This window comes from Passer domesticus, chromosome 24 (assembly GCF_036417665.1).
Source record: "Passer domesticus isolate bPasDom1 chromosome 24, bPasDom1.hap1, whole genome shotgun sequence".
In the NCBI taxonomy this organism is placed as follows: domain Eukaryota; kingdom Metazoa; phylum Chordata; class Aves; order Passeriformes; family Passeridae; genus Passer; species Passer domesticus.
Window position 1 is genome coordinate 3,634,956 of NC_087497.1, and position 67,344 is coordinate 3,702,299.

At 50.9% G+C, this 67,344-nt stretch overlaps 5 protein-coding genes and 1 long non-coding RNA gene across 9 annotated transcripts; 3 read left to right on the plus strand and 3 right to left on the minus strand.

Annotated features, from left to right (window-relative positions):
- Window positions 1–4,326: 4,326 nt before the first annotated feature.
- Window positions 4,327–15,060, plus strand: GNL2 (G protein nucleolar 2). Its single transcript, XM_064398510.1, has 16 exons — window positions 4,327–4,491; window positions 4,584–4,668; window positions 6,258–6,352; window positions 7,240–7,379; window positions 8,586–8,770; window positions 9,029–9,095; window positions 10,161–10,319; window positions 10,886–10,999; window positions 11,145–11,273; window positions 11,591–11,695; window positions 11,794–11,952; window positions 12,087–12,212; window positions 12,554–12,990; window positions 13,616–13,695; window positions 14,371–14,471; window positions 14,880–15,060. Exons 1-16 carry the CDS (start codon window positions 4,428–4,430, stop codon window positions 15,027–15,029), a joined length of 2,196 nt encoding a protein of 731 aa, XP_064254580.1. The 5' UTR covers window positions 4,327–4,427; the 3' UTR covers window positions 15,030–15,060.
- Window positions 15,061–15,698: 638 nt separating this feature from the next.
- Window positions 15,699–22,581, minus strand: DNALI1 (dynein axonemal light intermediate chain 1). Its single transcript, XM_064398512.1, has 6 exons — window positions 22,437–22,581; window positions 22,235–22,314; window positions 21,986–22,155; window positions 20,166–20,344; window positions 16,969–17,133; window positions 15,699–16,030 (listed from the first exon to the last, which is right to left on the minus strand). The coding sequence occupies exons 1-6, from the start codon at window positions 22,515–22,517 to the stop codon at window positions 15,995–15,997; spliced, it is 711 nt and encodes a 236-aa protein (XP_064254582.1). The 5' UTR covers window positions 22,518–22,581; the 3' UTR covers window positions 15,699–15,994.
- A 38-nt stretch (window positions 22,582–22,619) lies between these two features.
- SNIP1 (Smad nuclear interacting protein 1) lies at window positions 22,620–27,297 on the plus strand. The gene is made up of 4 exons (XM_064398511.1): window positions 22,620–22,796; window positions 22,870–22,972; window positions 23,391–23,935; window positions 25,864–27,297. The coding sequence occupies exons 1-4, from the start codon at window positions 22,648–22,650 to the stop codon at window positions 26,126–26,128; spliced, it is 1,062 nt and encodes a 353-aa protein (XP_064254581.1). The 5' UTR covers window positions 22,620–22,647; the 3' UTR covers window positions 26,129–27,297.
- Window positions 27,298–28,342: 1,045 nt separating this feature from the next.
- MEAF6 (MYST/Esa1 associated factor 6) lies at window positions 28,343–35,231 on the plus strand. Of its 4 annotated transcripts, none has more exons than XR_010350502.1 (8): window positions 28,343–28,480; window positions 28,596–28,711; window positions 28,796–28,883; window positions 29,703–29,748; window positions 30,263–30,455; window positions 33,314–33,371; window positions 33,968–34,001; window positions 34,465–35,231. XR_010350502.1 is itself a non-coding variant. In XM_064398513.1 (8 exons), the coding sequence occupies exons 1-8, from the start codon at window positions 28,385–28,387 to the stop codon at window positions 34,471–34,473; spliced, it is 612 nt and encodes a 203-aa protein (XP_064254583.1). In that variant the 5' UTR covers window positions 28,343–28,384; the 3' UTR covers window positions 34,474–35,231. The 4 variants fall into 4 exon arrangements, 3 of the variants coding, with proteins under 3 accessions (XP_064254583.1, XP_064254584.1, XP_064254586.1); XM_064398513.1 differs by lacking the exon at window positions 33,314–33,371 and adding an exon at window positions 33,181–33,210; XM_064398514.1 differs by lacking the exon at window positions 33,314–33,371.
- A 7,294-nt stretch (window positions 35,232–42,525) lies between these two features.
- Window positions 42,526–51,749, minus strand: ZC3H12A (zinc finger CCCH-type containing 12A). Its single transcript, XM_064398331.1, has 6 exons — window positions 51,620–51,749; window positions 51,013–51,456; window positions 47,946–48,085; window positions 46,831–47,065; window positions 45,429–45,535; window positions 42,526–45,324 (listed from the first exon to the last, which is right to left on the minus strand). The coding sequence occupies exons 2-6, from the start codon at window positions 51,411–51,413 to the stop codon at window positions 44,330–44,332; spliced, it is 1,878 nt and encodes a 625-aa protein (XP_064254401.1). The 5' UTR covers window positions 51,414–51,456; window positions 51,620–51,749; the 3' UTR covers window positions 42,526–44,329.
- A 4,240-nt stretch (window positions 51,750–55,989) lies between these two features.
- Window positions 55,990–57,069, minus strand: LOC135285766 (uncharacterized). The gene is made up of 3 exons (XR_010350468.1): window positions 56,390–57,069; window positions 56,193–56,303; window positions 55,990–56,043 (listed from the first exon to the last, which is right to left on the minus strand). It is a non-coding gene; the product is annotated as an uncharacterized LOC135285766 (long non-coding RNA).
- Between the last annotated feature and the right edge of the window lie 10,275 nt (window positions 57,070–67,344).

The following is a 67,344-nucleotide window of genomic DNA, read 5'->3' on the forward strand; positions in this document are numbered from 1 at the left end:
CTGGAGGAGCAGCTGCTGGATGCACAGACAGACAGACAGACAGACATGCTTTGTCAGGAACTCTACTGCAGAGGAAACAGCTTTGTTTTCCCTGCTGAACAACCTGGTGTTATTTGCTGGACAGAATTCCATTAAGCCAGAATCTGCAGGATGGTTTCTAGTCTGTTTCCTCAGATTTTGAGCAATGCATCCCATGCCATGGGGGAACAAAGGGACAGCAATAATGGACAGCTTGCAGTCGTGGGTTTGGAACTGTTTCATTTCTCTCTTATTTGCTGAGATTTGGAACCTAAAGAAGATGAATGTCACCAAACACACATTGCTTCTATCACATTCTTAACCCCCTCTGGGTAATATAAATCTGTATTTTTCATCATCTACAGTCAATGAACTGTGTGCACACACACTCCTCACACAGTAATTCACTGACTTTCCACCCCCAGAGAGGTGGAGGTAATGTATATACTCCTTAGCCCATGTTTATGTTTAAATGATTTCTCACTCAGGAGAAATCTTAGCTTTGATTAAAGGAAACAAAGTAGGATAGTGAGAAAGAGGTTATCTCCAAAATTATTGTTTGGATTACATTGTCTGAGAACACTAAAAAGTATAATTCTGATATATATTTACAAATTTTATGAAGTCAATAGACTTCACAAAGACACATGATAGGCATCACATTTAAAAAATCTATATTAAAAGTACAGAAATACCAGTGTATTTAATTAGTCACCATCAATAAATCACCCTGGTGACATTTATGTACACGGTAATACATCACACCAACTGAATGCCAAACCAGAGTTTGGATGGAGCTGCTTGCTGGAATTTCCAGAATTTTTGAAGAACAGGAAAAGAGAGGCAGCCAGGTAGGTGGTATATTGTAATTTCCAGCCTGAGGTAAAATGCTGGTTTAGAGGCACCGACAGGGCCACAGAGGAGCCCAGCCCAAAGAGCAGAAGTTACTTTTCCTGACTGACAAATCAAACCAGGGGGAAACATTCCTCTTTAACTGCTTTGTCTCCCAGAGCACTGGTGCCTGCTGGATCTGCAGAGCTGGCAGATGTTCCCAGGGTGAAGCCCAGGGCTCCTCAGCCCAGCCCAGGGCTCCTCAGCCCAGCTCTGAGCCCCCACAGGCTCCCGGGGCTGGACCCTGCTGCCACAGCTCAGCCTGGGCTCTCAAAGCCCTCTTACACCTTTCTGCCTTTTTCCTTGGCTTCAGTTTTCTCCTCCCTCCCGAGTTCCCCTGTTGTTTCAGTCACCATTTTGGGAACTCCATATTCAAAGCAACAATTCAGGATCACTTTGTCTTTCCTGTCACACCTGGAACCTTTTGCCAAGGAGCCCTCCCTTGCTCCTGCTCCTGCGTCCCGGGGAAGCCATGCCTGAGGAACTGAGCTGTGGTGACAAACTGCCTACAAAATCCTCTGCTGTGATTTTGAAGATGAGCTACAAAATCCACTTGTGCTCTGCAGGGAACTGCTGCAATAGAGGGAGATGGCTGAGGCTGCTTTATCCTGTTAAATGAAACAGAGGAGCTCAGTGCCACACTGAGAAAAGGCTCCGAGTGCAAGTCTGGTCTTGTTCTGAACTCTTGGAAATCTACTTTTCCTTCATTTAATTGACAAAATCTGTAGATCATACGAGGAAGACAGTGCCTGCCAAAAATCCAACATCACTAGTTTTTAATAATACAATGGGAATAACCCTCAGAACATATGTAATTATGGGAATGAGTCATTCCGATGGCATCATGTAACCACATTCACTGGGATTTGACAAAGATGAGGCCACATAAAACTCAAAATTATTTCATTTCAGCCCTGGTCAGGCAGTGGAGCTGAGGCCACGTAGCAGAGGCGATGGACAACAATCTGTGACCCTGTTGTCCAGGCTGGCTGTGGCCAGGACAGAATGAGAAAAAGCTAAAGATTGAAATGGGAGGATGTATCAACAGCAAAGGAAAATCTGTGAGTCATGGAGCAACAAAACATCACTTTAGTGGAGCAAAATATCTGACTTGCACGTTATCAGATACACAATAAGCAGCTGCAGCCTCAGGGATGCTGCAAGTTCAACTGCAGGAATTTGGGCCAGGGGATTTGTGAGAGGTGCCAGTTTGAAAGCAGGTCCCACACGTTATCAGTAGGATCTTTCCTTATGACACAAAATCCAGGCTCGTAGCCCACCCCAAAGGCTGGTAAAGGGTCTGAGCCCTCCCACCAACGCTGCCAACCTGGGAATTCAGCACCCAACTCTGGGGCATCCCCAAGACAAGCTCTCCCTGCCACAGCCTCCTGCCCAGAGCTGGCTGGGTCTGCTCCCTCACAGAAAGAGACGGCGACTTTCTGGCTGCTCCCCAAGATCTCTTGCTAACAATAAAGAGGGAGTTTTCTTAAGGGAAAGGAAGAAAGAGTTGGGGACAGCAGAGCAAAAGTATTACTCAACTATTTAGTCTAAAATTTTGAAAATCAAAAGGCTCTTCTGACAGATTGATATCGACCCTAATGGAAAACACACTTGTCCCGGGAAAACTCTTCTGCTTGAGCCTCGAGTCTGATAGCTTAAACAATTATCTACAATTTGGAATTGATTTTTTATAGCCACATCAATGTGCACTTTTTCAATGCCCAAGGCACAGATAATTCTATTAAGAGAAAAACCAGAACGTGTAGGCCTAAGCCAAACAGCCTCCAACTCCAGACTCGGTCTTACAAAACATGTCCCAAGGCCTGACTCATCATGGCTCCCTTGTACAGCAGGGACTCTACACCTCACAGCAAAACGCTGAAAATCATTAGAAGAACAAAATCCCAGCAGCTCTGTTATTGTTCTGGGTTTAAAGGAGCATTAGCAGCACCAGAAGGACATTGCTCTGCTGCTCGTAAGTGTTTGGGAAGGATGGGCCAGAGCTGTGTTTTGGGCAAGTATTCCCCAAGGTGCTGAGCTTGGCCCTGGCCCAAGCTCTGCTATCAATTAGCACTGTTTGAGTTCAGCTTTGCTCATTTCCCCTAGGTGAGGAGCTTTCAAACTGCTGTTCCAGTCTGGCAGCAACAGGAACGTGGGCTTTGGACACAGGCCTTGCACGGATTTGATCTGTTAACCACCATCCACGCAACTCTTTACCCTCACACAGAAACACGCAGCGCTGTTATTGCTCATGTTTAAAATTCCCTGCCAGTAACCCAGAAAGAACAGCCCCGTGTGCCTGTAAACACCCGCCAGCCCTGCCTTGTGCTCGAGTGTCTGCTGCAGCAGTGTCCCTCTGGCTGTCCCAGTGTCCGTCTGACTGTCCCAGTGATCTTTGGCTGTCCCAGTGTCCCTTTGGCTGTCCCTGTGACTGTCCCAGTGTCCCTCTGGCTGTCCCAGTGATCTTTGGCTGTCCCAGTGTCCCACAAACAGTCCCAGTGTCCCACGAGCAGCCCCAGTGTCCCTCTGGCTGTCCCAGAGCCCCTCTGGCTATCCCAGTGTCCCTTTGGCTGTCCCTCTGTCCCTCTGGCTGGCCCAGTGTCCCATGAGCAGCCTCAGTGTCCCTCTGACTGTCCCTGTGTCCCTCTGACTGCCCCAGTGTCCCACAAACAGTCCCAGTGTCCCACGAGCAGCCCCAGTGTCCCTCTGACTGCCCCAGTTTCCCTCTGACAGTCCCAGTGTCCCTCTGGCTGTCCCAGTGTCCCTCTGGCTGTCCCAGTGCCCCTCTGAGTGCTTCAGTGTCCCACAAACAGTCACAGTGTCCCTCTGACTGTCCCTGTGTCCCTTTGGCTGTCGATGTCCCTGTGACTGTCCCAGTGCCCCTCTGGCTGTCCCAGTGTCCCTCTGAGTGCTCCAGTGTCCCACACACAGTCCCAGTGCCCCTTTAGCAGCCCGTGTCCCACCAGTCACCCCAGTGTCCCACCAGCAGCCCCAGTGCCCCTCTGGCTGTCCCAGTGTCCCACCAGCCGCCCCCAACCATCAGCGAGAAGCAGGGAGCGCTCCCGCCGCTGTCCCGAACGATTCCCATGATGTGTCACTGCACGAACAGCACTTCCCAAACAACGGGGGCTCCCGTGCCCGCGGCCCCGCCGGGCCCTCCGAGCACCCCGGGCCGGGCCCGGCCGGACCGCGGCGCTGCGGGCGGCACCGCCATGCGGAGACGGGCAGGGACATGGAGCACGGTGACACATGGGGGGCACGGGGGGACATAAAGGGACACCAAGGGACACCAAGGGACCCCGGGGCCGGGCAGGCCGGGCCCGCGCGTTGCCGTGGCAACCGGGCCCGGAGGTGCCGACTGCGCCTGCGCGCGCCGAGCCGTAGCTCCCGGAAGTGCGTCAGGCGCTGCTGCGCGCCGGAAGTGCCGAGCGCGTGTCCGAGCGCTCCGGGCCTGTCCCGACACCGACACCGGCACCGACACCGATACTGATACTGATACCGGCACCGATACCGGCACCATGGTGAAGCCGCGCTACAAGGGCCGCTGCTCCATCAACCCCTCCCGCGCCAGCACCAACCCCGGTACGGGCGGGGCCGCGGGCCGGGCGGGCTGGAGCGGAGCGGGCCGAGCCGAGCCGAACCGAACCGGGGCTGATGTTCTCTTGTCTCCGCAGATCGCGTCGGGGGGCAGGGAGGGAACAACATGCGGGACCGAGCGACCATCCGGCGGCTGAACATGTACCGGCAGAAGGAGCGCAGGTGAGCGGCCGCGATCCCGGAGCCCGCCGGGCCGGGCGGGGCCGCCGAGGAAAGAGGCGTTATTTAATAACAATTCTCGTTTTCCGAGTGGAAATTACCCCAAAAATTGTTCCCTGTGAGGGCGGGCAGGCCCTGGCACAGGTGCCCAGAGCAGCTGTGGCTGCCCCTGGTCCCTGGCAGTGCCCAAGGCCAGGCTGGGCAGGGCTGGGAGCACCTGGCACAGGGGAAGGTGTCCCTGCCATGGCAGGGGTGGCACTGGGTGGGCTTTAGGGTCCCTTCCAGCCCAAAGCCTCCTGTCATAGGTTATGATCCTGTCCTATTATGATCTGATTTCTCATAGGTTAATGTGCCAGCTGAAGTTTTGATGCCTCTGACAGCTTCTGGGCCTTTCCTGAGGCTGCTGCACCCTGCAGCCACTCACATGATGAATTTGAAGTGCAACACATGTGTTTTATCCTGTCTCAGGAATTCTTCTTCACTCAGCCTTCATTTCTAGTACAGCAGGGTTTAGTTAATGCCATTTTTTTCACGGTGTCCAAAACATTAATTTGGGCTACTGGTAGCTGTTTTGTTAATGGAAATTCTGTAAGTTGCTCTGTGGTGGGCTCTGTAACCCTGTGAGCTGGGGAGCCTGATCCCAGGCTTGAGACTGAGCCTGATCCTGATCCCAGGCTTGAGACTGAGCCTGATCCTGATCCCAGGCTTGAGACTGAGCCTGAGCCCAGGCCTGATCCTGAGCCTGAGCCTAATCCTGATCCAAAGCCTGAGCCTGATTCCAGTCCTGAGCCTGTTCCCAGGCCTGAGCCTGATCCCAGGCCTGATCCTGAGCCTGACCCTGAGCCTGATCCTGATCCCAGGCCTGACCCTGACCCTGACCCTGATCCCAGGCCTGATCCCATTCCCGATCCTGATCCTGACCCCGAGCTCTCAGCAGCCCAGCAGGTACCAGGGATGCAGCTGGGAAACCCTTGCTGGATCTGCCTGGAGAGACCCAAAGCACGCAGAATTCCTGAATTTCCCGGAGCAGCACAGCTCAAAAGCTCCCCCAAACCCCTGCAGAGCCTCAGCTCCCCTCAGCATCTCCACAGCCCCTGTTCCCCTCTGTGCCCCACACTGACACCCCTGGCAGGGCAGCAGCACCCCTGTGTCTGTGCCTGGCACTTCTCAGAGCTCTGTTTCACATCAGCTTGTTTGGTTGCTTTTGCCAAATTCAAATTTCCAAATTTCCCACTCTTTGCAGAGCAGACAGGGAGGAGGCATTTTGAGATATTGCTGAGCTCAGACCAGCTCTGATCTTGCAGATCTGGGTGAGTCCTGCAGAGCTGGGTAAAAGGCTTTGTGAGAGAGCACAGAAGGATTTGCCAGAAAACAGCCCCAGGAGCCCTTCTGGGCTGCCAGGGAGGGTCTGGCCAGGCTGCAGGGGCTGTGACTGCCATGGCTGCACCCAGGGCTGGGTTAATCACCCCGTGGAGTGCACAGCAGCATCCAGCACTGCAGGGCAAGGGCCCCTCTGCATTTTGTGCCTCTGTTTCTGGCCTGAGGGTCAGTGCTGCCCTTTGTGCACTGACATGGCTTCATTTGTCCCTCAGGAACAAACGTGGCAAAGTGATCAAACCTCTGCAGTATCAGTCAACTGTGGCACCAGGCACTGTTGCACGAGTGGAACCAAATATCAAGTGGTTTGGTGAGTTTTGTCCAACTTCCAGGCTCAGCAAGCTTCAAAACTGTTGAATTTAGTGTGTTGCAAGGTGTTTGTTTCAGAATGGTGGTCTGAGAGCTGTGTGGGAAGGTGAAGGATCCCTGCTGCTGTTGATGCCTTGTGGGGCTACCTAAAAACACAGGCCAGACAAAATTAAGGCAATAAAAGACAGTTCTGTTTATTGAAGGCCTTCAGGGACATTTAGGGCAGACAAAGCCCCCAGACTCACTCAAAATGGACAATGGGTCACAGGTTTTACACTTTTATGTTTGGTCCATTTGCATGTTGGGGGTTCATCTTCCAATTATAGCTTCAGGTAGTGAAATAGTTTGACCTCAGGTTTGCTCCCCCCAACTCTCTTTTGTTTCCATCTCTCAGGGCCTGAGGCAGTGAGGTGTCCTTGATTGCCAGGCCTGGAGAGGAATTGTTGTGTCTGCCCAAAATGGGAAAGCAGCAGCTCCCACTGTGTGTGGAGTTTGGAGTTATGCACTAAAGAAATGCAGGATTACAAATATCTAAAAAATACAAAGGCTGAAATCCTGAGGCATCATTGTCTCCCCTTGCCTGTACCTGTGCTTTGGGGCTTTGCTTTCCACACTCTCCCCTAAGGGTGGATATTTTGGCTCCTGTTTTGTTCCCCAAGGTTTGCCCATGTGTATGGCTGTTAAATGTCCTAGAGATACTTTTAAAATTTCCTATAAATGGTGAGAAAGAAAGGGATTGGCTGCTTATTTGGGCTTGGTCTCAAGTAAAACCCTTTGGGTTTCCTGGTGTTGTTGTTCCTAGATGGAAAGTTCATGTTTTATTAGTTCCCCAGTTGGAGCAGTCGGGATCAGGAATGTTCAGGTGTGATGTTTGTTTCTCACCCTCAGGAAACACTCGTGTGATCAAGCAATCATCCCTACAGAAATTCCAGGAGGAGATGGAGACTGTGATGAAGGATCCTTACAGGGTGATCATGAAGCAGAAGAAGCTGCCCATGTCCCTGTTCTACGACCGGATCAAACCTCACGTGGGTACCACTGTGCAGCTGTGTGCACATCTGGCAGCAGCTGAGCTGTCCCTGCTCAGCCTGGCAAACTCTGCCCTCTGGAAGGGGCAGCTCTGGTGGATTCCTTGGGGAGGGATGGTTCTGATTCCCTGTGGCCATCAAATGTAGGGGCAAAGATTATTTAATAAAAATTCTCATTTTCCAATAGGAAATTTCCCAAAAAATTCTTCCCTGTGAGGGTGGGCAGGCCCTGGCACAGGGTGCCCAGAGCAGCTGTGGCTGCCCCTGGATCCCTGGCAGTGCCCAAGGCCAGGCTGGGCAGGGCTGGGAGCACCTGGCACAGGGGAAGGTGTCCCTGCCATGGCAGGGGTGGCACTGGGTGGGCTTTAGGGTCCCTTCCAGCCCAAAGCCTCCTGTGATAGGTTATGATCCTGTCCTATTATGATCTGATTTCTCATAGGTTAATGTGCCAGCTGATGTTCTGATGCCTCTGACAGCTTCTGGGCCTTTCCTGAGGCTGCTGCACCCTGCAGCCACTCACATGATGAATTTGAAGTGCAACACATGTGTTTTATCCTGTCTCAGGAATTCTTGTTCACTCAGCCTTCATTTCTAGTACATCACGTTTTAGTTAATGCCATTTTTTTCACAGTGTCTAAACCATTATTTTGGGCTATTGGTTGCTATTTTGTCATATGGAAACTTTGTAAGTTCATGTTGTAAGAATGTTATTTAAATTAGGGAAAAGGTTGTGTTAAAACATGCATTGCAAAAACAAATTGCTGCTTTCAGCCATGGATTGATTGCTGTTACAAGACAAGCTGGCTTTCATTCAAGCTTTAAAATCTAGTTTTGATTGTAATTATGCCTGACAAAAATCTGAGAATTTGGCGAGATTTGTGCTCTTGTTAGAAAAACAAGCAATGATCAAAGATAGCAGCTGAATTTTCATCACAGTGCTTGTAATTGCATTTGACACCATTTATGGTGGAAGAACTGAAGCATGGGTCGTTGGCAAGTGCAGAATGTTTTGTTGCTTATTAAGTATCCACTCTTGTGTTTCTCAAAGCTTGAGCTGGAAAACTCAAACATTGTTAAGGAAGTGTCTGTCACTTGTTAGAGGCTGCCAGGGCTGTGTTGAACTTGGGGCTCCTTCCTGTGTGTCACGAGAGATGGGAAAAAATGGTGCTTGGAGTTTGTTTTTTTAACCAACCTGTTTTTCCTCAGACCTCCAGAGTTCACATTCTTGACACAGAGACATTTGAAACAACGTTTGGCCCCAAATCACAAAGGAAAAGACCAACTCTGTCTGCAAGTGATGTGCAGTCTCTGGTGGAGAATGCTGAGGCCTCGTCAGAGTCTTACGATCAGGGCAAGGACCGAGACCTGGTGACAGAGGACACTGGTGTAAGGTGACTGGAAAGGAAAATGAGTCCTTGTATACACATATGAAAAGCCAGCCTTGTTTTTAAAGAAGGATCTGGCACCTCCATCAATGCTGTTACTGTGTGAGGAGGAAGGAAAAGGAGATTAGCTGAATGTGGGATTTTGGCTAAATACCACCCGTACTTGGGCTTTGTCCCCTCTTTTGTCTGTAAATGGCTTAAGAGAAGAGAAAAAGATCCTGATCCTGTATCTGTGGTGCTGATGTTTCTGGTGATGTCTTCTAGGGATGAAGCACAAGAGGAGATCTTTAAGAAAGGACAGTCCAAAAGAATCTGGGGTGAGCTCTACAAGGTAAATGGCATTTGGAGTTTGCAGCAGTCATCTGTCAGCCTTTACACAGTGAGGGGCTTCAGCACAGCATTGAGATCCTGTACAGCAAGAATGACAAAAGCTCAAAAAGAGTAGATTTTAATTTCTAAATCTCTGCCTGACTGAGCTTGATTCTTGAGCTCTTGTCCTACAGGAACAAACATTGTTAAAATACACAATCTAGAAGGGGACTGGCAGAGTGGAGGTGTAAGTTTCTCTTGGATTCCTGGGATTTCACCACAAGTAAAAGAGTCATGTTCCCTTAAGTTTCTTTAGGCTGAAAACATCTGGCATGTTGATGGGGTCATCTTGGGAGAGCTCTGACCCTCAGTTCTCCATGAGCCACCATGGCTGCCAGAGAAATGGAGACAGAGTGAGTCGGGGTGGTATGAGCAGTGTGTGTGCTCTCAGTGACTCTTAGGTGTGAAATTGCTTGACTTTTAGCTCTGAATTTCTGAATGTAGCTTAAAACCTTTTCATTTGGAACTAAAAGCACTGAGATTGGTTGAGCAAAACAGATTTCAGTAAGAGGCTGCCAAAACTGCAGGAAAAAGCTGTGAAACAAATTCACTTGGCTTGAAACAAGTCATAAAATGACAGCTCCCTGCTGTAGTTGCTTCGTGGACTAACAGCAGGTTCCTGCTTGGTTGTGTGTTTCATATTGGTCCAGAAAACATCCTTTGTACCCTGATCCATTATGAAATGGTAGAAGGGAGTTGTTGCTGAATGGAGGATGAACACTGGGGTTTGTGTGCTGCAGCAGCACTTTAGTTTTCCCATTTGGGGGTAATGTTTTCTTTCTCTGGTGCATAAGAACAGGTAAAAGTCATTCAGCTGTCCAGGCTGAATTTGGAGAGGAGGGAGTAGAGCATCCATGGATGTTAGTCTGAACTTCACTATCTGTGGGGAACTAGCAGTTTGTAAAGGATACAAGGTTTTTAAATGAATGATACAGTTTCAAATATGACCAGTTTTCATTTGGGAGGTACAGATACCTTGCTTTCTGCAAAATCCATTACATCTGTGTGGGGTTTTTTTATTTTTCAGGTGATTGACTCATCAGATGTTGTTGTTCAAGTTCTTGATGCCCGAGATCCCATGGGCACTCGCTCCCCTCATGTGGAATCCTACCTTAAAAAGGAGAAGAAGTGGAAACATCTCATTTTTGTCCTGAACAAATGTGATCTCATTCCTACCTGGGCCACTGTAAGCACAGTCCTGCCTGTTACTCTTCTTCTTCTGTGGAGCTTCTTTGTTCCTGTAGTGGCTGTGCTGCAGCTCTGTGCCAGTCCCCTGCTGCTCTGGAAGGGCGTACTGCAGCTGGGGCGCTGGGAGTTCTCTGCTTGCCTGCAGTAAAAGTAACAATTACCATGTAAATCTGTCCAAGTTTGGCCATGTTGAGCAACACACGCCAGCCACAAATTCCCTACTTCCTCTGTCTGGATTTAACAGTTCAGCTGTTGTCTGCAGAGTGTGCTGAATGTTATTCTGCCTAGGATCCATATCCACCCCAGCTGGTTTGCTTTATGTCATTAAACTAATGAGTTTTAGCTAGCAGTGAAGGCGTTTTTGGGAAATTGTTTGTCTTTAATACAAACAATACTCAGGGCTTTTAGCTGTTGGGCTGGGGAAGTGCTTCAAAGGTTCTTCCCTAGCAATGCTGATGGCCAGTTGCAGTTGTGAGCCCAGTGCAGATGCTGTGTCCCCCTCTCTGAGCTCAGAGTGTCACTGTCCAGCCCCAGTCTCTAACCCAGTCCCCTTTGCCTCTCCAGAAGCGCTGGGTTGCTGTCCTTTCCCAGGAGTATCCAACACTGGCTTTCCATGCCAGCCTCACAAACCCATTCGGCAAAGGTGCTTTCATACAGCTCCTAAGGCAGTTTGGAAAGGTACAAAACAATTTTGGGGGTCTGTGGTTGGTTTGGGGGGTTACTGTGTGTGGTCTTTCGCTTTGTTAGTGTTTGGGGTTCAGAACTGCAGTGGTGATTCTGTCCCTCACTCCAAGATGTAAAAGGATCTGTTGTTTCTCACCAGTTACACTCTGACAAGAAGCAGATCAGCGTGGGATTCATTGGCTACCCCAACGTTGGCAAGAGCTCAGTGATCAATACCCTGCGCTCCAAGAAGGTCTGCAACGTGGCCCCCATTGCAGGGGAAACAAAGGTAGGAACATCCCAGTGTTAAAGATGCAGATGTGGTCATTGAAATCAGCCTGCTGACCTTGTCAGGTTCTGCACTGACCTGCACAGGCTGTGTGACCCTGAGGAGGGGCTCGTGGGCAGTCCCTGCTCTGAGGCATTCCCCAGTTCCCACACTGCTGTACTGCAGGGCTGTGATGGGAATGCTCAGCTGCCCTCACTCCCTGTCTGTGCTCTCCTGACCCAAATTCTGGGTCAGGCTCTGTTTCTCTGACTCTGGTCCTCAAGAATGAAGCCAGGCCTGTCTGCAGGTGCTGATGGGGAGCTGCTGGTCTCTTGCAGGTGTGGCAGTACATCACCTTGATGCGGCGGATCTTCCTCATCGACTGCCCCGGGGTGGTTTATCCATCAGGAGACTCAGAGACAGACATTGTGCTGAAGGGAGTGGTATGTGTCTGCTCTGGCTGCTGGAAGGCTTTGCTTGTTGGCACTGTGATGGTCTCAGAGGGTTGATCCTCTACTGATCCTCTGCTGTGCTTTTTCAGGTTCAAGTTGAGAAGATTAAGAGCCCTGAAGACCATATTGGTGCTGTGCTGGAAAGAGCCAAAGCAGAGTACATCAGGAAGACATACAAAATTGATTGCTGGACAGATACAGAAGACTTCCTTGAGAAACTCGCTGCTAGGACTGGAAAACTGCTAAAGGTGTGCCAGCTGCCTGTGTTTGTGGGCTGGAAGAGCCTGTGGCCTGCTCTGAACCTGGGAAATCTTTCTGTTGCTCATGGGGCATCGGGGGGCTGTGTGCCAAACATGGACATAAACTGTTCTGTTTTTCTCAGGGTGGTGAGCCTGACTTGCAGACTGTGAGCAAGATGGTTCTCAATGACTGGCAGAGGGGCAGAATCCCTTTCTTTGTGATGCCACCATTTGCAGAACCAGATCAACCAGGTCAGCCAGATCCCCAGGTAAGAATGTGATGCTTGTGCCTCCTCTTTCCACATACTTGGTTTTCCTAATGATGTTCACTGCTGCTTTTCCCAGAGTGCCATGGACCTTGGGCAGTGCATGTCCTGGGCTCTGCCCAAGCATGGTCCTTCAGGTGACACCTGAATTTGGTGAGGACCAGGTAGCAGTGCTGTTTACAGAGATGTCTACATCTATTTTACATCTCTGTTTACAGAGATGTCTACAGAATGTCAGTAATCATGTTGTCATCTTAGGCTTTTTCTAACAACAGAAAATGGAAGTTGTTCCTGGAGATGGTGGGACAGACTTTGGGGATAACACATTCTGTTCTTCCTTACAGCCTCCTGTGTTGGAAGCAGCTGTGACATCCAGCCAAGATATCACTGAGGAGAAAGTCTCTGAGTTGGTGGCACCAGGTGTGGAGCCAGCAGAAGAGGGGAACAACACAAACACTGAAATCAGGCAGCTCATGTCCAACATTCGGCAGAACTTCGGCAGGATTAACGTGGCACCTCAGTTCTCAGAAGAAGACCTGGTTCCTGTGGATGTGCCAGGTTTTGATGACACAGACCATGATTCATCTGGAGAGGAGGAGCAGGAGGAGGAGGAGGAAGAGGAGGATGAGGAACAGCAGGATCCAGGAGAGGAGGAATTGCAGGTGCCTGCACCAGGTTCCCAGGAGAGCTCTAAAGCAGTTCTTAAGGCTTTGGAGGACAAGATTGCAAAATACAGAAAATTTTTGGATAAAGCCAAGGCCAAGAGATTCTCAGCAATAAGGTACCTGAATCTCTCCAATACACTGCAGGGGGGAAAGGGTTGATGAGGCTCTGCTGCAGGTTGACTCCATTTCTGACTTGCTTGACACATGTAACTTTGCCACAGCTTATCTGGCTTAGCTATAAGGGCTGGGAATTGGGCCAAGTAGCAGTTTGTTTTTGAAAGATTATTCCAAGAGCTGCTATTTACCAGCAAATTAAAAATGTTCTCACTTTTGGAAAGCTGCCTCTTAAGCTATAGATTAGAGTTAGCATTATCCTGGTTATGTGGGCAGCAATACTGCATCCTTGGATCTCTCCTTATGTTGGGTAATCCCAATGGCTATGCCTGGGTCTTTGTGCATGTGCACAAAGTGAATCCTGGCCCATACAGCAGGCCCAGTTTTAGCAAAGCTCACCCACCAGCCTTGTGAGGAGAGAGATTTCAAGGTTTAAGTGTTACATTTTCTCTCTCATATAGCACACAAGCACAGTAACTCCAGCAAAAAGGGTATTGCAATATCCTGCTGCAAAGACTGGCTTTGATGCTGACAGGGGACTGGGATCTGCTGGAGTCTGATGGCTTCTCAGAGGTGGTCACTGTTTGTGTAACAACAATCTTTTATTGCTGGTTTTATCTTCCATAGAATCCCCAAGAGACTGAGTGACACAGTGTTTGCAAAATTCGTACAGAAGGATGAAGAACCCGAAGAAACTGAAGACAGAGGTAAAACAGGATTAGTAAATGTTCTTAATCTACATTTGGAAATCCTATGAGTCAGAGAAAAAAATAGCATTAAGGGGAGAAGCATTCACTGGATCCTGCATGCAAGATCTTTTCCCCTAAAACTACTTAAATCTCCCTTTAGCTGTCCCAAGGGCTGCTGCTCACCTGGTGTAGCCTGCCTGTGGAACAGGTGGGAGATAGAGAGATGTCCCTCTCAGTGAGGGAAGATCCAGTGAAGGCAAGTTTTGTGTTCCAGCAGCCTAGGCTCCCAGCAGGCTGCAGCCAGAGCAGCCCTGGGTGTTACAGGAAGGAGTGGATGGGGTTTGGGATGTTATAACAGCAGAGATACTTCAGGCTATAGGTTTTTACTGAGGTTTCAGTTGTTGTAGGCAGTTTGAGTAAAGGCACAATCAGGTGGGAGAGCCCTGTCCTGGCAGGACTGTGGAATTCTCCTGGACTTGGATGGGGCTGGAGCAACCTGCTTCTTGAGAGCAGTTTTCACAGTAATAGCTGTGATTCTCTTGTGAGGAACATTCATGTTGTTTTGATAGAAGTTCTTAAATACAGCCAAGGGAATGTGTTGCTCAAGGAGTTGAAATGGTGACCTCAGCCTGAAGGTCTTCAAACTAATGAGTGTTCTGGAAGATACCAAGTGTGTGATCTCTGCTGTTGCAGGCAGCATAGAGAAGAAAAGAAAGAAGAAAGAAGAGGAGGAAAGTGATGATGATGATGACCAGTTGGGTAAACAGCCTAGTAAGAAGCTCACATCCAAAGAAGTAAGTGTGCTTTCCTGTAGTACAGCTGAGCAGGGAAATAAGCTGGCTTTTTTATCCTTTACAATATCACTAAAGAGCCTGTTGTCACTAAAGACCTTTGAGACTTGGGCATGAGCAGGAGAATGAAAACTGAATTCTGTTATGAATGTTCTGTGACAGCTTCTGTCACCCCCCTCTTACCTGGCTCTGCACACCAGATTGAATTTGTATCTTGCTGCAAAGACTGAGGCAGAGCTTACTCATAAGAGCAGGGCGGGTGGGTTCTGTATAGAGTCACATGAGTAACATTTTGTTTGAAATTATTTATTTTACTTAACGTGTGTGGAATGCAAAGTGAACACCATTGGAGAGCTGCAGACACTGAGGCTCTGGATGCTGGGGATTTGCTAATGTGTTTTGTGTTTGCAGAGGAGACGAGCCGAGAGGCAGCAGCGCTCCAAGAAAGTCGGAGTCCGGTATTATGAAACTCACAACGTGAAAAATAAGAATAAGAACAAGAAAAAAACTGGCTTGGAGGGACAAAGATCAAAGCAGAAAAAATACAAACATAAGCAATAGCTGCTTATTCTATTAAATTTTACATAAAACAGCTCTAGTATGCGGTGGCTTTTTTTACTATAAAACTTGCGGTTCCTGTTCAAAGCCCAGTGTGACCGGTCTGTCCTGGCCCCAGGAGCAGCATCTCTCTCTTTGTTTCTGCATCATCTGAAAGTTCTTTGTGCAGTTGGAGCTGATGGTATTTCCACATCGCTGTCCCAGGCCAGCAAACACTGCAGTAGCCAAAGAGCTATTCCAGTGTTGCTCAGTGGTGGGGTTTGGGTGGGTTTTGTTCTGGAAACTGGCTTTATGGGGTTTTCACATGACTACAGGGAATTCTCTTTCCCTTGTTCACCTTCTGTGTAACCAGCTGCTCACAGAGGTACCTCAAGCAGGGATTTCATTTGCTTCCATTGAGAAGTGAATCTGTGACTGCCATTGTGCCCCTTCACTTCACACCCAGAGCTTTGGTGTTGCCTGGGCTCAGTTACTGCTGATGGTTCTGACAAGGGATTTCCATGTACAGCTGACAGCAGCCTGCAGGTACTCAAGGAAATGCCCCCAAGACACCTGTCCAAGAGTGAGCTGCCATTTCTTTCTTGGTGCATATGACTTACTTTTCTTGCAGGCATTTCTATATTGTTTCTGAATCTTCTACAACATTTTCAAATTAATAATGTCAGAGAGATGTTTGCATTTAAAAATGTTTATTAGTTATTGCTTTGAAGGTCATTAGCACGTTACCAACAGGCAAGTTCACTGTTCAAAGAGCTGACTGCTGAGATGGCTCTGAAGGAGGGAGCAGTAATTAATGGAGCTCTTGAATTTCAGCTCTTCAAGAGAGAAAGAAAGAACACAGTTACACTGCCTGCTGTTACTGGTAAGTGAAAACTCAAGATCATTTTAGGAAGACAAATCTTTGTCACTAATTGCAAGCTTCTTGCTCTGACAGCTCTTCTGAGCCTGCCTTGAGGACAACAAAACAATTAATTCTTTGCTGCAATGATGCATTCAAGTTGGGCCTGAAAAACAAATGAGACAGTGAGACAAATTAGATTTCCTAACCTAAAAAATAAACCCTCAGTGCTGTGAAGGGCTAAATTTTCTGTTGGATGTTCACAGCAAGGAGCTGAGGGATGCTGCGCTGCTGCCAGGAGAGCCAGGCCAGGTTTGTTCCCCAACAATTCCATTGCTACATGTTTTATAAATTAGTTTGTCGTTCCTGGCATGCACACTTGCTGCATTCTGAGGAGAACAGAGCTGGCCTTGGCTCTGTACGATGAGAGACTCTGTTTAGAATGTGAAGCATCGAGGGGGAAATTAAATAAAAGCTGTTGAAACAGTGGTCTGAATCCTCTGATTTGAAGCTGGACTATGTGAGCTAAATTAAGTATTTGGCTCTCTAGCATTTGGAACATGAACTGACTCTGGGACAGGAGTAGCTGGGAACAGCAAGTTTTGTGATTACTGAGAAAATTTGATGCCAGTTAGTGGATGCATGGGAGCAGCTACAATAACCCAGCAGTGGCACACACAGCTGGTCAAGCACAGGTACTTCAAGGAAGAACTGGATTCAGGGGCAACACACATCTGATCTAAGATTTTGTGTCCTAAAACATTCCAAGGCAGCCTGAAAATGCGAGTTGAAAAGTAGGATCTGCAGGAAAAGCATCTTGCTCTAAGGGAAATGTTTTTAGCTGTAGCCAGAAACATTTGATGCTGTTCAGGGTGACATTCTTTCCTTACTCAAAAGATGTGGGATTTTTTTTTTCCTTTTAAAAACAAAGTACAGAGCAGAAGCTCTGTTCTCCCCAAAGCCACAAGCACAAATAATTACCCAGTCCCTGCACAGTTGTTCTTGGGTAATATTAATGTTAAATGGTGTGTTGTGTTACTGGGGCTTTAATGGTTTTAATGAGAATTTTACCACTAGTATTTGGAATTCTGGGTTTTTACTGACCTTCAGCTGCTGGTTTGTCCGTTTGAGGAACAGAACCTCTTCACTGTGTTTCTTCTCTTCTATTTCCCTCCGTTCAGTTTCTTGCCTTTCAATGGCCTCACATTTCGCTTTCTCTTCACTCACTTGTTTTTCCAGCGCCTCCTTTTCCTCTTCCAGCTCTGCAATCTTGGAAAAGAGTACAGATGTCTCAAGTTTTGTTAGCAAACAGCCAATTTTCAGTTCAGATGGGACTGATACTTTGAGAGGCCACCCAGAACAGAGGCTAGACAGAGCTAAAGGAATGAAGGAGGTTTTATTAAAAACCCTTCAAAGGATACACCTCGGGCAGCACAAGAGCCTGGTTGTGGGCACACCCAAAATGCACCACAGGTCAAGAGTTTTCACACTTTTATAAGTATTGGTCCATTTCCATATTGGGGTTAATTGTCCAATTATAACTTCAGGTTATGAGGTGCCATCCTCCCAGTTTGCTCTCCTCAATTTGCTGTTCATACTTTTTGGGCCTGAAGCTATAATGGTGTTCTCAGGAATGGAAAAATGATTGTTTTGGCTAACTAAACTGTGAAGAGAACTTGCCAACACTCTGTATGAGGTTCAGAGTTATATACTAATGCAGTGCAGAATCTGAGAAATACAAGAGCTGAAATTTAAGGCATCAGGACAGAGTGGTGGTGGTGCAGTTTTTAAAGCTGTACAACAAGCTTCAGAAGTGCAGCTAAGCCCGAGGACAGCAAGCTGAGTATTTTCATGGTCTTTGCTGCCCTCCTGTGGAAACGGAAACAATGAGTTTGAGGATATAAAATTTGCTATTTTCACGTGCAGAAAGCTCCATCACGGGGCCCCAGGGTGTCACTCACGTTGTCCCACTTTAATTTTCAGTGAAGACTTGAAATAAGAGAACAGGTTTCAGTAAAATAATTGTATTATATTAATTGGGATACTAGGACTAATTAAACTCTGCTTTTGCATAGTTTTCAACAGAAAAAGAGAAAGAAATTCAGTATCATAGTTCATACATGGCGAGCAGAGACAGTGGACTATGTTTTTAATGTAATTATTTAGAATCCATTGTACAATGGGAAGCTGTAAAGATTTAAAGAGCAGAAATTTTCTAAACATTATCAAAGAAGGATCTTCCCATGAAATAATCCACCACAACAGAAACCTGACATAAGCACTGTAAGGCAAACAGGAAGGTGGAGGTTTGGAATTAGCAAACTAGTGAATTTAGTTCATGTTTTTACAATATAGGTTAAAAAGCTACAAGGCTCTTAGTTATAAGACTTTTAAAATATTTACTAATTAATAAAACTAATATTTATTATTATATATTATAATATTAATTTACTAATTATTATTATTTAATTAATAAATCACATCTATTTTTACTTTATTTTATCTTCTAGGTTTATGTTACACTGTAAACTTTCTTAGTTGATCATGTTATAATACACAAACTTCCATTTTACATTTTAAGCCTTACATTTCAAGTATTACATTTTAAATTTTTTTGTTTGCTTTTGTAACCATTTTTATGTTTTCTGTATTTTAAACTCTAAAACTCTAAACTTCTTTTTGCTTAGTTAAACATGTCTCTTCTTTAAACTGTGCAGACTATGGGAAAGGAAACAAGCTTACACCCCGTGCCCTTTAGACCCTTTTCTGCGGGTATATTGGAATATTGCAGATGGGGCATGCCTTGGCTTGTCTGGCTGCTGCTGAACTAAGTAGTGGCAACTGTGGTGCTTCACCCCAGAGACACTTTTGGCTAGCTGGAAAGACACTTTTGGCTAGCTGGGACAAGCCCAGGCGTGCCGGGGCTCCGGTGGCAGCGGGATGGAGCTGCCTCTGTGGAGGGTCACTCCTCAGGTTTCCCTCTGCTGGAGAAGCTGTAAGGCCGTGGTGAGGGAAAGGAATTGGTTCTGATGGAGGGTTTTAATCCAGAGCTTTTTTTCTGGCCCGCAGGCCTCTGAATCCAGCAACAGCTCCAACAGAACTCTGGACTGTGTGGTCTGCTCCCCTTTTACCCGGGGGAGAGGGGCAGGGACGGGGTAGGAAGCGCCAAGCAGGTACAGGAGAGGAGGTCTCAGGGGACAAGGGACACCTGGATGGAGCAATGCCTTGCTGGAATTCCAGGATTGACACACAGTACTCAGCAAGTTCAGGGTGTGGAAGAGAGAGGTGACTGACACACCTGGGCAAGGACACTTCAGGGGAGGGTCCTGAGGTAAACCCTGACATCACACTGCAACAGGGGTGTTGTAGTCATGATATTTTATAAAAAATCCTTTGCTAGGATTTTTCTCCTATTCTACCTGAAAAGCCACAGGAAAGAAATGTAAACAATTAACTCTCTGATGGCTGTGGAATGTGCTCTGGACATTGTTTACCAACAGGTGCACCTTGGATTGGTTCATGTGAGTCGTTTCTACTTAACAACCAATCAAAGATTCAGCTGGCTCGGACTCTCTGGGAGTCACCAGCTTTTGTTATTCATTCCTCTCTTGTCCTTTCTAGCCTTCTGATAGATCCTTTTCTCTCTATTCTTTTAGTACAGTACATAATACAATATAATACAATATAATATAATATAATATAATATAATATAATATAATATAATATAATATAATATAATATAATATACAACACATAATGTATAATATGTATTATATATTTTATATTATACGTTATATATTATATATTATACTATAATATATAAAATATTAAATATAATATAGAATATAGAATATAGAATATATATTATATTATATATAAAATATATAATATGACATAGTATAATATAATATATAAAGATATAATATATATAAATATAATATATAGAATATAAAATATAATATAATATACAACATATAATGTATCATATATATATTATATATTATAATATATATTATATATTATATATTGTATATTATATATTGTATATTATATTATATAGTACATAAAGTATGAAATATATAATATAGAATATATAATATATATTATATTATATAATGTGAATAATGGATATATTATATTATATTATATTATATTATATTATAGTATATTATATTATATTATATTATAGTATATTATATTATATTATAGTATATTATATTATATTATCGACCTTCTGAAAGATGAAATCAAGATTCCAGTCTCCTCCCTCTCCCCTGCTGATGGAACCACAGGTTGCTCACCCTTTTCTCCAGGTGGGCCTTGCCCTGCTCGGCCTGCAGCGCCTTGCGCACGCCGAAGGCCACGCTGCTCTCGTAGAGCGCCTGGTAGGCGGCCAGCGTCAGGCGCAGCTCGTCCCGCACGCGCAGCAGCAGCAGCCCCCGCTCCGCGCAGCTCACCGTGCTCTGCCGGATCAGCTCGTCTGCAAGGGAGCAGCGAGCCTGCAGCGAGCCTGCAGCGCAGCCTGCAGCGAGCCTGCAGCACCTGCAGCGCCTCTGCGACTGCGGGCTCGCTTCTCCGCAGTGAGAAACACGGAACGGCTCTCTGGCCGCTGGGAGGAACAGGGAAACTGAGACAGAGTCAGCTTTCCTAGATATCCTTCTGGGAAAGGCTCTGAGGAGTCATGAAAATGAATGAGAGATGATTCTTATCTTGACTGAGAAGTGATTCTTATCTTGACTTGCTGCAGCTGATTTGTGGAACGGGTTATGGAGATGTGTTTGACAAAGGGGAGCTTCTTAATTGGGCAGTGGTGATGGTGTTTTAAGTAAGGGGCCAATAAGGTCTGCCTGTAGTAAACTAGGGTATTAAAAAGTAATGGGTTTTTAATAAAGTAAATTATCGGCCTTCTGTAAAATGCACAGAGTCTATGTCACTATTTACCTGTTGTGCTGACACTCACCCACTCACTGTGCCACAGGCAGGGACATGGAATCAAGCACAGAATCACACAGAGTCACACACAGAATCACACAGGGAATCATGGAATCACAAACAGAATCACACACAGAATCACCAGGTTGGAAGAGACCTTCAAGATCATCAAGTCCAACCCTAACACAATCTCAACCAAACCCTGGCACCCAATCTCTTTTTAAACACACCCAGGGATGCTGGCTCTGCCACCTCCCCAGGCAGACCACTCCAGTACTTTGTCACCCATTCCAGAAAAAAAAACTTTTTCCTAATATCCAATCTATATTTCCCTTGGAGCAGCTTAAGACTGCTAATAATAATTGTCCCTATTACGTGACGGTGTAAATTAGGGTTCTGGGAGAGTAAATGGGGCCCTGAAGGGTCAGTGGGGGCCTGAGATGTAAATGGGGTCATGGAGAGTAAAGAGGGTTGTCGGAGAATAAATGGGGTCCTGGAAGGGTAAAGAGGGTCATCAGAGAATAAATGGGGTCCTGGAAGAGTAAAGAGGGTTGTCAGAGAATAAATGGGGTCCTGGAAGAGTAAAGAGGGTTGCCAGAGAATAAATGGGGTTCTGGAAAAGTAAAGACAGTTATCAAAGAATACATAGGGTTCTGGAAGGGTAAATGGGGCCCTGAGGGGGAAATGAAGTCCTTGAAGTGATACCTTAAGCTTTAGCTTTTATATAGAAGGGTGAAGAGGGTTCTGAGGGAATAGAGAGGGTCCTGGAAAGGTAAATGTGGGCCTTTGGGGTAAATGGGCCCACATTTAATACATTTTATGTACTAGAGACAGCAATAATTGATTTGTTTTGTTACACTGCAGCCGTAGCATTGAGCACAGCAGGTGACAGCAGAGTGGTGGTGCAGCCCTTCGGGTAATGCCAGCGATGCAGATCCCCTAACGCTGCACCAGCAAACGCTTCAAAAGGTGTCCTGACTTGCTGCAGCGATGGGGGAGCCCTCAGGGGATCCTGCTCTGCACCCCTCACCTTTGGGGGCCCAGCGCTGCCATTACAGCGCGTAACACACACACGGCCTTCAGTTACTCGGCTGCAGTGCAGCTCAGAGGGCACCCACGAGGGTTTGAAGCTTTCCACGCGCGGGCAGCCCCCCAGGCCGCCCCCCGAGCGCGCCCCGCGGGCACTGACCGAAGCACTGCGCGTAGAGCTCCCGGCGCACGGGGCACAGCCCGGTCTCCCGCGCCTGCCGCTGCTGCAGCTGCCGGTCCAGCTGCTCCTGCAGCTGCACGACGTCGCGGCGGGTGCTGGGCGCGGTGGACACCTCCTGCACCCAGAGCTTCTGCGCCTCCTGCCACTCCCTGCCAGACAAGCACCGGCCGTTACCGGCGGCACCGGGCGCCCCGCGGGCACCGCCGGCCGCGGCCCGGCCCCGCTCACCGCGGCGGCAGGATGGCGTTCAGGAGCTCCTGCGGCTGCTGCGTGCTGGAGAAGCTGGCGGCGCTGCGCGGGGCCTGACCCTGCGGGAACACGACGGGACAGCGCCGTAGCAGCGGCCGGGGCGCCGCGGCGCGCCCGGCCGCCGGCCCGCTCGGCCGCGGCGGAGCGCGGTGCCCCGCAGCGTGGCCCCGCGGGCGCTCACCGCCGCGGAGGCCCTGTCTCCCCGGCGGGACACCAGCACGGGCGGGCAGTAGCGCAGCAGCGACTCCGGCGGCGCCGCCATGGCGGCCGCGGCCCCGTCACCATGGCGACCGCGCCGCCGCGCGCAGGCGCAGCAACGCCCGGGCGGAAGCGCCGGCGGGAGGAAGCACCGGCGGACCGGAAGTGGCGGCACTTCCGTCGGGACGGGCGCCATGGAGGCAGCGGCGGAGGAGCGGCGGCGAGAGCGGCGGCGGCGGCGGGAGGTGGCGGTGAAAGCCGAGCGGCGCAGCCCCCGGCGCAGCCCGTCGCCGCCGCCGAGCGAGGAGCGGCGGGGCCCGGCAGGACCGCGCGCGGGCAGCAGGTAGGGAGGCCCAGCCGCTCGGCCCCACGCCCGGCGCGGCCCCGCCGCTCAACCCCTCCCGTTGTTCCCCCAGGTCGCCCCGGCGGAGGAGCAGGTCCGGGAGGAGGAGCCGCTCCCCGCGAGGCAGGAGGAGCCGCAGCCACAGCCCGCACCACGGCGCCGTGAGGGTGAAGCAGGTGAGCGGGGCTGTGGGTGCGGCGGGGCCCGGCGGGCGCTGTTCCCGGGGCTCGGCCACGGCCGGTGCAGAAGGCGTCTCTTCATTTATCAGTTCCCCCTGGGTCCCGTGGGGAGAGGGAGGGTCCGGGCGAGCCAGGGGCTCCCGCTGCCCAGCTCAGTGCCCCCCGTGGTGCTGTCGGAGCCCTGCCCGTGCCGCAGCTCAGGCGTCCCTGCGAGCTGTGCCCTTTCCCAGAGCAGCCTGCACCGCCTGGCTCTGCCGCTTTATTTCCTGCGAATTGCGGGAACACGAGTAGTTTGGCAAGGAGAGGGGCTCCACGCGGCCTCAGAGCTGCAGGCGCATCCCCGGTGTGCGGGACCGGGCTTTTCCCAAGGGCCGGGCTCGCCGTGCCGCTCCTCGATGGCCGTTGTCCCTCCCAGGAGCGAGAGGAGCACGGCCGCAGGGCCAACGAGGAGCGGAGGCCGCGGGAGCGGGACAGGAGCGGCGACAGGCACAAGGAGCACGGGGACAGGAAGAGGAACGCCGGCGACAGGCCGGGAGCTCGGAGCCACGAGCGGGACGCGCAGAACCTGCGCGAGCAGCAGGCGGAGAGGGAGCTGCACAACGAGCGGCGGCGAGAGCACCGCCAGGGCAGCGGCGAGCCCAACGCGGAGCCCTGGCAGCCCGAGGGCAAAGGCAAGGAAAAACCCGCCGCCAACAAGGAGAAGCCGAGCTTCGAGCTGTCGGGGGCGCTGCTGGAGGACACCAACACCTTCCGCGGCGTGGTGATCAAGTACAGCGAGCCGCCCGAGGCGCGCATCCCCAAGACGCGCTGGCGCCTGTACCCCTTCAAGAACGACGAGTTCCTGCCCGTGATGTACATCCACCGGCAGAGCGCCTACCTGCTGGGCCGGCACCGCCGCATCGCCGACATCCCCATCGACCACCCCTCCTGCTCCAAGCAGCACGCCGTCTTCCAGTACCGGTGAGAGCCGGGAGTGGGAGGGGCTTGCACGGAATTTAAGGGTTTTGAATTGGTTTTGGTAAGACATGTTGTTTTTTTTACATAGATAAGTAGGTTTTTACAGTATTTACAGTACTGTAAATTTTACAGTAACTTTTACAGGTTAAAAAGTTACAAGACTCTTAGTTATAAGCTATCTTCTAGTACCGGTGAGAGCTGGGACTGGGAGGGGCTTGCAAGGAATTTGAGATGATTTTTTGATTGGTTTTGGTAAGGCAGTTTATTTTTTTACATAGGTAAGTGAGTTTAGTTGACATTTTTGCAGTATAAGTTAAAAAGTTACAAGACTCTTAGTTATAAGTTGTCTTCCAGTACCGGTGAGAGCTCGGGAGTAGGAGGAGTTTGGAAGGAATTTAAGATGATTTTTGAGTTGGTTTTGATAATGTAGTTTGTTTTTTGTTTTTTTTTTTTTTTTATTTTTTTTAACATAAGTAAGAAAAGTGAGTTTAGTTCATGTTTTTACAGTATAGGTTAAAAAGGTATAAGACTCTTAGCTTATAAGCCATCTTCTAGTACTGATGATAACCAGGACTGGGAGGGGCTTGCACGGAATTTAAGGGTTTTGAATTGGTTTTGGTAAAGCAGTTTGGTTTTTTACATAGGTAAGTGAGTTTAGTTCACATTTTTGCAGTATAGGTTAAAAAGTTACATGACTCTTACAAGCTGTCTTCCAGTACCAGTGAGAGTTCAGAGAGTGGGAGGGGCTTGGAAGAAATTTGAGATGATTTTTGAATTTGTTTTGGTAATGCAGTTTTTTGGTTTGGTGGTTTTTGGTTTTTTTTACATAAGTAAGAAAAGTTAGTTTAGTTTGTGTTTGTAAGTATAGATTAAAAAGTTACAGGACTCTTAGTTATAAGCCCTCTTCCAGTACCGGTGAGACTGAGGAGTAGGGAGAGGCTTGGAAGGAATTAAAGGGTTTTGAATTGGTTTTGGTAAGGCAGTTTGGTTTTTTACACAGGTAAGTGAGTTTAGTTCACGTTTTTACAGTATAGGTTAAAAGGTTACAAGTTGTACTTAGTTACAAGTTGTCTTCCTGTTCAGTGAGGCCCGGGGACTGGGAGGGGCTTGGAAGGAGCTTGAGATGATTTTTGAATTGGTTTTGATAATGCAGGTTTTTGGGTTTCTTTTACATAAGTAAGAACAGTGAGTTAATGTCTTTACAGTATAGGTTAAAAAGTTACAAGAGTCCTAGTTATAATCTGTCTTCCAGTGCTGGTGGGAGCTCGGGGACTGGGAGAGTTTGGGAGGAATTTAAGGTTTTTTAATTGGCAAATACAGCACTGTCCCAGTGCAGGAGCTGCTGTGTTCCACCAGCAGAAGTTCAGGCAGTGATGCAGCCTCTCAGAACCTGCTCTGTCTCAGTTTCTTGTTGCTCTCATTGGGACAGATGAATGTTCACTGCACAAACCTGTGGTAATCGGCGGAAGAAATGTGGCACTCAATATGAGTGATCAGCAAATCTTGAAACTTTATTGATAGGCACATACATTTATATTGGTGTTAATGAGGCTAATACATATTGCAAAAGGCGAGCTCAGTATTGGTTAGTTACTTATCAGCTAACTATGCCTACCTCAGCATTCTTGTGACTACTATATTGCAGCTGTTCTCATCTTTTCTTCATATTTCTAACTAACGATCCTCTCCCCCATCCTGATGCTGCACCAAGGGCACAGTGCCCTTGCCTGGTTTAGGCACTGACTGCTGGCTCCTGTACCTGTCTCCTTCTTCCTTAACTAACGGTATTATATCAGTGTGACCTTTGTCAACAAGCCAGCTGTTCACAAACTCCTCCACACAAACCCACCTCCTCGCAGAGCGCAGTTTCCCACCTGCTGTTGGCACACACGTGCAGTCTCTCAGGTGGCTGAGCAGTGTTTGTTTTGCAGGCTGGTGGAGTACACCCGTGCTGACGGCAGCGTGGGCCGCAGGGTGAGGCCCTACATCATCGACCTGGGCTCGGGGAACGGCACCTTCCTCAACAACCAGCGCATCGAGCCCCAGCGCTACTACGAACTCAAGGAGAAGGACGTGCTCAAGTTTGGCTTCAGCAGCAGGGAGTACGTCCTGCTCCACGAATCCTCGGATAAATCCGAGGCCAACGCAAAGGACGATGACGAGGATGAGGAGAAGGAGGAAGAGTCTGACAGTTAACGGATGAGGAGGAAGCTGGGGAGAGGCAGAGGAGGGAAACTCCTTGCAGTTGAAGGGGACTGGGATGTGAACACGGAGCATTGCAGCACTGATGCCTCTTGTTGCCTTAAAGTCCTTTCTCTGTTGCTGGTCTGTTCCCATAGTTTGTTTTGGGGGGCTTTGCTCGTTATTCGTGTTTGATAGTTTTGCATATCAGGAAGTACAGCTTTATTTTTATTTTATTTTTCTCCCAAGAAGCCGAAGAGCACCTGGATGTGAAAACTCTGGTGCTGGAAACCCTCCACTGATGTTGCCAGACTCTTCCAGCAAACCATGTCAAACACAGACAGCGTCTGGAAAATTATTTTTATGACTTGTTATAGCCCTTTGAAAATGCTACAGACTGAAAGGTTAGATAGAGATTCACGTCCTGTTGCATAGTTTGCCAAATTCCTCTGCCTGTTGGGAGTTCTGACAGGAGAATTTACCTGGATCACTGCTAAAATGGCAGAAATGTGGCAAAGACCCTCATGTATTTGTATGTTTTGGGTATTTAATTTGCCTCATGGTGACTGAGGGGCGGGCATTTCACTGGAGTTCTGCCTGGAAATCACAAGGGAATGTGAAACACAAGTTAAACAGTTCCTGGAATTTCAGGTGATGAGACTGTGACCCGAGTTTCCTGTTCCCACACATGATGCTGAAACTGTCCTGGATGTGGAGTGTCTGGGTTGTAAGCTAGAGCCCTTATTTCTGACCCCTCCCCAGGGTTTGTTTGTGTCAGACAGAAACACCTTTGATAGGGTGACATGTTTTAACCAGTTTGCACTATTTAAGTTCTCTTTTTATAAAAACTTACCCAAGTCCTTTGTTTAACAGTGAAGAAGTCAGTGTTTAGGGAGAGAAGCACCAGTCCCACTCACTGGGAGCTGCAGTTTTTGGTGTCTCTCCCACGTTGCTCTGTGTTCAATGTGTGTGTCCCACACGTCACTGACTCACCTGGGTGTTTGTGGTCTCACCTGTTCGTCCCTGCTGTGTACAGACTGTACACAAAGGTGCTTGTTGTACACATTGATAGTGTAAATATGGGGCATTGCTGTGGGGTTTCAGATGGGTAGGATGGGGTTTGAGCAGGAGGAGCTCCTTTATATCTACTCCAAGGGTTTTTAAATAAACAATTTGTAAATTTAGCCCTGATTGCTTTCAATTGTAATATTTTTCTAGTGTTTTTTTTTTTCTCAAAAAAATTGAAGTTTCAGTACTTGTTTCTGTAGTAAAGAAACCAAATAAGTTCAAGACTGCACAACTTGTATCCTGGAGAGGCTGTGAGCACAGGAGGTTTGTATCACTCCCCTTTCTCTCTGAGTGTGGCCAGGGTGGCCCATTCTGTGTCCCCTGAGAGGGTTCTCACAGGAATGGGAAGTGACAGAATTGCAAAAGGGCAAACTGGCCCCCAGTGCCACTGCAGAGAATCAGAGTGACACACTTTAATGGGATCACAGAAGGGTTTGGGTTGGAGGTGGCAGGGAAATTAATCCACAAACACCTGAGGTTTGTGTCCAAAAAGGAAACACAGGAGTCCCAGAATGTTATTCCAATAAAGGGAGAGGCCATGGGGCATTTCCCATGGAATCTCTCAGACTGTTAGAGCATGCAGCCTCCTTTTTATCCCAATTTCCTGCTGCATTTCCCTCTCTTTTCCCACTGCCTGAGTTACTTGAGAGGTATAAACTTTTCCAAATCACCTAATACAGATCCCCTTGTAATGAATAAACCTCTTTTCCTTGTGTCAATCAATGAATCAGAGGAATTCCTGTGGAACTATGGTACTTCCCATTGTTTCTTTCATCTCTCAGTATCCATTTGATAATATTCATTTATATACTGATACTATTCATTTATATACTGATAATATTCATTTATATGCTGATAATATTCATTTATGTACTGATAATATTAATTTATCAGCAGCCCTATAGTAGATGTATAAAGACAAATCCCTCTCATTCCATTCATCAATCAGCGGCATCCTTCCCGTTGTTTGTTTTATCTCTCAGCGCTAGTTTTATCTATGAGCAGACCCACACTGGCTTGGAAGGACAAATCCCTCATTCCCTCCGGAGTGCCCCTAGACAGAATCGGGGCACACCTGAATTGTTAGGAAGGTGGAATCAGAGCATCCCAGCCCTCGGCGCCGCTGTCGCTGTCGCTGTCCCGGGCCCGCCTCCCGCCCGGCTCCGCCCCGGCGGCCGCGCCGCCCGCCCCGCCCGCGCCGCCATGGCCGCGCTGCACGCCAAGGCCGGCGGGCCCCCGCAGATCCCGGACACCCGCCGCGAGCTCGCCGAGCTGGTGAAACGCAAGCAGGAGCTGGCGGTGAGCGGCCGGGAGGGGCTCGGTGCGGGGCGGGGGGCGGCGGGGCGGCCCCGGCGGCGGCGCGGCCGCGGCGGCGCGGCCGGGCCTGCTCCATGCGCGGCGGCGTTCCCGGCAGGAGACGCTGGCAAACCTGGAGCGGCAGATCTACGCCTTCGAGGGCAGCTACCTGGAGGACACGCAGATGTACGGCAACATCATCCGCGGCTGGGATCGCTATCTCACCAACCAGAAGTGAGTGAGGGGCGGAGGCGATGCCCACCCGGCCCGGGCCCCCCCGCCCGCCCGGCCCCGCCATCGCGCCTGTCTCTGTTTCAGGAACTCCAACAGCAAGAACGACCGCAGGAACCGCAAGTTCAAGGAGGCCGAGAGGCTCTTCAGCAAGTCCTCGGTCACCTCAGCAGCGGTGAGTGCTGGGATGAGCCCTGATCCCGTAACCGTCCCTGTGCACAGCCCTCTCCTCAACCCTGTCCCATCCCTGTCCCCATTCCTGTTCCTGCTTTATCCCCATCCCGTTCCTGTCCCCATCCCTGTCCCCATCCCTGTTTCCATTCCCATCCCTTTCCTTGTCCCCATTCCTGTTCCTGCTTTATCCCCATCCCTGTCCCCATTCCTATCCCTTTCCTTGTCCCCATCCCTGTTCCTGCTTTATCCCTGTCCCCATTCCTATCCCTTTCCTTGTCCCTATTCCTGCTTTATCCCCATCCCTGTCCCCATTCCTATCCCTTTCCTTGTCCCCATCCCTGTTCCTGCTTTATCCCTATTCCTATCCTTGTCCCCATCCCTGTTCTGTTTTATCCCTATCCCATCCCTGTCCCCATTCCTGTCCCCATTCCCATCCCTTTCCTTGTCCCCATTCCTGTTCCTGGTTTATCCCCATCTCATCTCATCCCATCCCCTCCCATCCCATCCCTGACCCTTGGTGCCTCAGTCCTGCTGTGATCACCTGCAGAATGACTTCCCCGTTTGAAATCCCATCCCTGCCCTGGCTCCCTGCCCCAAGCATCCCCATCCCACCCTCAGCCTCTCCCAGAGCCCCTTTCCACGTTTGGGGGTGGGAAGGTGCCTGTCGCTGGTGTCACTGCTGTCCCCTGCCTTTGTCTGTGCCCCAGACCCCTGGTGCCACGGGCACTCCAGAGGGACATGTCTGTGTGACCTGGGCTCTGTGCTTTGGGCACTGGGAAGTGAATCCCTGCTTGGTTTGACATCCCCTTTGGTTTTGCAGGCTGTCAGTGCGTTAGCTGGAGTGCAGGACCAGCTCATTGAGAAGCGTAAGTCCCTTTGTAATTTTTCTCTAAATTTGGGAAGAATTACGCTCTCTCCACTGTTCAGCCCTGTCTCAGATCTGGGCTGGGGTCTGGCTCCCCTTCCCAGTCCCTGTGTCTGCTGCCCTCAGGCTGCTCCTGACTTCCCAAGTTCTTCCAGGCTCAGAGGGCTTTGTTGTGTGTGAAAGGGATTGAAATTGGTTCGGTGCTCGGTGCAGGAGGAGGCTGGAGGAGCTGAAGCCCTGCATCTGTAGATGTGTCAGTCACAGGAGACCTGGGCAGGGACCACTCACCTCCAGGACACTGAGGAGCCTTTTTGTGATCAGCACCAGATAGGATGTGGTTCCTCAGGGCTGAGGAGCAGCTTCCTGTGCATCCTGCAGAGCTGTTTCCCAGGCTCTGTGACTCACCTGGTGCTGCAGGGCTCAGGTGCCTCTGCTGCTGTTCTGGGGCTGTTTCTCCCACTCAGGGCTGTGCCAGGAGCTCACCCTGGTGCTCACCTGGCTTTGTCCTGCTCTAGGGGAGCCGGGCAGTGGCACAGAGAGTGACACTTCTCCAGACTTCCACAACCAGGAGAATGAGCCCAACCAGGAGGATGCTGAAGAGCTGGATGGCTCCGTGCAGGGTGTGAAGCCCCAGAAAGCTGCTTCCTCCACTTCCTCTGGGAGCCACCACAGCAGCCACAAAAAGAGAAAGAACAAAAACAGACACAGGTCAGTGGGACCAGCAGCCTGCTCACCACACCTGGACAGCTGGCTGGGGCTGGATTGAATTTATTGCCTGAGGGGAGCCAGTAACACATTGGAATAACCAACAGGCAACTGGGGTCAGTTATTTGGGTGATTTTCTTGGTTTTGGAAGAGGAGGGGAAAGTGCTGAGGAAGTTAAACAAGCAGCACAGGGTGCTCACTCCAGCTGTGGCACAGCTGTGCTTCTGGGCAGCTTCTCCAGCTCTCCCATCTCTCCAGGATAAAGGTTATTCCTTCCAGCAGGTCCTGACCTCCTGAGCTTGCTGCTTGGTTGCTGCAGAGCCCAGGAGGACAGGAATGTTAGTGCTTTCTTTGAGGGAGGGTGGAAAGCAAATGGGGATGGTTTTGGGGTTTTGGACACTCCTGTGTCTGGATTTCCATCCAGCCCCTTCCAGCTCTCACATCCCAACTGAGTCTCAGTGCTGGCATAGAGGAGTTGCTGTGTCACCTTCACCTCAGAGTGTTTGTTATTAAACTGACCTGAAATTCACGTGAAACAGATTCCTTGAACTCTTTTCTGGTTGGATTTACCTGTCCAGCTCTGCCCCTAGGGCATCATGAGGGCAGAGAGCTGGTCCTGTGCCCTCAGCCCAGGCTCTGGCAGTGACAGTGCCTGTGGGTCAGGCCCTGAGGGAGGAGCACCGTGGAGGGGAAACACTGCAGAGCTGTCTGGAAGGATTGCTGAAGCTGGGGCCTAAGGATTTTATAGAAGTAATGGAACTTTTAAAACTACAGAGTTTTAAAAGTTCTCTCAGAGCCAGTCTGTGCTGGCTTTGAGCAGACTGGCTCTGATCTGTTGGCTCTGCCTAGGGACCTGCCGTGCCATTAGAGAAAGGGTTTAAAGTGGTAAAACTTTACAAGGGGGGCTGGAGACAGGTGGGGTGGGGACACAAGGTAGGTACAATACTTGGAAAATGCTTAACTCCTTTTTTGCCTTCATTAAGTGTTGAGTCATTAGCATGTCTTTAATTCTTAGGTCAGAATTTCCTTCCTACAGCAGCCTGAATTGGGCAAATATCCGAAAGGACCGGATGTCCCTTTGGTTCCCCATGAGCTGGGAATCCAAAGAAGTTCAAATCTCTTTTTTTGCCTGTAGATATTTGGAAGAAGTTCAGGAATAACACAAGAAACTACATCCGTGAACAAGTCCAGAGAAACAACCTGTAAAACTGAAGTACAGCTTAAGAAAACTGCCATTTCAAACAAATTATAAAATATTCTCCCTGGACAAACCATGGCCAGCAACATGGTTGGGTGCAGGGCAGGTGCTGGAACCGACATAAATCTCTTTGCTCTGGTCCATGACCTGGACTTTAGGGACAGGAGCTGGGGGGAAGCTGCCCCCCAACAGGTTGTGTGGCTCTGGGTTCCTTCACATCCCCCTGTGCAGCTTTGGCTGCTGCTGCCAGGCCGGGCTGTTGGACAGAGGAGCCCTGCCCTGCTCACCTGTGGCAGCTTCTGTGTTCCCAGGCCCCATCAGACACCGAGGGGCTCAGCGAGGCAGGACCTGACTGTTTGTAATGCTTAGCAGGGCCAGATAGAGAATTAAAAACGATAAAAAGAGAATTAAATTTGTCTGTAATAAAAGCTCTGTTAAAATTGTGATTGCTGTTACTGACTATCCCCTAAATTTTGGCAGACAAGACCAAACAATTCTCGAGTATGTTCAGGTTAAAAACACCCCAGCAACAACGTGCAGCGAGGGCATTCCCAGCCCCACAACCCCACAGGTGCTCCAGCCAGACCTGTGGGTCTGTCCCCTGAGGGGTCTGGCATGACAAAGAGAAAAATAAAAATAAATTTTGGCTTTTCTCTTGATTCAGAAGCTCTTCCTCTTGCCAGCACGACTCTGGGTTTGGCTGCCCCGCTCTGGAGGAGCGGGAGGTGCTGGGAGAGGGCCCTGGCTTCCCCTCTGGGGCCCTCGGCCCTCAGGGGCACACAGGGCCTCAGGTGTGGCTGCAGGGGCTGTGCTGTCCCTCTGCTCCCTGCCGCGCCACAGCAAGGCCAGGGTGGAGATTTCTGTGTGCTCGGCTCTTGTCACGGCTAACAGGGGTTTGAGGGAGCCCCGTGCTGTTTGCTCTTAGTGCTGGGATGGGATTCCATGATCGATCCTGGCAGCTGTGGGCACAGCTGTGTCTGGAGGCCACCTGGAAGGGGGGTGGGACAGTCACCAAAGTGCTCAGCTCTGCCCAAACGTCCCTGGGCCACCAGGGGACAGCAGCGCTGGGGTGTGGGGAGCAGCCCAGTGCAGGGCTGGGCACCAAGTTCTGTGTCACCTCTGCCTGAAGCAGCTTTGCCTTGCCCTGGCAGCCCAGCCCCCTCCCCAGCTTCCTGACCCCTCACTTTGGTTTTCCAAGCCCTCGGGTTCCTGTCCTGCCCCTGAGTCTGGCAGCTGCCCCTCCTTCAGCTCCTCAAATCCCCTGTGTGAGCCAAACCCACCTCTGCTAACACCTCTTGTTCCCAGAAATCCAGTGGGGAGGGGGACTCTGGATTGCCAAGCCCAGAGTGCTTTTTGTGTCCAGTCCTGGTTAAGATACCTGAAGAACTTGATGGTGTTTGAACACTGGCTTTGTTATTTATTTCATTTTAATTTTTAGCAATCTCGCTAGGGTGGCTAATCAATTAATTGATTTAATTCATTAGTATATTAATTTCTATTGCTTTCTTCCTTTCAAATGCTGCCCCTCAGCCCGTCTGGCATGTTTGATTATGACTTTGAGTAAGTTTGACTTGAATTAGTACTTGTGCTGTGTTGTTAGTGTGTAGACACCGATGTGCCTTTTGAGACCTCGCTAACCCCTAGTTTATCTGTTTAATTGTAGGTATGTATATTAGGTTAGGCTGGGAAGTTTTTTTTAAAAACAGAAAAGCGTGATGGAGGTAACATTTTATTTAATAACTTCAGCAAATTATAAATTAACTTCACTCTTCTTTACCTTTCTGTTTCATATTTGAATAGATAAAACTTTTTAACTTTAAAACTTAGCTTAAAAACTGATTCTTTTGGCTTTGCTGCTTAAGGAGATAAGTATAGACTTGGATATTTCCTTTTGGAAAAATTTACTAAACTCAGTAATTTTGGCTCATATAATCCCTGTCATTCTAACTCCTCTCTCTATCCAAGTAAATAACTCTCACGCTATGTCTGGCTAATTACCTGTGGCATAGTTACACCTCTGGCAGATTAAATTAACATAAAGCATGCCTAGTTCCCCTTGTTCACCTGCCTAAGCACCCTGTGATTGATTGTGCCCCTTGATTAATTCTGTCTGGGAGTGGATGGAATCTGCTTTTTGGCAAATAATAACTCGGCTCTCCTGTGCTGCTCTCTTGCCCAGTAACCCTGGGAAAGCCCCTGGCTCAGCCAGCTGGGAATGGATGGATTAACTGTAGTCTGTCTAGCTGTGCCCTGTGCAGTAACTCTGGTGTTGGGTCAGGTATTGACATGGACGTTTCTCTTGTCTTTCCAACCACAGGATTGATCTCAAGTTAAACAAAAAGCCAAGAGCCGTAAGTATCCGTGCTCTGTCTGTGTTTTCATTGCTCACTGGAAGGGCTGGCTGGCTCACAAGCTTTAAAAACCCTCCTGCTGCTGCTGCTGTCATTTGAGTTCTTATTGTCATGGTTGAGGAGTCACAGTGTGACACTGGCATTGTCCCCTGGCTGGGACAGCAGCTGAGCCCAGGTGGGCTGTTCTGAGCCCAGGTCACAGATAACTCCCGTGTGCTTCTCGTGGAAAAAGCTGCTTTGCATCCTGTTATCTTGTCATGATCTGGAGCATCAAAAGCATCTGGTTTGAGTTGATACTCAAGGTTGGAAGGGTCCTGCTTTTCAGTGTTTAGCTGCAAGAAAAAGATCTGTTTTGCCTGCAGCTAGTGGTGTGTGAGATGAGAGAGGACTGAGACCCCCAGCTCCAAGAGCAGAATCGGAGGTGGGAAGGTGTTAATGTGCCTGTGCTGTCCTTTCTCTGCAGGACTACTAGAGCCATCAGTGCTGATGCTCCCGGGATTTAGGTCTGTGACTCCCCACTGAGAAGCCCTGAAGCAGGATGGCAGCTGCAGCAGGAGTGACTCACTCTAAGGGACTTGGATGGGGGGAGGAAATCCTGGACCATGTACTTTGCATCATTTTAATCACCTGAGTTGCAGGAAGACAAAGGTGGTGTAGTAGTTGTAGTAGTTCTGAATTCCTGACTGTTCTGTGCTTCCACCTTGGTCGGGAACTTGCTGAAAAGGCTGATACTGCTGCCCCCTGTCACCTGCAGACCCACAGAGAGGCATTTCCTTTTCCACTGGAACTGGGGTAGGATTCAGTGTGTCCCATCCATCTTGTGAGACTTCAATTACTTTTGTTGCTGATATTTAGCTTTGCAGGTTTGGTTTCTTTTGGTTTTGTTTTATTTTGTTGGTTTTGTTGTGCCTTTTTTAAAGTGTATAGTTACAAGTTGACTTCGGGTTTCTTCGTTTAGTCTGTGCAGTGGAAGGTTCTTCATTTTGTGGAGCAGCTCTTGATTCTTACTCAAGCAGAGAAGAAGGCAGTTTAACCCTTTTCTCTTTCATTTTAAACACCATCTCTCAATATTCCTCAGTGCATTAGATGCAGGAAGGGCCAGAGCTCAGAGCCAACTCTTCACTGTCGCTGACTTTGGGTGGGTTCTCTTTTTAATACAAACCTCTGTCATTTGTACATAAACAATAAAAGTTCCATGTTTGTCTCTTCTCATGGTTTATTCAGTCCAAACTTTGACTCCTGGTGCTTTTTAGTGTCCACCTGCTTCTTGAGGACTTGCTGGGATTCTTCCCCTTTGGCACTGGAGCTGTTCCCTGTCCCGTGGCCCTTGGGAGGTTCACTTGGTGCTTTCTCTCCTGGGGTAGCTGTTCTAAGCTCTGCAGGGAGTGCCAGGCTCTGTTCTCCAGCTGTGTTTGGCTGATCCTGCTGCAAGGCATGACTGGAATGTTCATGGTTCTGGCATTGCTTGCAGATCAGGGATGAGCCAGCTGAGTTGTCCTGGAGAGGGACAGGAATCACGGCTGGCTGCTTCTCACAGCAGCCACGTCAGGATCTTGCTGCTGCTGTTGATCTGAGCTGTGGAATTGCTTTATCCGCGCTGGGATGTGTTTGTGTAACCCCTGCTGCTGGAGGGGGACATGGGAAAGGGGCCCTGGGGCAGGGGCCATGGGACAGGGCTGTGACTGAGCTCCCTGAGTGTGCACAGCCCGTGGAACAGCTGAGGGTTTGTGTTCTGCTGCACCTCTGCTGCCCTGGGTTTGGGGTCTGGGACTGGGGGAGCAGAATTCTGCTCTGGGCTGTGTCTGATCTGGAGATCAGGGCAGCTCTGTGTTTGTTCCTGGAGGGAGCTGGTTTATCCTGCAGGGAGCTGGGTGTGCTCAGGGTCTGGCGGCTGCTTCTCCACTGAGGGGTCAGGATAGAGCAGCTTAAAGGCCAAGCTGCAAAGCTGGCCTACTTCTGTGCTTTAAGCTACAGTTTAAGTACAGGGGGGTGGAGAATCTAGGAAACAGCATAAACTACAAAGCCTTGCTCCTCCATAGCCGGAAAAAATAATTCTCAGCTGATGGTTTTGGTTCCCTGGCCTCGGTATGAAAACAGTTCTGCTGCTGCTGCAAGCAGGGATGGCTGCAGCACCTGGGCTTCAGAGGCTGAAGTCTCTGCTGCACCTCTGCCCTCGAGGAAAGCTGCCAGACTTTTTTGGGTGGAACACTTTGGAGAAGCAGCAAAGGGCTGGTGTAGCTCGGAGCCTGTGTGCAGGCAGGTTGTGTGTCAGCTCTGCATTCCCTGTGACACATTGGGGCGCTGCAGGGACAAAGTGCAGCCATTCCTGCCTCTGGCTGTGTTTGTCACCAAGGAGGGGACAGCCTGTTCTGCAGCCTGAGCACATTGATGGGGCAGAAAGAGAAATGGCAAACACTTGATTTAGTTAAAGGATCAGCTTTTTAGGATCACCTTTTAGTCAAAGGACCTCGCTGGGTCCTGACTCCAGCAGTTGTGCCTAAAACTTCCTAATTTGACTTCCTAAAGAGCCTGAGTGACTGAAGACCTCCAGCATGGCCAGTGCCTGGGCACAGGAGTCAGAGGGAGCTACACAGGCTCTACCTGAATGCTAGCCTGAGTCCTTTGCTTGTGAAAGATGAATCCTGAGCAAAGGACAGCACAGAAGAGCAGCCACTGTATTTACGGACCCCAAAGGTGGAGAAAAGGCTAATCCCTGCACAGCCTGTCACCAAGAGGATTAGGCAGGGTTCATCTGGCCAGCGAGGCCCGGCTGGGAAAGGGGCAGCGGGGAGGGCAGCGGGATCCCTCCTGTCTGCTCCCCTCTCGCTGTGCTCACGGCGATCCGGGACAGCCCTTGACCCTCGGGATCGCTGCAGCGGGGCGAGGGCAGCCCCGGCGGAGCCGAGCCCGTCGCGGCCCTCAGGAGCCATGGGCCGGCAGCGCGGCCCGGCCGGGGCCTGCTGGCGGCGGCTGCTGCACGCCGCGGGCCGCGGGCTCCTGCGGCTCTGCGGGACAGCACTGCGGGGGCTGCGGCGGCTCTGGAGCCTGGCCTGGGTCGGTACCGCGCTGCCCTGCCCCGGGGAGCCCCCCAGACCTCTGCCGGCTCCAAACGGGGCGCGGGGCCTGGGCGCTGCTGGGGTGCGATCGCTGCACCGCTGCTGTGAGGGGCTGGCGGGTGTTGTACTGGGCTGGAAGCAGGGTGCGATCGCTGCACCGCTGCTGTGAGGGGCTGGCGGGTGTTGCAGCTGGAAGCGAGGTGCAATCTCTGCACCGCTGCTGTGAGGGGCTGGCGGGTGTTGCACTGGGGGCTGGAGGTGGGATGCAATCTCTGCACCGCTGCTGCTGTGGGGGCTGATGCAGCTGGGGGCTGGAAGCAGGGTGCAATCTCTGCACTGCTGCTGTGAGGGGCTGGCAGGTGTTGCACTGGAGGCGGGGAGCGCCTCACCGCAGCACCCGGTGTGAGACCCTCATCCCTGGGCTGCTGCTTGGCTCCAGGCGCCGGCTGGGTGTGGCTGTGCCCACCGGGAGCCCTGGGGACACAGGGACACCGCTCCAGGCCCTGCACTGCGCAGGGTGAGCCCTTCCCTCCCGCAGGTGCTGCTGATGTGCTACAAGAGCTGCTGGGATGGCGCCTTCCAGGTCACCGAGGAGGTAATTCCCCAGTGGGAGAGCCCAGGCTGCTCACCACCCCCGGGAGAGCTGAGCCCGGTGACAGCGCTGCTGGGTGGCACCGGGGGGCTCCCCAGGCAGGGCAGCGCGGTACCGACCCAGGCCAGGGGTCACTGGGCCTGCGAGTCCCCACTGTGCGTGTTGGCTTCCAGCTTGGCACAGCTCTGCAGCTCAGACTGGAGGGGAGGGAGGAGGAGGAGGAGGATGTGGACTCAGATTCTGCATGGGAGCCTGGACAGACAGGTGGGTCCCGGCCCAGGGGTGGCCCCGGGCTGGTCGGTGCCGTGGGGGGTGGCAGGAGCTGAGCTGTGGTGCCAGGGCAGTGGCAGTGGCGCGGCGAGGCCATGCTGGGGAGGCTGGAGGCTCTGGAGGCCGACGTCAGATTCCTCTGCACCGAGCTGGGGGCTGAGAAGCTTCTGTGGAGCAGCCGGTTCCTGGAGCTGCTGCGGGAACAGCAGAGCCTGCGCCAACGGGTGAGTGCCCTGGGATTGCCCAGGGGGTGCCAGCCTGGGGGTGCCAGCCCCCACAGCCCCTCACACCCTGCTCCAGCTGCAGGAGCTGCCGTGGCGGTGGAACAGTGGGGACAGCCCCGAGCTGCTGGGGGAAGCAGAGGACCAAAGTGCCAGTGGGAGTGAGGGAGAGAGCCCAGAAGGTAGGGGCTGGGAATTGTGGAGGGGCACAGGGAGCCTCTGGGGAGGGGCAATGTTCTGCTAATGGGCAGTGCAGGTAATGCACCAGCTCCCATCTGGGCACTGGGTGGCACTGGCAGCCTGGGGAGGTAGGTGCTGGGAAAGGCTCCCAGTTCTGTTCCCATCAGGAGCCTGGCTGGGTGCTCCCAGTGGTGTCCCCTCTCTCCTTTGCTCTTTTCCAGGACGCCAGTGGATGGAGGCACCTCAGCAGCCACGTGGCTCCATCCAGCGTGACAGGCAGAAAATGTAAGTGAAGCTGTGAGCAGGGCCTCAGCAAACCAGGCAGGATCCACACACTCCTCCCTGCCCAGGCCCTGCAGGACACGGGCCAGGCTGCTGCAGCCCCAGCTCTATCCCTGTATGTGCCCCCATCCATCCCTTGGTGCTGGCTGGGCCTGGCCCCATCCAGCAGAGCTGCAGCCATTCCCCAGGAGCAGGAGCCAGCTGGAGGCAGGTCAGGACAAGCCACTGGCCCTGGGTCTGCCCCAGGACACGTCACAGCCTTCCCTGCCCAGGGCTGACTGTGCCTGGTGAAGCCACCGAGGAGCATCCTCCTGCTCTGCTGCTTGCTGGGAGTTCCAGGAACAAGGGTCTGATCAGCACCAGCTTCAGTCACCTTGCACTGGGGCGAGGGATTGCAAAACTCACCCACTGACTTCCTGATGGGCCAGATCCATCCTCTCCAGCTGCTCCTGCTCATGTCGCAACCCCGGGCTGGCTCCTTGGGACAGCAGTCAAGGGCAGCCAGCTCCCAGGCACGGCTGAGGGCCCTGGGCTGGCCAGAACAGCTGGCCCAGGAGCCTGCAGGGCTGGGGGGCTGCCCAGTGCCTGGGCCTGGCCCAGCACAGGGGGCTGCACCCTGCCCCAGGCCCCCACTGCTCAATACAGGCAGCTGCTCTCTATCGCTTGTGTCTGCCTGGTCCTTCCCCAGCAGAGCTGGGACAGCTCCACCAGCGCCCTGCAGGCCCCCAGCTCTTTGGGGAGGGGGACAGGGTGAGTTTTCACTGAAGCAGAGCAGGGGCAGCACCCACCCACAGCAGGGGCTGGGCTCCAGCAGCAGCAGGGCTGGCAGGGATCTGTCCTCCCGACGTGCCCGTGCAGCTCCCACATGCAGGGAACTGATGCAACGCCAATAGCAGCAGCCTGACTCACCCTGCAGCCAGGGACAGCCCCGTGCTGCTCAGAAATGCCACAGAAAACCAGGTCCTGCCACTGAACTGGCAGTGCCATGGGGGCCCCAAGCTGGCACTCCTGCAGGTATCACAGTCCCCTCCATGCTGGGAGCACGGGGACACCAGACAGTGACGTGACAAAGTCCTGCTCCTGCTCTAGCCTCCACTCATCCCTCTGTGCCAATCCTTGGGCTGGAAATCCCCAGCCAGCCCGCAGGGACCAGGGTGCAGGAGGAAGATGGTGACATCAAGCAGCATTAGCTACAGCCACCAGCTCTGCAGCCCCCATGGAGCAGCCCCTTAAGCAAGGCAAGAGCCACCACACAGGGCACAGAAACCTTTCCCCAGCCAAAGCCTCCTGACCTATTGCTTAACCTGAGGCTGCATTTACTCCAGCACACTTGTGCAACACTGCTCCCCAGCCCTGGCCAGGGCCCTCGGTGGCTTTGGCAGGCTGCTGCTGCCCCAGACAGGGCTTTGGCTTCCAGGGGCAGCCCCTGGCCTTGGGGAACACCGGGGTATTCAGGGCCCTCAGGAAAGCTTGTGAGAGCTGAAACACACGTGGCTGGAGGGCAAGTGCCGACAGCATCTTGACAACACACACAGATACAATGTGTATCAACAAATCAACTGCTTCTGGCCTGCATGTGCCAGGAACATTTCTGCATCCCTTGCACAGCAAAATTCCAGGACCAGAACCAACTACTACAGCAATTGGTTTTGCTATAGCAATTTAATTGAGACATTTAAAATCTCTTACAATAGAAAACATAGAGTAAGAGGAAATGAAACAAGCAACACCACCATCAGCACCCAGCCTCCCCCCACTGCCCTGGGGCAGCACCCAGTTCCTCCCCAGCACCCTTCCCTTCTCTTCCTGCACTCCTGTCTCAGGGAGGCTGTGCTGCAGCAGCAGTTTGGGGCACAGGGTGCAGAGCTGCTGCCATGCTTGGTACATCCATTCCTCTCCACAGGGAGAGCAGCAGCTCAGCAGCCTCAGCACTGGGGAGCAGGGATCTGCTCCCATCACCACATCCCAATGATGGCGCACACACCCCATCCCCTTCCCCACAGCCTGCACAGGAGCCTTCCCCATTCCTGCCTCTGGAAATGCTTTAAGATGTTGGAACTGAGCTAGTCACATCCTGGAAAGCCCCAAGGGGAGGGAACCAGCAGAGTTCAAATGGAAGGTCAGGGAGCAAAGGCAGCACAGGGCAGTGGAAAGATGAGCAAGCCCTGGAGAGCAGACTGGCCTGCTTGGAGGAACCAGCCTCTCCTGAAGCTCAGCACGAGGCTTCAGTGGCACACAGCTGACAGGATGAGGGCTGGGAAGCCCCTGAGCACAGGAAACCTTCAACAGGCCCATGTGTGACCTCCTTCTCTCCCCAACAGCCCAGAGAGCTGACACACAGATCTGACCCAGTTTGGCAAAACACCCAAAAACAAACACCCAGCAGTCACAGCAGGCTCTACCCCCAAGCCCCAGGAAGTGCTAAACCAGAGGATGCACCCCAAAAACTCCAATTTAACAGACCCAGCAGGGTTGCCAAGGTGTGCAGGCAGGCAGCCCCACCACTCCTGGCTCTGGGGAACATGTAGGAGAAAAAATGTGCAGCAGCAACAGTTCCAATCAGCATTCCCATTTCCCAGATCTCTGGCACCACAGGGAACTTGGGGAATGGGGACACAGAACTTTGTGTGAATGAAGGAGAAAACTCAGAGCACAGCAGTGGGATTGAGCTGGGCTTGCTGGCTGCCCCAGCAGCACACACAGCAGTCTGGGGGAGAAACTTCAACCACATCTGTGCTGGGGCCTGACCCTCCCAAACCACCCCATGTGCCCCCAGGGCTGTCCCTGCAGTAGAAACATCACAACCAGTCAGTCAGCTCCAGCTCTTCCTCTCCTGGTTGTGATAATGAACCTCTGCATTGATTCCTTAATTGTCTCTCAGTGCAGCTTTGAGACACAAAAATGAACATTTACCCCTTTACACATCCTGTAAAACTAGAATTACCTATTGTCTTTTACAGGAACACCAGCCTTGAAATCCTGCAGCATTTTTCAACTGCAGATGCCATTACAGACAGCAGCAAACCCCTCACCTGGTTAAAGGTGTGCTCAGATCCCTGACAAACCACTCCATCCCCCCCACCACACACACAGAGCCACATGAGCTCTGTCACTGCAGTGACAGCCTCACAGGCTTCCTCTCACAGTCAATAAAGATTTCAGACTGAGAGCTGCAGGTTTGTTTTGAAATGCAGCTGGTCTCTGGGAGCACCTGCCTCCCTGGTTTCTGATTAACTACAGAGTCACTGCCCTGTGGTAAATGAAGAGCACAAGTTTCAATACAGACCATAAAGTTATTTAACCAGTGAGATAAGAACGTGCTGTGCTGCAGGGGAGCAGGTGGGAGGGGAAGATCCTACACCACAAGGTGAGCACTGATATTCCTGCTGGACTTCCAGTCCATAACAAATCTTCAGAGCAAAACCTGGACACGTTACCATTCAAACATTCCACACTCAACACAGATGTACTGTAACTGGATAAAATATGTATTTATTTCCAGGCTGTACTGGAATTGCCCCTTAAAGCCAGACACAGTCCATGCTGATTCCAAAATTGCCAGGAGTGTGGCAATTCTGCTGCTTTAAATGGCAATAAATGCTGCTTTAGCAGCAGAGACACCCACACTGTGGTGCTGAGTGAGAGCCAGTGCTGCTGCTTGTCCTGCCTGCCCTGGGCACTGAGCAACCCCAGGGGAGCCAAATCAGCAGCAGACACTGCACATGCCCTTATCTGCCACAGCACATGGATGTTTTGGTCTCACTGCATCAATCAGCAGCCTGTCAATAACCAGCCTCACACTGCACACAGACATCAAAGCCAGTCAGAGGAACTCAGGGAGGAAGGATCATTTCTCTGGCTGCCCCGGAAAGCCAACCAAAATGCTGAATGTTCCTCCACAAAGCCACCAGAGACCAAATATGTCAACTCAGCAGTTTTTATTTATATAACACAGTTTTTCTTTGCCAGGGCTGTCACATGGCTGTTCAGTACATGACTACTGCATAGTGATACAGAAAGTTCAGCAAGTGTCAGCTGGGGAGTACAAAATGTTAATCTTCTCATTGCAAGAGAGGCAGCAGATACCAGCATTCCACCAGAAACCCAAACCCACCTTGCCAAGTAACATCTGGCTGAGGTGAGAACAGCATTGATTAAAACTGCAAGCAGCAAGGTGCTGAACAGTAACATTAAAAACCATTTTATCTGTAATTTACAAATATGCAAAGTATCAGGTTATTTAAAATTAAGAAGCATTTTGCTTACTAACATGAAACATTACTAATTTGTAATGTATCATTATTAACCAGGTATACAGGTTCCTGTGTCCCTGTGGTCTCATGGCACATGGTGCCAGTCTGGGCAGGTCATTCCTTGGACAGCAGAGGGAAGAGCAGGAACAGACAGCACTGCTCCCAGGAGGGTTTCAGGACCAGCTGCCTTCCACTCTCCCCTTCCTAATTTGCCACTCAATAACCTTGGTTTAACCACAGAAGGGCGTATTGTATTTAGAAAACAACACCACACACAGATACAATGTGTATCAACAAATCAACTGCTTCTGGCCTGCAAGTGCCAGGAACACTTCTGCATCCCTTGCACAGCAAAATTCCAGGACCAGAACCAATTACTACAGCAATTGGTTTTGCATATTTAAAATCTCTTACAGTACCTACAATAGAAAACATCTTACAGAGTAAGAGGAAATGGAACAGAAACAGTCTTGCCAAATAATTCTTATTCTACAATTCTGGATGCTGCTCTAGTTGGGCACAGCCAAAGGGGACAGGGGAATATTGGTGAGGAAGAGGAAGCAACAGCTTTACAACACAAAATATTAAAGACTCCTTGGAAAGGCCCCTGGCAGCAGTCCAGATGTGACTGCAGCTCTTCTATTGCTGTCTGAAGGCAAAAGGCACATAATAAATCATTGTCAATGCTGTACAGAGCCATCCTGGGACAGAGACAGTTCCAGAGCAGCACTCACAGCATGCTCAGCTCACCCACCTGCTCTGACACTGCAGCTGTCAGCACACACCCAACACACAACTCACACACAGCCTTGGAGCGGTGTCCAGCCACTCCTCCTGAGCAAGGACTGTGCTCCTGGGAGCTCACAGCTCACTAAGCACTTGTGGTCCATGGGGCACAATTACCTCAGGAAAATCAGCTGAGGTGGGAGGGGTGTGGAAAACATCATTCAAGAAGTGCACCAGTAAAACCAGTCAGATAAACCCAGCTTCAGATTACGTTAATAACGCAACATTTGCCACAGATCTGAGTGGTGGGATTTAGTCAAAAGGCTTAGTCAGGACCTAACAACAGCATTGACAAGGCATTTGGGTCCTCAGAAACTAGCCTTAGGCCACTACAAAGGCAGCACCCACTTCTCTCACATCCAGTTATGGTCAACTGCAGGAGCTCAGGGTGTGCCAGACTCCCATGAACCCCAAAGGAACAGTCCTGCTCTAGAGCTGCAGCCTCCCTTCCTGCTTAGCCCCTGGGGAAGGTGGGACGCTGGGGTGTTCTCACCTCTCCCACAGGCACGTGGTCATAGCTGGAGCAGAATTTGCTGTGAGCACACCACATCTGGCACCCAGCCTCCAGCTGGGGCCCAGTACTTCCAAGGGAATAAGAAGGAGCAACTCAGAAGGCATCTGTGGCAGCTGCAGAGGCAAACCCAGCCCCTCAAGCCCTCCCCATACCTGCCTGCCCTTGGCACCTGCCTCACACACCTGGGTTCTGGGCCTTGTAGGTGAGGATCTCTGCTGCCAGCCTCTGCGGGTCCAGCAGCCGGGGGAAGCGGCTCATGACTGCATCCACCAGGTGTGGGTGGAAGATGCCACACAGCTTGACGTGCACGCTGGCCCGCTCCTCAGCAAACTGCTCCTCTGCAGCCCAGGGCCCCGAGTCCCCGTAGGCTGGCCCCGGGGCCCTCTGCACGGGCCGGGGGCTGTGCACGCCCGGGGATCTCACCTGCGGCAGCGCGTACGGCTCCGACCAGAACTCGCGCGAGCGCGGCACGGCGGCGCCGAACTCCCCGGGCAGGCTGTACTGCCCCGCTGCCCCTGCGTGCACAGGCACCCCAAAGCCTGAGAAAGAGGGGGGAGCCCCTGAGCGGGACATCTCGGGGCTGTACTGCAAGAAGCTAGCACCAGAGGATGAGGATTTGTGGGAGCTGTGGTTGTAGGAGACCAGACCGTTCTGCTCTAAGCTGGGGGAATGGGGGTACACAGGTCTCTGCCTGCCGCAGGAGCAGACGGGCACCTGCTCCGCATGGGAATGGTCACAGTGACTGGTACATCTGTGAGGCCACATGTCAGACAGCTGGTTCTCCAGAGACCCAATGCCTGAGTCGAGATGCTCCTGAGAGATGTAAGACAGAGAATCCATGGGAGGCTGCTGGTACCTGTCAGGGGAGACAGTGCCTGGCACGCAGCCTTTGGCCTGAAGCACAACGTCACTGGGCTTGGCTTTGTGGGCCAAGCTCTTCCTCTCTGCAGAGACCTTCTGTAAAGAGCCTTTGTCACTCTCCGTGGGCACAGAGCACAGGAGCTCTGCCTGGGAACCCCGCTTCCCCTTTTTCTCCTCCTTGGCACTGGTACTTCTGGTTGGAGAGAGCCTTGCGTTGGCACGGAGTTCATCAGCTAACGAGCGCTGCGGCTGGTTGATCCTTTCAGGATGGTAGAACTTGCACTTAATTCCATAAGTGCATTTTTTCCCTGTAAGGAAAGCCAGAGCATGGAATGACCAGCTGGATTTGACTACATTATGAGTGACACTTGCACAGGCACCTTGTTCTTCACATTAAGAAGGCAGATCTTACCATAAGGGCACTGCTGTTTCTTGTGTTCTGGAACTACAGGTTTCTTCCTGAGGAAGTTATCCAGGCTGGGGCCATGACGCCCTAAGGGATCATCTGGAGGCATAAACCTAAAGAAAAACAAATGTCAGTCAGAAGCAGTTCGCTTTTCTGAGTTGAGGTTTGGTGTCTCCTCAAAGCCTCCTATTTCATTAAAGATCACAAGCTATCTGAGCCCTACAAAGCTCTCCCATTTCCTGCAGATAACCCTCCTGCCACCCAGTCCACACCAGCACAGAATGCTTCCCTCCAGGCACAGAAGAGGTTCAATGCCTGGTTGTCAACCAGAATTAGTACCTGCTGCTAACAGCTGTCCTGTGTGAAAATCACACCCTGGAGCATTCCTTGGAGCTCCTACCTCTAAATTAGGAGCAGCTACTGAGATGCTGCCAACTTCTTTTGGCTTTGTATCCTACAGCTTTTCATTATTTCTTCACTAGCATTTTGCTCTTCTCATGCATCACTTGCTATTGTTTCATTAGAACTAGCCAGTGTGATCACACAGATCTTTCTTAAAAGCCCAGGAAAACGTGATCATGATGCCGTGGAGGGGCTCCCTAGAACAGAGGCTAGCCAGAGTTAGGAGAATAAAATGGGTATTTATTAAAGGCCTTCAATAGATACCCCCTGGGCAGTCAAAAGCCTTCCAGAGGCTACACCCAAGATGGACCATGGTCATGAGTTTTTCAGACAGATCTAAGTTTGGTCTATTTGCACATCAGGGGTTAATTGCCCAATTACAGCTTCAGGTAATGAAGTCATATTCCCCAATTTTCTCCCGTTCTCCCAATTCAATTCTGTTTATACTTTTCAGGGCCTGAGGCAGAGGGTGCCCTTGGTTCTCAGGCCCAGAAGGATTGTATTGTCTGACTCTCACCATCATATTTCATGGAAAAATCCCCTTGCCCAGGATTTCTCTCCTGAGAAGCTGAGAAGCCTCAGAGAAAAAGGAACACAATATCATCTCAGTTGCTTCTCCTGTGTTTTTCTGCTTTGGAATGTGGTTGGAGATTGGTTTCATGTGAATTGTTTTCACTTACTGGCCAACTATGGCCAAGCTGTGTCGGACTCTGGAGAAAGAGTCACAAGTTCTCACGAGTATCTTTTAGCCTTCTGTAAGTATCCTTGCTGTATTCTTTAATATCATATAGATCATAAAATAATAAATTAGCCTTCTAAGAACATGGAGTCAGATGCATCATTCCTTCCTTCAACTGGGAACCCACAAATACAAGACATGACCAACACATGACGAGAGCTTACTAACGCTCTATATGGAATTTAGAGTTACGCACTGATGCTGTACGAGAAATAAAAAATCTGATAGTAAAAAACACAAGCTAAAAACTGCAGGCACGAGCCATACTTGTCGTTGACAAAGGAGTACATCAGCAGGCGCTCCTCGATGAACTTCTTCCACTCGGGCCGCTCGTTCTGCAGGTCGCGGTAGGTGTCGTTGGACACCACGATGCCGTCGGACTCGTGGGCCAGCTTCACGATGAAGCGGTCGTCGTAGCACACCACGCGCTTGCCGCCCACCCGCCGTGATGGTGTGAACACCAGGATCTTCTTCTTCTCCAGGTCACGCAGGATGTACTGGTCTAGAGCAAACACAACTGTCAGCGCACCTGCACGGCCCTCTGTAGCCAGTTTGCTTCACAGAGAAAATCTGAACCTCAGAGAAAGGGAAAGCAATGCTTATCTCATTTGCTGTGCCTGTGTTTGTGCAAAAGTAGAATGCAATATGGAGATTGTTTGCCCAGAGTGATGGGGTTTTGTTTCCTTGGCCTATCAGGGCCAAGTGTGTGTGTGTGTCTCGGGACTGTCGGTGACAGTCACGAGATGAGGGCAGTGGAGTGCAGTTGTGTGCTTGGCAGATTCAGTTTAGATGTAACCTAATATAGTGTAATATAATATAGTATAGTAAAATAAAGTAATCAATCAGCCTTCTGATATCCATGGAGTCAGATGCATTATTCTCTCCCCTTTCTTGGGGTTGCCCTGAATACTATAGCCCTCCATGCAGATAAAGTAACATTATAAATAAACAAAAACATTCATTCTGTCTCTCCACAACCCTGACAGTATTCAGCCCTGCTCAATGGTGTTCTGAGTTATTCAAATCTCAGCTCTCTGCAAGCTCCCCTCCATTTGAATAATTCTGGCTAAATATGCTTCAGTTAAATACAAAGCGTGTCCCCTGCAAGAGGAAAAATATCAAGAAATAAAAGACAAGAAGTTAGGAAGCAGAGCAGTATTACATTTCTTGTTTTCTGAATTATTCCAACTGATTCTGGCAAAAGCTGGCTTAGGGGAGAAGTTAATGACTAATACTCCCTGGTCAGTTCAGCTCATTGCAGCTCCTACTACTCAGACTTTCCATTCTGAAGTTAATTACTGACTTAACCAGAACTCTGCAAGCTCGCTGAATGACAGAGCAGTCAGCCTGAAAAGCTACTTTTGGTTTCCATATTTTCATACCTGTTATGAGTACATCTGGTCGGGGCTGCTCCTTCCTCCACGATGGCACAAAGACTGTAATATCCTTGTGTCCCCTGTCCCAAAACCACTGGACAGCCAGAAGGATACCTCGGCAGGAGAACACTTCTTTATTCCCATGGCTGCAAAGAAGAAAATTAAGACTTTAATCCCTTCATGATTCAGTGCACACTAGTCAGGCAGTGCACAGAGCAAAGCTGGTAACTAGGACAAGCTGCAGTGAAGTGCTGAGGAGCACAGGTAGCAAACACAGATACTTGTCTTGTGTAACAACACCCTCACTCAGACCTGCCCAGCACCCCCGTTCATGTCAGCACCTCAGGATACCAGTGAACACCCAAATACTCACTGGGAGGCAGACAGCAGCTGGAACTGTTGCAGCTGCTCTGAAACAGTCTCTGCTTCAAGCCTGGACTTCTGATGGTTATTTTTAGCCCAGAGCACAATGTGACCCAAAAGCCCTTTGTGCTACTCTGACAGCTAATGCCAGTGGCTGCTTCCTGCCAGGGTGCACTGTACCTCACCGGGCCTTTGCTTGCAAACTTGCTCTGATCACTTCAGGAAAACAAGATATTTTATATGCACTCATCTCAATGAAAGATGATTCACTCCATGATGGCTCAAAACCTCATCTACAAATGCACTATTTGCACTAAATGGCATCATCTCCTGTCATCAGTGCTGGATGAGAGAACAGCTCATGGCAGTTGGAGAACAAAGTTTGACAAGCTTGTCAGAAGCCATGGACTGATGCAAAAAGCTTCTTAATTATTCATTAGGTCATATCAATAAGCTTCCAGAACTTCTAGGAGGAAACTACCCCTCCTCTTTTACAAGCACTAGTATTTACAGTGCAATCAGCTCTTCTGCTGATAGTGGTTTTGGCAAACTTTCAACACTTCTATTCCAGCCTGATATGTCACTGTGGGGATCCAAGTGCCCATGTTCTGTGATGATGCACTACACCAAAAGGAGAACTGCTCTCAGAACTCAGGAAGACTTTCCTCACCTGGGCACTACCTGTCCCAGATCTTCCTCCTTCCATCTGCACCTGGATGGCATTTCAGCCCCTCGCCAGAGCCATTCCTGCAGGGGCACTGTTGCAGCACCACTACAGAGAAGTTTCAGTTCCCCTCCCAGCCTCACCCTCTCTTTCAAACTACAAAGGAAGTTGAAGAGCTGTACAAAAGTACTTATTCTAGAAGAATTAAACACTTGGCAACAGAACTAACACCTGAAGAGACACCTAACACACCTTCAATAAGAATCCTAAATTACAGAAGGCTGAAAATCACCATCAGAAGATGCTCTAAAAGTTTTCTCCGATATCAGATGGATTTAGCTACAAATAGCCAGGCATAGGTTACTACAATTTTTTAGAGGTAAATGTGAAAAAACAAATCCTTTTTGGTGGATTTTTTTTGTTTGTCTTTGTTTTGGGTTGTTGGTCGTTTCTTATTTTTTGAGTCTCTGCAACCAACCTCAAACCTCCAGAAGGCAGCTAATTGGGCTGATCTGATTTGGCAGCAGCCAAGGAAAAATTCCCTTAGAAGGAAGTAAAAGCTAATTTCCACTATGATTTGCATAAGTTTGTCAAGAGCTGTTGAGGGAGGCCGCTGTACATACTGAAAATGAATCAGCAGGGAACATCACACCATCAATACAGGAAGTTTCAGAATGGAATTCCCCTTCTAGTGAATTGCTTAAAAAAGCCAGACTGCTTCTCTCACGTCAGACCCTGGGCCCTGGCCTGCCCTGACTCACAGCTGCTGTGATTTTCCCTCTGCATTTTGGGGTAACTTTCACCACCAAGAGGCTCCTCATTAACAAACACGGCCAATCCCGCTGGTAAAGCCCAAGCACTTATCCAAGGTAAACTTTGTTGCCAGAGTCACTTATCGCCTAAGCTCACAATGGGCCATTTTCCACAGTGTTCCCAGAGCTGTGGAGAGAGTAGGAACTGGAACAGGTTCTCTTCAGGGGTGCCAGGCACGGCTTTCACTCTCCTGCCCTGTTCCACTGCCACCACCATTCCTCATTCGCCGCGGGGCTCACCTGTGCCCCATCTTTCTCAGTTCTGTTCTCAGAACTGTCAGCCAGGGCTTGGCAGAAACCACACCTGCAAACAAACCTCCACGCAGCACTTTCACCTCAGACAAACCTACTGCAACCGACACGGCAGCTCCACCCGCACGCAGGGTTATTTTTTATAAAATCTGCATACACAAACATAAACAGCAAAGGAGGTGGCTTCTGAGCTGCAACAGAAAAAAAGCTTTCAGCATCCAGTTCAGAACCTGGTGTGTTAAATTGCAAGAGTCTGCTATGCAGAGGTGGGGAACATATACTTCTGGGGTTGGGGTGAGGGCAAGCAGTGCTCACCAAAGTGGGAGCAAAAGCCAGGGTGAAAACGGGGACATCACACCAAAAAATATCCAGCCCTGGGATTCAGAATGCTTCATGGATACTGGGGGCTCTGGTCACAGCGTCCAACAGGACCTGCTCCAGCAACGCTGGGACAAATGAAATGCTAAGGATGAGTCACAGCCCTGCCTCGGTGACACCTGTAACATCTCATCGCTCTCTGCCTTGGAGAGAAATTCACCAATATACAAGAGGCACAGTTTGGAGACAAGTTTCCAATAGAGCTCCATATTACAAAGCTTCTCTAATTAACCCTGTAATTATTTATTGAGCAACTTCCTGCTACGGAAACTTGCACAAAGCCACTAGCTGAGAGGACAACGTCTCTTCAGTTATCCCCTCAGCACTAGGGCACAGGAGGAAGTGTCTGTTTCAAAGGAAGCACTGCTGCCCTCACCATTGCCCCGTGACAGAGCAGTGGCAAGACAGGCCCGCACCGGCAAACGTGATGCTCGTCCTCGTGTGTCAGAGAAGCACCTTGGAAAATATTACCAGCCCCCTCCACGCACCCAGAAGCGGCTGCTTTCAGCGGGGCCCTCACAGCTTTTGGTCCGAGCCCTGCGCGCCTGGCGGAGCCCACAGCCCGAGCCCAGAGCCCGGCAGCCCCGCGCCCACCCGGACGCACCTCATGGCCACGTTGCTGCCATCGATGACGATGGGCTTCAGGTTGTCGCTCTCCGTCTCCTCGGGGCCGGGCGCGGGGGATTTGTTGCCGGCGCCGCCCCGAGGGACCAGCGGGGCCTCGCCGGGCTCGGGCGGGGCCTCGGGGCCGTCCCGCTCGGCCGGGCCGTGCTTCACCAGCTCCCCCAGCACCGTGTTGGTGTCGGCGCCCAGGCCCAGCTTCTGCAGCACGACGCGGATCTCCTCCGAGGAGTAGCCGAGCTTGCGGAAAAAATCCACCTTCAGCTGCAGCTCGGGGCCGTCGCCGGGCCCCTCGGGGCTCTCGCTGCCGCTCATCCCCGCTGCGGGCCGGGCCGCGCCCGGCAGCGCCTCAGGCCAGCCCGGGGCGACGCTGCCCGCGCTCATGGCTCCCGGCGGGGGACTCGCGGCCTCCGCTCGCCGCCGGGACCTGCGGGGCAACAGCGGCGTTAGCAGCGGCCCCAAGCCCGGCCGAACCCTGGCCCCCGCCCCGCCCCGCTGCCGGCCGAGCCCCGGCCCCACAGCCCAGCCCAGCCCGGCCCCGCTCCCGGCCGAGCCCCGGTCCCTGCTCCGGGCCGAACCCCCGCGCTCACCGCGCCGCTGCCACCGCCGGGCTGCCGCTGCCTCTCCATGGGGCCGGAGCAGGGCGGCGGGAGGCAGCCTATTTATGCGGAGAGGCAGCAGGGCGGAAGGGCAGAGCTAGGGGTGGAGCGCCAGCCTATGCCCGGCCCGCCCCGCCCGGCGCTCCGCGGCTGTCGCCGCTGGGGCCGGGCTCCGTGACACATGGCCCCTGCACCGCCTGGATCCCGGCGATGCAGGTACACATGGCCCCTGCACCGCCTGGATCCCGGCGATGCAGGTACACATGGCCCCTGCACCGCCTGGATCCCGGCGATGCAGGTACACATGGCCCCTGCACCGCCTGGATCCCGGCGATGCAGGTACACATGGCCCGTGCACCACCTGGATTCTGGCGATGCAGGTACACATGGCCCCTGCACCGCCTGGATCCCGGCGATGCAGTTACACGTCCCTTGCACCGCCTGGATCCCGGCGATGCAGGCACATGTCCCTTGCAGCACCTGGATCCCGGCGATGCAGGTACACATGGCCCTTGCAGCACCTGGATCCCGGCGATGCAGGTACACATGGCCCCTGCACCGCCTGGATCCCGGCGATGCAGGTACACATGTCCCTTGTACCACCTGGATCCCGGCGATGCAGGTACACATGGCCCTTGTACCGCCTGGATCCCGGCGATGCAGGTACACACGTCCCTTGCAGCACCTGGATCCCGGCGATGCAGGTACACATGGCCCTTGTACCGTCTGGATCCCGGCGATGCAGGTACACATGGCCCTTGTACCGTCTGGATCCCGGCGATGCAGGTACACATGGCCCTTGTACCGCCTGGATCCCGGCGATGCAGGTACACATGGCCCGTGCACCGCCTGGATCCCGGCGATGCAGGTACACACGTCCCTTGCACCGCCTGGATCGCGGCGATGCAGGTACACATGGCCCCTGCAGCACCTGGATCCCGGCGATGCAGGTACACATGGCCCTTGCACCGCCTGGATCCCGGCGATGCAGGTGGCCATGATTCAGCTGCTGGTGGCTTATCAGCCCGCCCGTGCGGAGGAGATACGCGCTGGTAGGAAACAGCTGTCACCCTCCAGTGCCTGTCCCTTGCCAAGTGCTGAAAAGCACCTGTGTGGAACTGCAGGGGTTAAAATCCATGTTGTGAAACGTGCTAAAACTTCATATCTCTGACTTCTGATTAATCATGCCTAAACAATTTAATGAAGGTAGTTGCAAATTTGCTTCCCCGAGGCCATGTACCGGAGCCCAACTCGGGAGCGAGGAACTCTCCCAGTTACAGGAATGCATTTGCATTCATCTTCCTTGTGGTTACCCCGAAACAATCATTTTTCCTTGTCTCTGGCCGTGTCTGAAACCACACTGTGTGCTCAACAGTAACACACACACAGAGCGAGATTCAGATCAGAGATAATCCTTGCTCAGTTCTTAAGTAGGTGCTTTCCCAACACTTCTTTCCTTTGGAATCTACTCCAGTCAGCATGAATTTAGCATTGTTTGTGTGCTTTTGCTTCCAGGCTAAGGTCTATTGCACCAGAAAGTACGGCCACAGATGTACTTCCTATAGGACATACCCCAAGGAAGAGGCACAAAACTGAATCTCCTGATTTATGCAAAGCAGTGGCAGCAGCCACATGGCTCTAATTTGGTGAAAGACGCCAGGAGAGAGGGAGGCTGTTGGCTTCTCCACCCAAAAAGTCAGAGGCAGTCACATGCCGGTCACACCTCAGAGCTCCTCATGGGTGATTTTGACTATTTTTTTTTTCTTTTTCACATCTGCAAACTGCTTTGAACAGTACTTTTTTTTTTTTTGGTACTGCAAAGGTGGAGGCTGCAGCTTCTGAGGGTATGAAGATTCACAAACTTTGCTGGGATAGTGGATGCACTGAGGCTCTCCACCTCCAGAAAATGATGATGATGATGATGATGGTGATGCAGTGCTGTGCCCACAGCAGGGCAGCTGCCTCATGCCCTTTCTGCAGTGGGACAGGCTGTCAGCTGGCACTGCTGAGCCTCTGTCCCTCTGCAACACGTCCGTGTCCAAAGGACAGAGGTGGAAGTCCCCATCACAGCACAAGGAAGCACTGGGCAGGAGCCTGAGACTGAGGGGAGGACAGGGGCTGGCGAGGCCAGGTGCTCTCAGGATGCTCATGAAGAGCAGCCAGCAGCATCTCATCCTGCTGAGTTGGGAATTCTGGGATGTAAAAAAGGAACTAGAGCATCCAGGGGCAGCGGGGAGCCCAAAGTGCTCTGTGACAGCAGGAGCCCATGGATGGGGTCAGTCCCTCCCCGTCTTCCACCTCCACCCTCCTCTCTGCTGGCTCACAGTAAGCTTTCCTCTAGCCTGGTTCCTTCATGAACAAGTCTGCAAAACCTTGATGTCACATTTTGCTAGGGATTACCACCCCCATGTCCCAGATTTTAAAGGAAGAGCTCATCCTCTGGCAGAGCCTTTTGTCTCCCACTCATGCATTTAACCCAGCCAAAATAGTTGATATTCAAGGCTCCCATTATCTGCTGGTGGGGTAGAAGCTGGCCTTGTGCCAGTTCCTTGGGAGGTGATGCCAGCTCTTTGCAACTCCTGCTAACCAGCCCAACCAGGAGCCCTGTCAGCAAAGTGGCCCTGGACCTGGCTGCTTCCCTATGGAAGCTCAAGGCAGCTAACTCACTCCTAAAAAAGGGCTAATTAAATCTCCTTTATAAAAGCCTATGTGGGACCATTATGTTAATTAAAGACAACTTAAATGGCCTTATTTAGCAGCATTTGGGAGTAAATTAAACTGAATTAAGGCCACTTTAATTCTGAATGAGAATTTTATGCAGAATTTTAATGTTCTACTTTAAACTTTGTTAATTCAATTTAATTTTCTTAAGAATTCTGCATAGACAAACCCTGAGGAATGAGGTACCTACTGAGGCACCTGCTCCAGGCTGAGCTCATTCCTCAGCTTCTCAGGGAGCTGACAGGGCTGGGACTGGCTGCCTGGGATCTGTGTGTTTCCAACAGCTTTGGTGTCCTCAATGCCTTGCTCATCTGTGGAATGGCTCATCTCACTGCACTCACCCACACGTGTTTCTGGTGATGAACTGAATTCTCCCATCACCTGCAACTCAGGGACTCAAGAGGCTCACAGAGCTGCCTCTGGATTTTCTTTTACAGCAAGCAATATAATTTATTACAGAGGACTCAGCACATTCCTGAATGAAAGTGAAAACAAATTATGATTTACACCCTTTCTTTGGAAGAGGGTGATCATGCCTCATGAGGAAAGCTGAGCAGTAATGCTGGAAGCAAAGCTGAGCAACATCCCTTTATGGCTGTTTTTACAGTGCAATCACTCAGGTTCATGGAGGTGCTGCTTGAAAGATCTGCTGCTCTGAGTGGCCTTGATGAACAAGGGTCTGATGGCAGAACCATCACGGGTTGCCAGCCTGGACACATGCCCAGTGGCATCAGGCACTGAGGGAAGATTCCTCCCACTTGTATATTGGGAAAGAGCTCCTGGCCTCCAGAGCCCGCTGCTGTGTGCTGTGGTGATTCCACAGGAGGAACAAAGCTCAACTCTTCTCAGAAAAAAGGAAATGTAGGAAGGGAGGACTAGAGGAGGAGCCTATCAAGAACGTGCAGAACTCACGTTTGGAGCCTGTATACCTGCAGTCCTTGTCACACTGCTTGTGGTGCTCCCAGTGCTGCCTTCACCCACGAGTATGGGATTCCTCTGCAGCTGTAGACAAGTAGATGGATTTTTCTCTGAAATATTCTATTTTAAACTTATTCCCTGGGCTTTAAGGAGATCATGGTAAGCACTCTGCAGAGTAACTACTCCCTGAGTAGCCCAAGGGCTCCTTGCAGAGCAGGCATGTTTCTGAGCTCTGGAGGAGAGTGCAAGCTCCCCAGGGAGCATAGCAAGGAAATTTATTTGGCTGTCACTGTGTGCCTGACTAGACACGGCCTTAGGTACTCCTCTGAGTAAGCAGCCTTGATCTCTACCTTTGGTTTTAGTGATTGATGGCATTAAGTTATAGGATGAGCCTATCTCCTCAATGACAGATGGATTGGGCACACCCTGACAATTTTTTCTCATGTGCTATTGTCAAGGAAAAGAGCTGTCCTTTGACAGCCTTTTGGGCTATAAATCTGTCATTGGTGAGGACTGAAGTGAGAGAGGCAGCAAAAGCCTCACCACCACCTGGGCTTTCAGCTGAAGGCAGTTCCTTGACACCCCTGTGCCAAAGCCAGGGGGGAGCAGTCCCACTGTCCCTGCCCAGGCTGCATCAGGGGGTCAGTATCTGCTGATACCTCCCCTTTGTGTCACCTCATCACAGCATCGTGTCCAGAGCATCCACACTCCAGCAGCACCCTCTCCCTCCTGAAGCAGCACTCCTGGCTCACCAGGCAACCTCAGCTTTCCAGCAGCTAGATCAAGAGCAGAGAGAAGCAACAAATTCAAGTAAGAAATTATTGGGGAAAACCGAGCGATTGCGCAAGTGGCTGTGACAGCAGCTTTTACTGTTTTGCTCAGCTCTTCCCGGCTGCAGCCTCTGCCGGAAAATGTCAGTGGTCACCTTATCCAGGAATATCCCCGCCTGCTCAGCCCCAGTTTAGTTTGGATGCAGTGTCTGCAGCTCTGGATTTGCTGTACTCTGACATGCCTGGGAGCATTCGCTACTTCAGAACTAAAAGAATAATAAAAGTTGAACAAACACTTCATGGTATTAACATAAGATGTTTAAACAGACAGTCACAGAATATTTTATCTCACCCAGACCGATGTGAAGAGCAGAAGATTTATGCCTATTGCTAAGCAAATACCTCCTAAGAAGTCACATCCATCTGGGAAGTGGCTTTTCTAAGGAACAGAAAAGCAGAGCAGCAGTGTCTGCTCTGGGCACCCAGGAATTCAGGAAAGGACGTGGCAGCCACTCTGAAATCCCAAACCCAACAGTTAACTCCTGGACAACTTTGGGACTTTCTCTGCAAAGCTGGCTGGTGAATCACTTGGGGGACAGGCTGAGTTTCCCCAATGCTCTTCTTAGGAATCCGAGGTCCTGGCTCTCAACACGCATTGCCTGTCAGGAAATTCATTTCCTCTTACTGCGGGCCAGCAGGGTCGGTGGGGACCCCAGTCTGGGGCTGTGGGGTCATGGGGACTGTGTGGTTATGGGGTCTGTGTGGTTGTGAGGGCCATGGGGGTCATGGGGACCTTGTGGTTATAGGGACTGTGTGGTTATGGGGTCTGTGTGGTCATGGGGGCTGTGTGGTCTTGGGGTCATGGGGGCCATGTGGTTGTGGGGACCTTGTGGTTGTGGGGTCTATGTGGTCATGGGGGCTGTGTGGTTATAGGGTCTGTGTGGTCGTGGGGGCTATATGGCCATGGGGACCTTGTGGTCGTGGGGTCATGGGGCCCATGTGGTTATGGGGACATTGTGGGGTCCATGTGGTCATGGGGGCTGTGTGGTTATAGGGACTGCGTGGTCGTAGAGGCTGTGTGGTTATAGGGTCTGTGTGGTCGTGGGGGCTACGTGGTTGTGGGGTCTATGTGGTCATGGGGGCTGTGTGGTTATAGGGACTGTGTGGTCATGGGTTCTGTGTGGTCTTGGGGTCATGGGGGCCATGTGGTTGTGGGGACCTTGTGGTCGTGGGGTCTATGTGGTCATGGGGGCTGTGTGGTTATAGGGTCTGTGTGGTTGTGGGGGCTGTGTGGTCATGGGGGCCATGTGGTTATAGGGACTGTGTGGTCATGGGGGCTGTGTGGTTGTGGGGTCTGTGTGGTCTTGGGGGCTATATGGCCATGGGGACCTTGTGGTCATGGGTTCTGTGTAGTCATGGGGGTCCATGTGGTCATGGGGGCTTTGTGGTTATAGGGTCTGTGTGGTCTTGGGGGCTATGTGGTCATGGGGACCTTGTGGTCGTGGGTTCCATGTGTTCATGGGGTCTCTGTGTTCATGGGGTCCCTGTGGTCATGGGGGCCATGGGGTCACGGGGGCTGTGCCGCTGCCCGCCGGCCTGCGCAATGCAGGGCAGCTGACGGATGTGTGTCAGCGGGACACACAGCCGTGTGTCAGCCGGACACACAGACAAACAGCCGCAGCTCCGCTCGCCGCTGCCGTGATGTCAGCGCCAGCGGCCGCTGCGTGTGACTCAGGAGGTGTCAGCGTGGTGGCAGGCAGGGGCCCGGAGGTGGCTCCCACCTGCTCGGGCTCCACCTGGAGAAGGTGTTAGGCGGCGCACGAAGCAGGGGAAAGGTCGTTCCCGGCGCCTGGAGGAGGGCTGAGCAGTTGTGCAACGCGCGGCGAGCAGCCCGGCTCCCCCGCGCCCGCCGCGCTGCGGGAGCAGCCCCGCGCAGGGAGGCAACGCCGAGCTTCAGCTCCCTCGGCTGGGGATTTCCCCGCTGCCGGGCGTGTGCTGCTGCCGTGGGGCGCTGCCTGCAGCCGGGGAGCCGCGGCTTTGCGTGCCGGCCGGGCCCGGGAGCTCCCCTGGCACAGCGCGGAGCTCAGGATGCTGTGGATGTAAGCTCGGGCCGCTGCCACCCCCAGCACAAAGCCTGGTCCCCCTGCTGTGGCACAGCGGGACAGCCCAGCCCGGCCCCAGCCTGTCTTTCCACTTTTACACAACTGTGTGCAGGAGTGATGCATTTATTGCAAAACAGCTTCTGGAGCGGAGACTCAAGAGACACAATATTCAGTGTGTGGGATCGGAGGTCTGTTTGCCAGACAGTTTCAGTTAAGACCTCGCCAGTCTTAACATCCTCCCAAGCCCACACACCTGATTCACAGCTGACATCAAGGAAAGGGGCAAAGAAGTGATTGCAAGTTTGTTTTCCTCTTTGGGACAACTACCCCTTTTCCTAAGAATCAGATTCGCTTTCTCAGCCTTCCACCTAGAGGCCTCAGCGAGGCTTTACAGCTTAGTCTAAATGTTCTGATTTATTGTCTCTGCTTTGTGGAACAAGCATTTGGGATGAGAAGGATGATGAGATGCAGAAAGCAGGTTAATGATTGGCCAAGGCTGGTTAATGCCTCTTCCAGTTCTGCTGATAAACTCATGTTCTTTGCTGGGCTGGTCTGTCCAATCTGATGTGCAGAGATGAACACTTGTCCTTAGGTTTATAATCTTAAATTCTCTCTACCGTAACTACCAGAAAATTCTGATTGCTGAGAGCAGGAGGTCGATCTGGTGTGCCTCACCCCTGTCCCTGTTTGCAATTCTGTCTCTTTGCAAACCAGGAAGAGCAGCACCTCCCCCTCTTCCTCCCTGCTCCATGCAGTGTTTCTGTGAGGGTGGAAAATTGCCTATTTTGGTAGAAAACATGTTTTCATGAAAACAGGAGGCTGGCTTTTGCTTCCCATTTCAGTTTACTTTAACAAACACATTAATGTGCCGATTAAATTAAGTGAAAAACTTGTGCATGCAGTAGCTCGCTAAGAACCATGAACAGCAGTGACCCAGCAGCCTGTCCTGACTCCTCAGGATGTGCTGTGCCTCTCCAGCAGCCTCACTTTCTGGCTTTTGCTGTTATCACACGCTTCAGGCTGCTCCCACACAGCTGTGATCCCCACAGCCCTCAGGAGGGTCTGCAGAGCTGCCCAGGGAGGAAGGCTGTGGGGACGGGGGGGTCTGAAATTTCCAAAGAAATGTCTTTGACTCTTCCTGAAGGGAGAGGCTGAGCACCTCCCATTGCAGTGCTGCTGGGCTGGCTCGCTGCTCTGAGCATCACCAGGTTACAGTGCAATGAAAAACTCCTGAGCAGTAAATACTGATCCATTTAACATGACTATAAAAATGGTCATGCCAATAACCTGTTGTAGCTTAAGGTATTTAAACAATTCTCTATCTTTTTGTAGTCCTCTGTAATAATAATTAAATGACCTTTAAAGTGGCAGTGGGTGGAAAAATTGTGCAAAGCTGAATAGCAATTCAGCAACTGCTGAAGAAGATTGAAAATCAAGTAGAAAAAACTCGCTTTGATGTAAAGGGAAGTGAAGCAATCAAGTCTGAAGCTGGAAGTTTGTTCTTCATTTGTGCTGATTTACAGATCCCATTGGGCAGAATAAATATGGGATCACTGAGCACCCAAGGGATCAGCAAACACCTTCCTGTGCACAGGAGCTTCCAGTGGCCTCAGCTCCCTTTGTGCTCAGTGGTCACATCTGCCCCAGAGCAAGGGACAGCAGAGTGGTGACAACAAATTGGCTTTGCCACGACCAGCAGGTGTTGGAGAGTGGTTGAAAGTGCTGAGGGTGATGTCTTGTGAAGGCTGACCTAGAACAGAGGCTAGATGGAGTTAAAGAATAAAGAAGGGATTTATTAAAAGGCCTCAATGGATCCACCTTGGGCAGTATAAGAGCACATACCCAGCTACACCCAGGTGAACCCAAAATGGTCACAAAATCCATGGCCAGTCACACGATCTGTCACTTTTATAAGTTCTGCTCCATTTGCATATTGGAGTTAATTGTCCAATTACAGCTTTAGGTTATGAAGTCCCATCCCTCTTGTTTTTCTCTCTTCAGCCCACGTTGTTTATGCTCCTGGGCCTGAGATATGGATCATTTGCCCTTGGTCCCCAGCTGGAGAAGGAATTGTTTTGTCTCCCTGCTCTGTGCAGAGAGCTCACCATCCCCTAATATGAAGCTCAGAATCACACACTAAAGCAGCACAGAATCTGAAAAATACAAAAGCTAAAGCCTGAGGCCTCAAGGGCTTTGGTCCTTCTGAGGCTCCCTCACAAGGAGCTGCTTAAATCCCCCGTGTGTGCTCACACAGCAGGTCTGAAACACGAGGCTGGAGAGGAAGGAGCTGCTCCCTCTTCCCCGTACCCACCTGCCAGGCAGCACAGGGCCTCTCTGCCCTTGTTGCTTTGATGGTTTCACCGTGCCAGCCATCCGCAGGGCTGGGGACACACAGGTCTGGGGACACACAGGTCTGGGGACACACAGGGCTGGGGACACAGGACTGGGGACACACAGGGCTGGGGGCTCCTGTGCACCTCACCACAGATACCTGGGGGCAAACACTGGTGGGTGACAGAGGGGACAGAAGCACTGGTGGGTGACAGAGGGGACAGAAGCACTGGTGGGTGACAGAGGCCAGGCCAGGCAGAGCCTGCAGCGTCCTGGGAGAGGAGCTATTGCTGCGCTGCTGCTGGCACAGCCTCCCTCCTGGTATCGCCACTTCGCAGCCTTGCGCTGGATTTGATCCCTACAATACATGGGATTTATCTCTCTCACTTTCATGTGCCTTTAAGGAAACACCACTCTTTATCTCATTTCTGCTGCTTTTTATCATCACAAAGAGTTTTTAATGAAATGAGAAAGCGTCTGTTTCTGTGGGCCGACGTGGCGTGGGCAATTTCAATATAAAACAAACAAGGCGGCTTTCAAAATTAAAATTTTATGTGTGGCATTTTCTCATTTAACGGAATGCACAAAGACGGGCAAAACCAATTAACGGGAGGTTGAGACTCAGCAACTGGCAAAATTAAACAACAGGACTCTGCAAATGGAATGATTTGTTCAAAGAAACCTGGAGAAGGGGATGGAGAGCAGGGTGGAAGCAAGGCTGTGATCAAAAATGCACCTTCTCTTAAAAATAAATGCAGACAACTTGCTTGTTAACTCCAGAGCCCCACAGGCCAGGTGGAAACATTGGGAAATGGCATAGTCTGGCAGCACCAGGTTTGGGGAGAGCTGGGGTTGTCCCAAGTCAGGGTTTGGATGCTGTGAGTGGCAGAAGTTGGCTCCCAAAATGTGCCTGCTCCAGAGCAGCAGCTTTGTTGGATGCAGGGAAAGAACCTTGTAAGAACCTTTCAGGAAAGGGCTGCTTCCATCCCCAGGTTTCCCTCTGCTTCCAAATCCCCTCCCACCAAGGAAAACATCAGTGCCAGGAGGAGTTAAGCTGGAGACAAGAAGGAAAGCAGGAAGGGGAGGCTGGAGGTGTCTGAGCAGCAGCAGAGGCAGCCTCTGCCCCCTGTGCTGCTCCTGCACAGGGCTGTGATCAGAGCAACACCGTGGGGGCTCCAGATGAACCATCTTAAAAGAGAGGAAGAGTGGAATTAAGGCTAATCACTTGCTATCAGCCATCAGCCGGGGCTGTGCCTGCAGAGTTCAGGATTTCCAGTCCGTGGGAGCCAACCTGAGCTGGGCTCTGATTGCTGCAATCACTGCAGAACGGGGCTGGGGCTTATTTGCCTGTTTAGCTCATAATTTGTGGTGTTGAAGTGCTGAATTCTTTAAGGTGAGAAGGTGTCAGGACCATATTTAAGTGGGAATTTAAGCCTGCTGGACCAGAGCAAGGCTGAGTCCTGCCTCATCATACAAGTGAGTCAAGATCTCTCTCAGGTGTGCTGCCCTTTGCTGGAGCCCCAGAAATCACAGTGGGAGAGTCTGTCTGCCTGGTGAAGGAATTGTGGAGCAGCATTATTCCCTGTGCTTCCAGCTCTGGTTTCCACAGAGATGGAGAGGGCAAAAGTCACTTGCCAAGGAGGGGCAGCAGCCATCCAGCCCTTGCACGTGGCTGCTAAGCTACAGGTCTTTAAAGATGTTTTGGTTTGGAAAGCCAGATGTCTGCTAAGGAAGGCAGGAGCTTCTCTTGAAATGGAAAATGTAAATTCTCTCTCCAAATTGTTATAAATTTTAAATTAAGGGGATCTCAGGCAAAAAATATGGGATTGGGAATAACAGTTTTTTATTAGGGAAGAAAATAAAAAGATAAAATAAACAATGCAGTGAACCAAACCAACACTGCCAGTCAGACACAGCCTGACACCCTGTGGGTCAGGGTGCTGGCACAGTCCCATTGGAATTGTGGCTCAGCCCTCCTGCAGTGCCAGGGGTGGTTCTGCTGGAGCAGGATCCTGGACAAGGGGGGAGTCTTCCTCTGCAGCTCCAGGGGAAGGGGCAGCTGCTGTTCCTCTGGGAATCCAGTGCAGAAGCCGTGCTGGTGCTGCAGAATCTCAGATTCTATCCAGGCAGGAATGCTTGGCTCCTCCCCTGGGCTCCCATCTCCCATGGATGCTGCAGTTCTTATCAGCCCTGCAGGGACATTGCAAAGCCTGTTATCAGCAGATGTCCCTGGAGGGAGGAGTGGCTGTGGAAGAGATGAGGAAAACTGCCCCCTGAACAGAGACAGCTGAAATACAGGTGGCAAATGGAATACAATTTGCCTTGCCGTCTGGGACAAAAGAAGATGCAGTTCTTGTGGGGAAGAAGTTGGGAAGGGATGTGCTGAACACCCATGGCAGCCTGGGCAGAAAGAGATGGTGCACTTTGCACCCACTTTCGTAGGAGACAGAGCTAATGTGGCAGTATTTCAGCCCAGTGCTGTTTGTGGCTGACAGTCTGGAGCTGCCAGATGGAAGGAGGGGGCCCTAAGCCCAGGTCTGGAGGGGGACAGCAGCTTCCAACCAGCAGGAATCACCCAGTGCCCCTGGCAGCCTGGTCCAGCCTGGCCATGGGAGCACCCGGAGAGTGACACAGGGCTCCCTGGGGCCTGGGCATGGAGCAGGAAGCTTCTGTGTCTGGGAAACGAAACTTCACCGAGAGGAGAAAAGCAGGGCTGTGGAAAGAGAGGAGCAAGCTGCCAAAGCAGGTCATCCATCTCCGGAGCAGCTGCGTCAGGATGATTCATGCCTTCCAATTTACTCCCAGCTCAAATCTGAGGTAAATCAGCCCAGACTGCTCCCGCCCCGTGCCGGGACACGGTGTCAGTGTGGGGAACATCCCACCCCGCCCATCCATCCCCGGGGCTCGCAGCTCCCAGCTCTAAAGGGTGTCCTTCACAATTACAGCCAAAGTGTTTGTTTGTTGGTAGGTGGCAGGAGGAGAGGAGGCGCCCCGGGAAGCAAGATGGGATGTGAAAAGGGATGATGAGAATGGATTTTTTTTTAATATGTTGCTCAGTTACTTTCCTGCAGCAAATCCTTCCACAGGGGAATAGCTCAGGAAGAAGGTTATCAATATTAGTTCCCACCTGTAATAAGAAAGTTGTCCAAAGTCTTAATTACCTTTTAAAACTATTTGCAATTCTCCTGCCTCTGTTTGTGGCTGTTCTGCCAGTCCTGATACCTCAGTGCCTCTGCCAGCAGCCCGGAGCCAACCCCAGAGGGATTTTACTGCATGGGTGACCCCTGACCAAGGGGAGAGAAGGATGAGGAGGACTCCATCTTATCAGAAGGCTAAATAATTACTTTATTACACTATAATATATACATTGCATCTAAACTGAGTCTGCCTTGCACTCACCCTTGCTCACAACTGCACAGAGCTGCCCTCATCTCTGATTCTCTCGTGACAGTCCCAACACATACACACACACACACTTGGTCCTGATAGGGCAAGGGAAAAAAACATCCTCACTCGGGGTAAACAATCTCCATATTGCATTCTACATTAGCACAACACAGGCACAGCAAGTGAATAAGAATTGTGTTTTCTTTCTCTGATGTTCAGAGAATGTGAAACCCAGAAATATTCTGGGGAATAATTGTGCCTTGCTTTTCTCTGTAAAGAAAAATATGGCAACAGAGGGATGTGACCCACGGGGAGAAGGGAATGTGGGAGCAGCTCAGTGAACCCCTGGAGGGGACTGGGATGGCCCCTGTGGCCCAGCACAGCCCCTGGGCAGACAGGAGTGCTGTAAAAGCAGGGAGCCCCTGACATCTGGGGAATGACTGACATCTGACTCCATGGCTTTGGAATGCTGAATTAAAACTAATGGAATGCTTTATTAATACTGTATTATATTACATTATACTATATTAAAGAGAGATACATACTATACTACATCATACTTACCTCTAACTTCTAACACTACTGAAAAACTCATGACTCTCTGCCCAAGAGTCCTGACCTACACATGTGATGCAGTTGGTCATCTTGGGTACAAAAAAAAGTCTCCAGACTACATTCCACAATGTATGTACATGGGCACAAACACAGGAGCAGCAAATGAGATAAGAACTGTTTTGATCTCTGTGCTTCTCCAGGAAAAAACCCGAGAGAGAGAATTATGTCTCTGTCTGTTCAGAGAATGTGAATGCCACACAGGAGGAGCTGCAGGAACACGGATTCCAGCTGTCCCTTGCCCTCACTTCATTACAGCTAACCCAGGGTGCTGAGGGAAGGCAGGATGGGAGGTGCCTCTGTTCCCACCCACAGGGGGAGCAGGCTGTGTCCCCCCAGGCTGCTCCTGCTGCCCATGGATCCTCTGGAGGCACTGGACAAAGCAGGGTGTGTGGTGGGCTGACTGCTGGCCAGAGGCCAGTGCACTCACAAAAATCATTTACTCATCTTCCTCTGCTACAACTGGAGCAGAGGAGAGGAAAACTAGTTAAAATAAAGTTTGTGGGATTGAGATAAGGATTAGGAGAAAATGTTTTAGTGACAGAACAGGCTCAAAAATTTAAAGGGTATAAAGAAAACTTTATTAACAGAATGAAAAGAAGAATGATGGGAACTAAATAAACTTTTAGAACACCTTTCTCCCCCCAGCCCTTCTTTCCACCAACAATGTAAAGAGACAAAACCTTCAGTTAGTTTACCACTTCTAAAAAAGAATATTTCTTCAGTTCATTTCATGTCCTGCAGCCTGGGGGCTCAGCCTGGGGCTGGGGGGATGTGGGTCATGAACAGCTCTGGGAGCAGTGACAGCTCTGAGTCTGCTAATGAGCCAGAGACATTTTAGGCACTAATTCACTTTATGATGAGAGTGCTGCTGCTACTCAGATTAAGTATTTATCTACTTGTTTAATGCAAATCAATAACTGAATAACCGTTTGATGGGGCGGTGGCATTTGTGGAACTCCACAGTCACTTATAAATCGTGTTTTAATGCCTTTCTAATGAGCAATAGCAGCTCCTGAGCACTCAGGCTGTGCCCTGAGAGCAGTGAACCCAAACACACCATCCTCAGCAGCTTTCCTTGGTGTTCAATACACTCCTTTGCCTGTGTCAGAGCAGCCAAGGGGCTGGGGAGAGCTGGCAGCACAGCCAAGCCCTCGTGGGGTCTCAGCCCAGTACTGACATGGGCTGGGAGCTGCTTTGACTTGTCCTCTACCTCCTACTTTTACAGGAGCTGTAAAAGTTATCCCTTAGAATCCAACTTTCAGTTTGCTTTAAGTATTTTGTGCCAATGAGTTTGGAAATTCTTGGAAAATGGGACCTGGCTGTTTGGGTGAGGCAGGACTCTGCAGAGCTCAGCTTTGTGTTGTAGGCAAGGCCAGAATCTGGGTAGGAAAAGAGTCTGGGAGTTTTAAATCCAGCCAAGGGAGGGACCTCAGGGTGCCATCTCAGCCCTTTCCCTGCTCCAGGCCCTGCCCAGTCAGCTCTGAAGGATATTTTTTGGGTAGTTCCTAAAAGAATCAGTGGAGGAGATGTTTTAGAAGCTCTCAGGCAGTGCATGCTGCAGACATGGCTCTGGAGCTGTGCCTCCAAAGTGTCCTAGAAAGGGTCCCCAGAAGAACTAACTTCCAGCTGGGCTGGACTTTATGTACTCCAGCCTTGTTTAATTTACTGAATATTTCATGTTGCTGGTTTTGGTAGCTCTTCAAACTCCTCAAAAGTGAGAAGACAAACTTTTCCATCTATTATCTTGGGCCATTTTGCATCTGTTACCCCATGGCTGCAGTCCCAGCGCTGGAGGCACCATATGGCTCACACTGTTATTAGACACAACACACACAAGGAGCAGCAGGACTGAAAAAATGGTCTGGAATTAAAATTCACCTTGTTGCTAACTGCAGAGTCATGACTAAGCCAGAGGGACCAGGTATCACTGCAGTGGGCAGAGGGTGTTTGTTTCTCTGCTGAAGGAGCTCTGAAGTATTTTGATTTTGTGTCTGATTTAAAAGCAGGAGTTGTGCCACTTGTGGTGCCTCATGCAGCTAATGAGAGTGGCACAAATACCAGAGTGGTGAAACAGGCCCTAAATACTAGTTCCATTTTCCATGATACGGGAAATAAGAGTGTCCCTGAAGGGAGCTCCTTCTGGGAAGCACTGACACAGTGAAAATTATCTGCTCTTGCAGCAAACCTGCAATTACACAGGTACCTGGGTGAGTTGCCTGTCATCCCCCAGCAGAACATGCCAGGTTGAGCTGCTCCTCATCCTCAGCAGGATGTGCTGGGGTGAGCTGCTCCTCATCTTCAGCAGGTTGTGACAGTTTGAGCTGCTCCTCATCCTCAGCAGGATGTACCAGGTTGAGCTGCTCCTCGTCCCCAGCACGATGTTTTGGGGTGAGCTGCTCCTCATCTTCAGCAAGATGTGCTGGAGAGAGCTGCTCCTCATCCTCAGCAGAACATATTGGTGTGAACTGCTCCTCATCCTCGGAAGGATGTGTTGAGGTAAGCTCTCCTCATCCTCAACAGAACATGCCAGGTTGAGCTGCTCCTCGTCCCCAGCACGATGTTTTGGGGTGAGCTGCTCCTCAGCCTCAGCAGGACGTTTTGGGGTGTGCTCTCCTCATCCCCCAGCAGAACATGCCAGGTTGAGCTGCTCCTCATCCTCAGCAGGATGTTTTGGGGTGAGCTGCTCCTCATCCCCAGCAGAACAAGCCTCAGCCTGGTGTGATGGAACTGAAACAGAGCCTCCCACGTTCCACCTTTGATTCCACCAGCAGCTGCTCTGCAGTGGGGATGGCTGGGTGCTCCTCCATCTCTGCAGCAGGGAGATGGGCAGTGGGCACAGCTCAGGAACAAGCTGCAGCCCAGACTTCTCTGC

What these genes read in the sequence shown, in the direction of transcription:
- GNL2 (XM_064398510.1), top strand. Translation starts at nt 4,428, where the DNA reads ATGGTGAAGCCGCGCTACAAGGGCCGCTGCTCCATCAACCCCTCCCGC. An exon ending in CCATTGCAGGGGAAACAAAG is followed by an intron (nt 11,274 to 11,590) that starts GTAGGAACATCC and finishes GGTCTCTTGCAG; the next exon opens with GTGTGGCAGTACATCACCTT. An exon ending in AAGAGATTCTCAGCAATAAG is followed by an intron (nt 12,991 to 13,615) that starts GTACCTGAATCT and finishes TATCTTCCATAG; the next exon opens with AATCCCCAAGAGACTGAGTG.
- DNALI1 (XM_064398512.1), bottom strand. Translation starts at nt 22,517, where the DNA reads ATGGCGGCGCCGCCGGAGTCGCTGCTGCGCTACTGCCCGCCCGTGCTG. An exon ending in AACGCCATCCTGCCGCCGCG is followed by an intron (nt 22,156 to 22,234) that starts GTGAGCGGGGCC and finishes CTTGTCTGGCAG; the next exon opens with GGAGTGGCAGGAGGCGCAGA. An exon ending in GCTCTACGCGCAGTGCTTCG is followed by an intron (nt 20,345 to 21,985) that starts GTCAGTGCCCGC and finishes GCTCCCTTGCAG; the next exon opens with ACGAGCTGATCCGGCAGAGC.
- SNIP1 (XM_064398511.1), top strand. Translation starts at nt 22,648, where the DNA reads ATGGAGGCAGCGGCGGAGGAGCGGCGGCGAGAGCGGCGGCGGCGGCGG. An exon ending in GCGCCGTGAGGGTGAAGCAG is followed by an intron (nt 22,973 to 23,390) that starts GTGAGCGGGGCT and finishes TGTCCCTCCCAG; the next exon opens with GAGCGAGAGGAGCACGGCCG. An exon ending in CACGCCGTCTTCCAGTACCG is followed by an intron (nt 23,936 to 25,863) that starts GTGAGAGCCGGG and finishes TTTGTTTTGCAG; the next exon opens with GCTGGTGGAGTACACCCGTG.
- MEAF6 (XM_064398513.1), top strand. Translation starts at nt 28,385, where the DNA reads ATGGCCGCGCTGCACGCCAAGGCCGGCGGGCCCCCGCAGATCCCGGAC. An exon ending in CGCTATCTCACCAACCAGAA is followed by an intron (nt 28,712 to 28,795) that starts GTGAGTGAGGGG and finishes TCTCTGTTTCAG; the next exon opens with GAACTCCAACAGCAAGAACG. An exon ending in AAGAACAAAAACAGACACAG is followed by an intron (nt 30,456 to 33,180) that starts GTCAGTGGGACC and finishes GCTGCCCCTCAG; the next exon opens with CCCGTCTGGCATGTTTGATT.
- ZC3H12A (XM_064398331.1), bottom strand. Translation starts at nt 51,413, where the DNA reads ATGAGCGCGGGCAGCGTCGCCCCGGGCTGGCCTGAGGCGCTGCCGGGC. An exon ending in TACTCCTTTGTCAACGACAA is followed by an intron (nt 45,536 to 46,830) that starts GTATGGCTCGTG and finishes GTTTTTCTTTAG; the next exon opens with GTTTATGCCTCCAGATGATC. An exon ending in GAAACAGCAGTGCCCTTATG is followed by an intron (nt 45,325 to 45,428) that starts GTAAGATCTGCC and finishes CTTTCCTTACAG; the next exon opens with GGAAAAAATGCACTTATGGA.